The sequence below is a fragment of the Macrobrachium rosenbergii genome, chromosome 24, assembly GCF_040412425.1.
Source record: "Macrobrachium rosenbergii isolate ZJJX-2024 chromosome 24, ASM4041242v1, whole genome shotgun sequence".
NCBI lineage: Eukaryota > Metazoa > Arthropoda > Malacostraca > Decapoda > Palaemonidae > Macrobrachium > Macrobrachium rosenbergii.
In genome coordinates, this window is record NC_089764.1 from 32632384 (window position 1) to 32704472 (window position 72089).

At 37.6% G+C, this 72089-nt stretch overlaps 1 protein-coding gene and 1 long non-coding RNA gene across 3 annotated transcripts; one reads left to right on the plus strand and one right to left on the minus strand.

The window, feature by feature from the left end:
• Positions 1-7433: 7433 nt before the first annotated feature.
• On the minus strand, positions 7434-8777 carry LOC136851818 (tropomyosin-2-like). Its single transcript, XM_067126129.1, has one exon. It carries the CDS (start codon positions 8775-8777, stop codon positions 7434-7436), a length of 1344 nt encoding a protein of 447 aa, XP_066982230.1.
• A 15883-nt stretch (positions 8778-24660) lies between these two features.
• Positions 24661-46396, plus strand: LOC136851997 (uncharacterized). 2 transcript variants are annotated; one of them, XR_010857044.1, is made up of 4 exons: positions 24661-24846; positions 34244-34370; positions 36822-36911; positions 38880-46396. It is a non-coding gene; the product is annotated as an uncharacterized lncRNA (long non-coding RNA). The 2 variants fall into 2 exon arrangements; XR_010857043.1 differs by lacking the exon at positions 24661-24846 and adding an exon at positions 31355-31714.
• Positions 46397-72089: the final 25693 nt, after the last annotated feature.

Consider the following 72089-nt stretch of genomic DNA (forward strand, 5'->3'; position numbering starts at 1 on the left):
ATTTATTTATGAATATTTTGCAAAGAATAAGAATAATATTTAAGACCAAAGAAAAGAGGAATGAATTTCTTAAAAAGACGTGCCTAAAAGTTAATTACGAAAAATATTGAATCATAAAACATGATAAGTGTGATATTGAACGTAAATCTTAAATATGATGTCAAATGCATTCAAAGTTTTTATGAAAATTATTTTTTTTTGTTTTAAAGGGAATTACGAAGAATGCGAATATTCAAATTGAACATCATAGATATGACATAGAATATGAATTTTGAATATGATATTAAATAAGTATAGCATTTTAATCAAAAAGATTAATTACTCCATAAACTCTATTACGATTTCATATATTTTTAGGTTTTTATTTTAGGCCCGTTGTATTCAGACTCGCACCCAACGTAAACTTAACAGAACTGTCTGAACTGTCACCGAAATACGACTTTTTTTGGTAAATATTCTTTTTAATCTTAAAGGGAATTATGAAGTGTTGTTTAGTGAATGGTTTAAATTGAATTCTCTGTCACGGCCTGAGGGCAAAATTTGCAAATAATTCTGTCAAACTGTTTTGCTGTAGTCGGTAGCAGTTAAAAATTGCAAATTGGTTTTCTTGCACAACAGATCAGATTCGAGAGAGTCAGTTATGTTGCTTTGAGAACCATTTCGAACCAGATAAGGTGCTGTAGTCGGTAGTAGTTAAAAATTGTAAAATGGTTTTGTTGTCACAGAAATCTGACTCGTTTTTTTTCAGTATGTTGCCTTGAGAACCATTTCGAACCTGATAATATGCTGTAGTCTGTAGCAGTTAAAAATTGCAAAATGGTTTTGCTGCACGACAAACCAAACTCGAGAGAGTCAGTATGTTGCTTTGAGAACCATTTCGAACCTGATACGTAATGTGCTGTAGTCTGTAGTAGTTAAAAATTGCAAAATGGTTTTGTCGCACAACAGATCAGACTCGAGAGAGTCAGTACGTTGCTTTGAGAACCATTTCGACCATGATAATGTGCTGTAGTAGTTAAAAATTGCAAAATGGTTTTGTCGCACAACAGATCAGACTCGAGAGAGTCAGTATGTTGCTTTGAGAACCATTTCGAACCTGATAATGTGCTGTAGTAGTTAAAAATTGCAAAATGGTTTTGTTGCACAACAGATCAGACTCGAGAGAGTCAGTTACGTTGCTGTGAGAACCATTTCGAACCCGATAATGTGCTGTAGTCTGTAGTAGTTAAAAATTGCAAAATAGTTTCGTTGCACAACAAATCAAACTGGAGAGAGTCAGTATGTTGCTTTGAGAACCATTTCGAACCTGATAATGTGCTGTAGTCTGTAGTAGTTAAAAGTTGCAAAATGGTATTGTTACACAACTGAACAGACTCGAGAGAGTCAGTATGTTGCTGTGAGAACCATTTCGAACCTGATAATGTGCTGCAGTCCGTAGTAAAGTGCACTGGTAAAGCAATTTGGTCAAAATTTCGCCAAAACAAATACTGGATCGTGAACGAAAATTATGCCGCGCGTCAAGTAAAATTTTAAAGGGAGTGTTAAGAAACTCAAGTGTAAAAAGCAAGTAACTGAGGAATCCCACGTGGAGGGAAATGTGCTATCTTGACAGTATGTATGATATGATGATATTCTCTTAGTTTTCATAGGTATTTGATTCGTGCTCAGACGCGATAAAGTTAGAGGGGGTTACTTTTGTGTGAATGTGAAAATTCCTAATGAGTAAAATATGATTATAGTGAAAAAACGAAAAATCTTCCAAAATATTTATATCAGCACAAAAAACTGAGCGCAATGATGCAAATGAAAAAGTTCACCTCTTTGTAGTCACAACCACCATCACATTATGTGAGAACGTGTGCCAGTTTTAACATTGTGTGTAATGTTAATGCTTATAATGTTAAAAATAAAATAGTTATACAGGATTAACCAGGCAGCTTGACTTATATAATGTTTATAATGTTAAAATAGTTCTGCAGGAATAACCAGTGTGACACCCAGGCAGCTTGACTTATAAAGTTTATATAATGTTAAAATAGTTCTGCAGGAATAACCAGTGTGACACCCAGGCAGCTTGACTTATAAAGTTTATATAATGTTAAAGTAGTTATACAGGAATAACCAGTGTGACATCCAGGCAGCTTGACTTATAAAGTTTATACAATGTTAAAATAATTATACGGGAATAACCAGTATGACATCCAGGCAGCTTGACTTATAAAGTTTATAATGTTAAAATAGTTATACAGGAATAACCAGTATGAAATCCAGGCAGCTTGACTTATAAAGTTTATACAATGTTAAAATAGTTATACAGGAATAACCAGTATGACATCCAGGCAGCTTGACTTATAAAGTTTGTATAATGTTAAAATAGTTATATAAGTGTTACTTCTTAGTACAGCTTTGGGGCTTTGTCCTGGTTCCACCTTCCGTTCCTTGTAATTCATCTCCTTCATTATCTGGATCTCTTCATCTTGCTGTCCAGTCACTTCCATCAACACCCTCTTTTTACTGTCTTGGTTTGACAACCTAATTTTCATGGAACCACCATAAATCAGTCAAAGTTGAAAACTTGTAAATCTTGTCATTAAGATTTAATACACTGAACAAAACAACAAAAGCTCCTCCGTGGACTTTGACAATGTATAACTGTATGGATAGCTGTGTCACGACCCAAAAAATAACAAGTGCATCATATTCATAGGACTCACTTGATATCTAAAGTGGTTAGAAATAAAAGCTCACAGATTCATAATACCTGTGGCTCAGGATCATAGGCTGGAGATGTTTGCATATTTTACAAAAAAACTGATTGGTGAAAAGATATTCTGAAGGGGAGGCTGGTATGTCTTGCAAGATTTCCATACACAGATCTGGGAAAAGTCTTTTTGACAGTAATGCCTTATATGAAATTGATTTCTACACAAAGATTATTCCAACAAAATTACCAGAAGGAAGACCTGCAAGAATGGAGCTAGATATAAGACTATTTGCCGACATGACAAAGATCTTCTTTTAGAAGGATCTTCATCAAGGGACATTGCATACTAGAAGAAACTAAGTTTCTTCGTTATGCTGAGCCGATCTTCTAGATTATTCCAACAGAATTATCTTCATGATGCCTTCTGGTGTCCTGGTTGCTGTTTGGTCTCCCTCAGGTTGCCTACTGGTGTCCTTCAGGTTGCCTTCTGATTGAATAGCCATTTGAGGAGAGCTGTGGGCTGAGCAGTCGACCCAATGTGCCCACCACACACTGGGCCTTGCACTTGTCCTCTGCCTCCTGAAGGAGCCATTTGAGGAGAACTGTGGGCTGAGCAGTCGACCCAATGTGCCCACCACACACTGGGCTAAGCACTCGTCCTAGTGCCTCCCCGAAGGAGCCATTTGAGGAGAACTGTGGGCTGAGCAGTCGACCAAATGTGCCCACCACACACTAGGCCAAGCACTCGTCCTAGTGCCTCCCCGAAGGAGCCATTTGAGAACTGTGGGCTGAGCAGTCAACCCAATGTGCCCACCACACACTGGGCCAAGCACTCGTCCTACTGCCTCCTGAAGGAGCCATTTGAGGAGAACTGTGGGCTGAGCAGTCGACCCAATGTGCCCACCCCACACTGAGCCAAGCACTCGTCCTAGTGCCTCCCGAAGGAACCATTTGAGGAGGAATGTGGGCCGAGCAGTCAACCCAATGTGCCCACCACACACTGGGCCAAACACTCGTCCTAGTGCCGCCCCGAAGGAGCCATTTGAGGAGAACTGTGGGCTGATCAGTCGACTCAATGTACCCACCTCACACTGGGCCAAACACTCGTCCTAGTGCCCCCCCGCCTCCGAAGGAGCCATTTGAGGAGAACTGTGGGCCAAGTAGTTGACCCAATGTGCCCACCACACACTGGGCCAAGCACTCGTCCTAGTGACCCCCCGAAGGAGCCATTTGAGGAAAACCGTGGGCCGAGCAGTCGACCCAATGTGCCCACCACACACTGGGCCAAGCACTTGTCATACTGCCTCCCCGAAGGAGACATTTGAAGAGAACTGTGGGCCGTGCAGTCGACCCAATGTGTGGGTACATTGAGTCGACTGCTCAGCCCACAGTTCTCCTCAAATGGCTCCTTGAGGAATCCTGGACGAGGTGAACTTGGCCCAGTGTGTGGTGGGCACATTGTGCGTCGACTACTTGGCCCACAGTCTCCTCAAATGGCTCCCAGAAGTTGGGGCCACTGAGGGACAGTGCAGTTGGCCCAGTGTGTGTGGCACACTCTGGGTCGACTACTCTCAAATGCCCACAGCTCACAGTTCTCAAATGGGTCCTTCGGAGAGGCCACTGAGGGAACTCTGCTGAGTGCTTGGCCCAGTGTGTGGTGACACACATTGGGTCGACTGCTCGCCCACGGTTTTCCTCAAACGGCTCCTTGAGGGGGTCACTAGGACGAGTGCTTGGCCCAGTGTGTGGTGGGCACATTGTGTCAACTACTTTGCCACAGTTCCCCTCAAATTGCTCCTTCGGAGGGGGGCACTAGGACGAGTGTTTGGCCCAGTGTGAGGTGGGTACATTGAGTTGACTGATCAGCCCACAGCTCTTCTCAAATTGCTCCTTGGGGGTGGGGGGGGCACTAGGACGAGTGCTTGGCCCAGTGTGTGGTGGACACATTGGGTCGACTGCTCAACCCACAGTTCTCCTCAAATGGCTCCTTCGGGGCGGGACTAGGATGAGTGTTTGGCCCAGTGTGTGGTGGGCACATTGGCTCGACTGCTTGGCCCACAGTTCTCCTCAAATGGCTCCTATGGAGGGGGGGGGCACTAGGACGAGTGCTTGGCCCAGTGTGTGGTGGACACATTGGGTCGACTGCTCAGCCCACAGTTCTCCTCAAATGGCTCCTTCGGAGGGCGGGGGGCGCACTAGGACGAGTGCTTGGCCCAGTGTGTGGTGGACACACTGGGTCGACTGCTCAGCCCACAGTTCTCCTCAAATGGCTCCTTCGGGGCGGCAATAGGACGAGTGTTTGGCCCAGTGTGTGGTGGGCACATTGGCTCGACTGCTTGGCCCACAGTTCTCCTCAAATGGCTCCTTCGGAGGAGGGGGGGTGGGGCACTAGGACGAATGCTTGGCCCTTGGCCCAGTGTGTGGTGGGCACATTGGGTCAACTACTTGGCCCACAGTTCTCCTCAAATGGCTCCTTCGGAGGGGGGGTTGGGCACTAGGACGAGTGTTTGGCCCAGTGTGCAATGTGCCTACCACACACTGGGCCAAGCACTCGTCATAGTGCCACCCCAAAGGAGCTATTTGAGGAGAACTGTGGGCCGAGCAGTCGACCCAATGTGCCCACCACACAATGGGCCAAGCACTCGTCCTAGTGCCTCCCCGAAGGAGCCATTTGAGGATAACTGTTTGCCGAGCAGTTGACCCAATGTGCCCACCACACACTGGGCCAAGCACTCGTCCTAGTGCCTCCCCAAAGGAGCCATTTGAGGAGAACTGTTTGCTGAGCAGTCGACCCAATGTGCCCACCACACACACTGGGCCAAGCACTCGTCCTAGTGCCTCCCCGAAGGAGCCATTTGAGGAGAATCATGGGCCGAGCAGTCGACCCAATGTGCCCACCACACACTGGGCCAAGCACTCGTCCTAGTGCCTCCCCAAAGGAGCCATTTGAGGAGAACCATGGGCCGAGCAGTCGACCCAATGTGCCCACCACACACTGGGCCAAGCACTCGTCCTAGTGCCTCCCCGAAGGAGCCATTTGAGGAGAACCATTGGCCGAGCAGTCGACCCAATGTGCCCACCACACACTGGGCCAAGCACTCGTCCTAGTGCCTCCCCGAAGGACCCATTTGAGGAGAACCATGGGCCGAGGAGTCGACCCAATGTGCCCACCACACACTGAGCCAAGCACTCGTCCTAGTGCCTCCCCGAAGGAGCCATTTGAGGAGAACCATGGGCCGAGCAGTCGACCCAATGTGCCCACCACACACTGGGCCAAGCACTCGTCCTAGTGCCTCCCCGAAGGAGCCATTTGAGGAGAACCATGGGCCGAGCAGTCGACCCAATGTGCCCACCACACACTGGGCCAAGCACTCGTCCTAGTGCCTCCCGAAGGAGCCATTTGAGGAGAACCATGGGCCGAGCAGTCGACCCAATGTGCCCACCACACACTGGGCCAAGCACTCGTCCTAGTGCCTCCCGAAGGAGCCATTTGAGGAGAACCATTGGCCGAGCAGTCGACCCAATGTGCCCACCACACAATGGGCCAAGCACTCGTCCTAGTGCCTCCCCGAAGGAGCCATTTGAGGAGAACCATGGGCCGAGCAGTCGACCCAATGTGCCCACCACACACTGGGCCAAGCACTCGTCCTAGTGCCTCCCCGAAGGAGCCATTTGAGGAGAACCATGGGCCGAGCAGTCGACCCAATGTGCCCACCACACACTGGGCCAAGCACTCGTCCTAGTGCCTCCCCGAAGGAGCCATTTGAGGAGAACCATGGGCCGAGCAGTCGACCCAATGTGCCCACCACACACTGGGCCAAGCACTCGTCCTAGTGCCTCCCCGAAGGAGCCATTTGAGGAGAACCATGGGCCGAGCAGTCGACCCAATGTGCCCACCACACACTGGGCCAAGCACTCGTCCTAGTGCCTCCCCGAAGGAGCCATTTGAGGAGAACCATGGGCCGAGCAGTCGACCCAATGTTGCCCACCACACACTGGGCCAAGCACTCGTCCTAGTGCCTCCCCGAAGGAGCCATTTGAGGAGAACCATGGGCCGAGCAGTCGACCCAATGTGCCCACCACACACTGGGCCAAGCACTCGTCCTAGTGCCTCCCCAAAGGAGCCATTTGAGGAGAACCATTGGCCGAGCAGTCGACCCAATGTGCCCACCACACAATGGGCCAAGCACTCGTCCTAATGCTTCTCCAAAGGAGCCAATTGAGGAGAACTCTTGGCTGAGCAGTCGCCATTGCACCCCCAACCATGATTTCAACTCCTCACTGCCCCACCTGCAGTGAGGTTGTTGATACCACAGTCAGTGGTTCAGTGGCTCTCTGTGACTTTTTGGATCATTGGAGAGTCCTTTGGCCATTTCATCTTGTTATCGTTCCTGTTCGTAATAGAGAGGCACCAGGTCCCACCAATGTTGCATCAGCCACCTTTCCCGTTTGGTGAAGAAGAATGGGAAGAGAGAGGTCAACGGACAAGGGAAGGGGCCGTGCAGTTGCCAGCCCAAAGCTAAGCGAAGTCTCCATCCCAGTGTTGATACTTCCTGCCAAATCTTTTCCTTCTCCCGCCTCTCTTGGCTTCGTTTTCTGTGCTCTTTCTCCTTTCTAGCCATAGCTGCTTTCTCTAGCTTCTCCAGCTTTTTCAGAGCCCTCTGATTTGCTAGGATCTTCTTGTGTACCTCTGCAACTTTTGAATCTTTCATCCTCCTTGCCTTGGCCTTCAGATGAGAAATTTCTCCCTTTTGCGTTTGAGGTTTTTCCTTATGCTTTCCAGGTCTTCCAAATGAGGGCGATGTCCTTGACGTTTCAACTTTCTTTTATTATTTTTCCAGAGATCCTGAAGCCGCTTTCTTAATGTTCGCCACTGCGCTCTTTTCAGGTTCCTTGCCCCGTCTTCGTCATAGTCAGGGTCATAGTCATAGTCATAGTCATAGTCATAGTCATAGTCCAAGCCTACATTGTACAGAGTCCATTCTGAATCAGCATCGTTACCCCAGTCTGTATCCAATCGATAAGGACTTTGTTCAGCGGGACCCTGTAAGTCCTCTTCCTCCGTTCTTTCCCTTTTTTCCACATCCTTTCTGTATCCTTCCTCTTTTTTCACCAGTTCTTCGAGCAACACCGAGAGTTGATTGGGGTCCTCTCTTAGTATTGCTATTTCCCGCTTCAAATCTTGATATGTAGTTCCTGTTCCTCCCGTTTTTTGTTCTTTTGTATCCCGTACTCCATGCTTCTCCTGGTCGTCAAGTTGTTGCTGTTCTTCATTTACATGAATGCGGTCCTTCTGGGATATTATCTGGTACCTGAGATCTTTATTCTTCCGCTTCTCCAAGTTGAGGTCAGCTTCCAGAAGTATAATTTGTTTGCCCATCATGTCTCTGAGCTCTAATTTTTCCATGCCCAATTCGTGGTACCTAGCTTTCAGAGCTTCTAATTCTTGGGCTAGAGTTTCATTTTGGGCTCTCAAGTGGTTATTCTGACGTTGTTGACCCGCTGCGTGAGCTCGGGCCTTTCGACATTCCTCCCGTTCTTTTAAGATTAGGTCCTTAGCCTCAGAGAGATCAGATTCCTTCCGGGCCAGAGTTCTATTCAGAGACTCGACTGTCCTTTTCAACCGCAGGTTTTCCATCTCCGCCTTTCGACAGTCCTCCCGTTCCACTAAGAGTAAGTCCTTAACCTCAATGAGGGCAGATTCCTTCCGGGCCAGAGCTTTATCCAGAGACTCGACTCTCCTTTTCAGCTGCAGGTTTTCCTTCTCCACCATTTCACGTTCCATCCTCTCTTGCAATATCCTGCGCTGCAAGTCATGGAGGTTCTGCTCAAGGGAATTCTCCTTTCTCATTTGCATCTTCCGGAGTTTTCGGCGGTGTTTACAGGGGTCGTCATCCTTTTCCATCTGTGCTAGGGAAATGCCTCGTTCCACTGCTGCGGTACAGTATTCCAAATATAACAGATAATCCAGTTCATCTTCTTCGAATCCAGCGGTAAAAGAAGTAAACACTAGTCTTGCTATGAAGACCAGAGCCACAAAGAATAATACAACACAATTATTTAACTCTTGCATGGTGAACTTGGTTGCTGATTACTCTCGCCTGCCAGTTACCTTAGGCCGAGAAAGAGCTCAGTGTTTCTGAGGAGGGGAAGTAGGAGGAGGAGGAGGAGGACTTTGGCTTCGAATCAAGCTTCGGGGGGCTCCGGGAATCCTCCTGAAGAATACAGTAACAGGGTTTGAAAGGGAATTCGGACAGGGTTTGAATACAGTAACAGGGTTTGAAGGGAATTCGGACTCCGGTGTGAGAGAGAGAGGGGAGCTCAGGATCCTCTGAGAATACAGTAACAGGGTTTGAAAGGGAATTCGGACTCCGGGGAGGGAGAGAGAGAGAGACTATCATGTTCTTCCGTCATCTTTTGTATGAAAACAAGTTGATATTGGACTTTATGTATAAAGAATGGTTGACACTGATTCACCACAAAATATTTTGGATCTGGGATTATTACGTGATGCTAATATATATATACACACACACACACATCTGAAGTTGCATTTTTTTGCTAAAAGATATATCTGGCGAATATTAGCATAACGTAATAATCCCAGATCGAAAATAGCTTGTGATAAATCAATCAACAACTCTTCATATATATATTTTATATATACATATAATATGTGTATATATATATTATATGTATGTATGAATATCCTTCTATCATATATGTATGTATATGTATGTACTTTTAAGTATGTATATGTATATACATGTGTTTTTATGTATATATTTTATGTATAAAATGTGTACATATGTATATATGTGCATTTATATATACATATACACATAGGTATATATATTTGTACATTTGTATGTATGTATATACTGTATATATATGTATGTACATATATATACGTATATATGTATATATGATGATATACCGGTATATACACATATACATATAGACATATATGTATAGATGTTGTGGTGTAGAATAGATAGGAAATTAAATAGAGAGAGATAGGTTGAAAAGTTAGAGAGAGATATATGATACTTTTGTGTGTGTTATCAATACGCAAGATGTTTATTGCAGTATATCGTGTTTAAACCATAAAAACAGTCGTAAAAATGGGAAATAATCGCGATTGAAGCCAAGCAAAACATGAGTCAGCACAGTCTAAATTTTACAACAGCTGATTCTATAGTGTTGCCTTCTCCGGAAGGTGTTTTCGTGGAAGTTCCAGGAATTTGGGGTTATGATATACTTCTTCAACCTCCAATCAATATATGTGGAGGGTCTTTTTATAGATCACCTCTATCAAGTCCTCTAAGGAGAGATTTGAATCACACCCACTACAGTCCTTCCAATCAGCTCTTGAAGGGATATATTAATCCTTCCAATAATATATTTATAGCAAGTTTCCTGAGGGTTCAATGAGTGATATAGGAGACAGAGTCAGAACTGTGTCCTTAGGGAGATACTTTCCCAATATATTATATATATTTAGTGATTCGTTTCTATCATTGTAACTTGTTAATTTTGTACTGATCTTTATAATATTAGTACTAATTAAAGTGAAGAAATTACGATCTAGTCTCTATACGCCTTTCTGAGAGATATCAATATTTAAAAGGAATAAATATACAAGATAGCACATCATATATCTGAAGGACACCTCGAAAGAAACCAAGGTAAGAAGAGAAAGACTAAAATCTAAGAAGAACGTAAAATACAATAAAAACATTACATATTACATATATAGATATATATACTGTATATATTATATATATATATATATATATATACATATATAATATATATATATATATATATATATATTATATATATTGTATATTATGATATACATATATATGTTTATATATACATACATATAAATATATATATATATATATATTATATATATATATATATATATTCACATATATATTTATGTATTTATTTATATATACTATACATGTATTATATACACAAATATACATATATATACATGTTTATATATATACATATATATTCACATATATATATATGTATATATATATCATATATATATATACACTATATGTATATACATGCATTTATATTAATATATATACAGTATATATCATATATAGATATTGCATGTATATACATATTTATATTAATATATATACAGTATACACATATATAGATATTCATATATATGCATATTATACATATATATACACATATACATATATATATATATATATATATATATATATATATATATATATATATGTACATATGTATTTACATCTATATATGTATACACACATATATGTAGTATATATATATCTATATATATACATATATATAGATGTAGAATCTACTGGTCACTTTTACCGGACACATATGTAATTCTAATAGCCACAATGCCCTCTTAACTTCTCGAATTCTTCGCGCTTTTTCGGATATGCTTGTAACTACAAAGCCGTAAGATCCAAATGCAAGAAATTGAAGAGACTGTGATGGCTCGTCGCGGGAAACGAACCCGCGTCACCATAATCACGTGACCTCCTTGTGATTATGGTGATTATATAAGAATATATATACATATATATTCTTATATATGTATATTGATATATATATGCATATAGGTACATATGTACATATATATACATATATATATTTTTATATATATATATATTTATTTATTTATATACATATATATATGTACATATATATACATATATATATGTACACACACACACACACATATATATATATATATGTATATATTATATATTTATATATACATATAGATACATATTTATGTATATATATATTTATTTATATATACATATATGTGTATTCATATATATATGCATATATATACATATATACACACATATACATTTATATACACATATACATATGTATACATATATATATGTATATATACATACATCCATACATACCATACAATTTTTGCATGGCCAGGGAACGAAAATGCAAATAACTTTTTTGACGAGTTATCAGTTAGTACCATCAATTAAATTCTTCATGGAAGTATGGAACAGGATGGATGCCTACCCACTTTGGATTGCCAGATACATAGAAATAGCAATGTATTTAGATACAATGTTTACAGAAAACCTATTACCATTTCTTCCTATGTGCATTTTGATCCAGGTCGAAATTATACAGTCACGAGAATAGTTTTCAAGTCGACCGTTTCAAGGCCATTACTACCATACAACAATTCTCCTTGGATTTTCAAGATCTACTCATATTTTTGTCCATTCATTTAATCATTTTTTTATTAGTTTATTTTCTTCTTTTTTTTATTTACAGATCTCTTCCTTCTTTTTTTATTTACAGATCTTTGATGGGCTTCTTCCTGTATGGACACTTCTTTCAGTGGTAATAATGATGGGCTTCTTAATATGGATAAGGGTTCATGTTATAATAATAATAATAATAATAATATGAAATTAAAAGGTAGTCAGGTATCTATAGCAGGCGTTCGGACCTTATTGGGTGCATTAACTCCAGTGCGGGGGTGTTTGTACGTCTCTCTCTCTCTCTCTCTCTCTCTCTCTCTCTCTCTCTCTCTCTCTCTCTCTCTCTCGCTGTTTATATATTCTTGTTTTTTCTCATGGGATATCTCATCTTTGGGTCGACAGAGTATATATTCTCTCTCTCTCTCTCTCTCTCTCTCTCTCTCTCTCTCTCTCTCTCTCTCTCTCTGTTGTTATGTAGAGTTCTCGGCTATAATAGCACTCTGCTAGGCCCGAGTTCGAGTCTCCGGCCGGCCAATGAAGAATTAGAGGAATTTATCTCTGGTGACAGAAATTAATTTCTTGGTATAATGTGGTTCGGATTCCACAATAAGCTGTAGGTCCCGTTGCTAGGTAACCAGTTGGTTCTTAGCCACGTAAAATAAGTCTAATCCTTCGGGCCAGCCCTCTCTAGGAGAGCTGTTAATCAGCTCAGTAGTCTGGTTAAACTAAGGTATACTTACTTATGCTGCATGGGATGTCTTGTCTTTTGGTCGACAGATTGAATACCCAAAGACAAGAAATCCCATGAGCATGAACAACACAGGAGAGAGAGAGAGAGAGAGAGAGAGAGGGTGTTTACTGGTCACCCTCTGTGATATTCTGCCTTTCTTTTCTGATGACCGTGGTTCCTTCCTCCCTGTCGGGAACTATTCTGTAGAGGCGATCTCCCATCTTAGCCAATCCTTGGAGGATTTCCTCTTCAGGGAAAGATCTTCTTCGCTGGACCAATTTGCTATTTCCTCTGTGGAGGGCAGAAGACCTCACGGTTGCCTGTATTTCTCTACAAGGGCCCTTGACATCGTCTAATTGGTCTTGTATTGTGACATACCCCTCTGTCTTCTTGGGGATGAGCTAGACATTGTGCCTCTAAATGTTAGAATGCAGAGTTCTCAGTGACAGCATCGCTTGCACAGTACCTGTCATCTAATTATATTCTCAAGATTTGTTCAAATATTTGACACGTATTCATTATCTAAGTGGCTATTCAGTGCCTCGCCTTCGTTTCGTTGCGACTGTATTAGGTATAATCAGACTTTTGATGGAGTATATGTCAAACTGACTTCCCCCTCAAGAATATAACGAGTGACCATCTCAGTTTGATTGCCAAAAATAATGTTAGTGGTTCCTATGGCCGTTCAGATGGAGCAGGTAATCCAGGCAAAGGGACTTGGAATTGAATTTTTTAATCTTGCCTTATTTCGCCGTACATGTGTGCATAGGAATACAACATGGAGCTAATCCATCGCCTCTGTGTCGTGGTCTTGAGTATTGAAATGTAATTAAGTGCTCGAAGTGCACTTGCCCACGCTTCGGGTAAAACTGGTAAAACTGCCCATCTTAATTGAGGTACTGATTCAATCAAGCATCAGACGTGAAATTAAATATGTCTTTTAACAGCTTGTATATGGAAGGTCCAGTGTATTTAATTTTTACACGTTATCCACATTACGGTGTTACCCAGTGACGTAACGCAAGTTGGAAATAAGCCTCTGTTATTCAGCCAGCCAGAGGGTCGGTTCCTCTTCTTTTTTTGACAAGGAGTACCACGGACAGCTCTGATTGGTCAAAAGGCTGTTAAAGGCAGCCGGAACTTCAGCAGTGGACTGGAAAAACAGTGCAGTGTTGACTTGTGACTGTGGTTCGTCCGTTCTGGATTTCTCAGCAATATCTGTGGGATTTTTCCACGTTATTGAGACGTTTTTGTGAAAAAAGGTACGTTTTGTTATGTTTTGGGTTCATCCACTGAGCGAAGTCGCTAGTTTCAATCTAGACTGAAAGCTGTCCAAAGAAAAGTTTATATGGCCGACCAGTTTCCAGTAGAGAAACTGGACTTGAGTTCCAGTGATATTGCGTATAGGAAAATGATTAGTGATTTATGGAATAACATTTCCTGAAAGAGGCCGATCAGAGTGACTAGTAGAGTATTCTTTATATTAATTAGAAAAAGTGTCCAGAGATGCATTTCATTATATTACATATTTTCAGGTGACTCATCAGCACCTGCTTTGGAGACCCCTGTACAATGGAATGAAGTTATCACATGTCCTCACAACAAAGGTATTCTTCATCCTACAAAGGGCTTCTGACATTTTACGCTCCTCAGTCGCTGGTTTACATGACATGGGTGTACTAAAGCATTTCCTTAAGTCAGATTATAGCTAAAAATGGCATAGATGAATTCATGCTCTTCATTTTCCTTGATTTTTGTTGTTGTTTTAAGAAGTTTTTTTTTTTCAGTGGATGTTCAAAGAGATGTTTTTCAGAAATTCAGCTATTTATTCCATTAAAACTGCATCTTACCGTGGTCCAGTTTTGTGGAAAGATATGGCTGTATTGGATATGGGTTTATGGTATGCTGACAGATTACTGGTACCAGCTGTCCTTAGTTTATTCAGCAATACCCTGTGCAAAGCTAACCTGAGTGACAGTAATCCTTTATTGGGCTCACTAGGCCAAATTTATGTAGCCATTGTATCCCAGCCTTTCTCCTTGCAAATGAGGCTCACACTTCTGGTGTGCAGAAAAATGAACGGCATTCTGTGTGGGTATCAGAAATGAAATAGTGTGTGCTGTGAAAAGGAATACGGTGTACTGAAAATGGCCCTTTTCAGGGTAAGTGACGATATTCAGATGGCTACAGACTTTGAATCGTTACCTGAAGGTTTCTTCCGTCAAACCTTTCACACCGTTGGACTGCGGAAGTGTCTCCCTGAGGGTGTTGTGCAATAATTAGAACTTGTAAAGTTTAAGTGAAGAGGCAGTATATTTCTACCCTAAAACAAGTCACCTTGTATTTCACTAATTAGTTTATATCTTTATCTAATTATTTACTATAATTTTTTCCTTCCCTGAAAACTGATATCCTCTTTCTGTTTTCCTTTCAAATGGTATTTATACTTCATTGTGTATCACATGTTTCTTCATTCACAGGCATCAAGACTGTATCCATATTTGACTCGTTCCATATTATTGTTTATTGTAATAATAATAGGTTCACGTCAGCTTCATATTGTTTATTGTTTACCCTGAATACTGGATCTGTAAACTGTGTTTTTTTACCAGGCTCGTTTCTTTTGTTCCTCTAATTAATTTATATTAACTTACTATCATTTTTTCCTTTCTTGATAACTGATATCCTCTTTCTGATTCCTTTTATCACTCTGAATAATAATAATAAGGCTTGTTCCTCATAATAATAATAATAATAATAATAATAATAATAATAATAATAATAATTTTGCAGATAATAATAACTTTTAATAGGCTGTAATAAATATTTGAGCAAGTTTTGCAGTAAATGACGTCCCATTTGATGAATTTTTCATTAATTTGGGTCTGCTCCAATCATTTAAACTATGTGATTCTGATTTTGCAGTCCACTGACTGATCATACTAAACCTTTTTTTTTTTATAGTCTTTTTGTTTTTAACAGAACTACCCTCACTGTGTTAGTGTAACCCGTTCGGGCGTGCTGACTCTCGTCGGCAAATCACCAGCGCCAAAATAAAATGCGTTTTCTTCAATTAAGAGGGCAAGAGCTGTAGTTGATGATTGACAGAAAAACATGCTCCATGCATTTGAGAATTAGTTTTAGTTGAACAGATTTTGGACAGACTTTGAAAATGTTTGTATTTTATGGTGTGTGAGCCTTCCAGTTTTCAAGCTAAACAACAGGTGGTTTTATTTCTTGGACAAGTGAATATTCTGTATTGTACTGTTTTATGTGTTGTAAGCTTTTCATAAATTTGATGGGAGTTCAGGCTTAAGAACAATTATTTATAAATTCTTCTTTTGAAAGCATGCCTCTTGAGCAGAGGGGACTCGAGTGAACTCATGTTATGCCTAACCCCACGAAAGGAGAGGTTAGCAAAAGTGAACTGTAACATCATTTGTTTTTGGAGCGTGTGCTTAAAGCTCTTGCATTTTATGGTGTTTTTGATGTTGTCCACTTTACTGAGTTTGACAAATAAGTTCTTGATTATAGTTGGTGTTGGAGGAGATATTGCATGACGCTGTCAAAAGGTTTTGCATGAGATCTGTGTTGGAATTCTTCAAGCATGCCACTGTTGTTTTATTTTGAAATATCGGACTGAAGTGCTTATTCATTCAACTTGTCATTTTACTTCCAAGTGAAATTAGGCAGGACTTTCTCTTAAGTCCTTCAGCTGGTCACTAAAAGATTCTTCCTGGATGTTTAGATAAAGTATGAGTACAACCAATATTTGTTTTTCAAAGTGTAAACCCTTGGCCACTCATATGAGGCCTATTTGTTTTGAGAGTAAAAGTCAGTCCAGGAAACTTAACTGGTCACTTCTGCCATCATATTCCCTTGTACTTTTTGTCCTTTTCTCCAGAAGTATCAGTTCTCATCATGAGAGGTTCATCACAGACCTTTTTCTAACAACAGGCATTGAAGTATCTTGATTCATTCAACTCATTAGGTAACTGTGAATCACTTGCAAGAATAGAGCTTTTAATCTGGGCCTGAAATCATAAATTTAGTCTGGATTTCTTTCTGGTGGGAAGGGTTTTATTTGCCTGAGGTCACATAAGGTACTAGTATATATTGTTCCTTTTCTGAAGAATTTTATTCCATTCCTTTAAAATGTGTCCTACATTTCTCTAGTTTGACAGTTTCATGCAGTACTGTACAACTTATTTTAACATATAATAGGTGTATGCACAGCTTTCTGGATGATTAAGGAATAATTCAGAAAGCCCATATATAACCACGAGAGTGGAGGGACCCAAATTGGACATTTTCAGTGGGACTTTATACAACTCAGTTCCCAGAATCTGTCTGGATATGATTTCCACTAATGTCAGGGATTATTTCCTGTTTACATACCTCGATCCACTGGGAATTCCTTTCGCATTCATTTTGAAAGGTGCTTTCCTCTGTTAACTAGTCATTAGGTTTGCATAATCACGTTGCTTGTGATCTCTAATCTAGTCTGGAAATTGCATAAAAGATTTAATTTGTCCTTTTGTTCATACAGCCTTGATTTTTTCCATATTGCTTCTGTGTGAAGATTCTTGCATTCCAAAATCCACTCTGGGTATTTTGCTAATATCATGGAGGACTTTCATTTTAATGAGAGCATTACCTCTGTGTGAAAGCTGTGTGCTCCATGTGTTTGTGTACTTCTGCCATGATTATTATCAAATTTGTTGGGAGATTTCCCTCCATGTGTGACGTTTGTTCCCATTTCTCCTGAGCACCTTTTACTGGTCATTTTGGCAGAGAGAGCTCAGAAACTTCTGTCACAAAGCTTGAGTTCTTTTCATCTCAGTTGTAAGGTTGGTATTCTCTAGCATTCTTGCAAATGCTTCTTTGGGTGCTGCAGTCCGAAGTGCTTGCCTGTGCTGGCCCACTTATTTTTAAGTATTGTACACTTAAATCTGTGTTGCAGGTACTATGTAAAATATGCGAATGGAGAGTCTCCTGATTTGATCAATTTGTTGTCATTTTCCCATTTTGTATGGATCCTGTTTCATCTTTGTTTCTCTTAAATCTACATGTTTGATGAATAGGCAATTTTTTCGTTATCAAAGGAAATAATTCTATTGCACCTTTCTGCAGTTTGTGGCCTGATTACATATGCTCTGTTGTGTTTTATTTGGTTCTCTTATGAGTGTAAAACTCAATTTTGTTCTTTAATCCACCTAAGATCAAATTCATTTTATTGTGGCAAGGACAGCTGTCACTTACCCATTCTCTCTCTCTCTCTCTCTCTCTCTCTCTCTCTCTCTCTCTCTCTCTCTCTCTCAGCCTCACTATGACCTTTGTTTGTTCATTTTCATTTTACTGTAATGTAAGCAATCACTCCCACATAAGAAAGGTCTTACAGCATTGTAGCGTCTGGACTTTTTTGTCTATAATTCTGTTAGTGCACCTCATGTGGTGTACTGTAGGCATTACTGAAGGGTTTTGGTTACAGTACTGTTAGTGCATCTCATGTGGTGTACTGTAGGCATTCCTGAAGGGTGTTGGTTACAGTACTGTTAGTGCATCTCTTGTGGTGTACTGTAGGCATTCCTGAAGGGTGTTGGTTACAGTACTGTTAGTGCATCTCTTGTGGTGTACTGTAGGCATTCCTGAAGGGTGTTGGTTACAGTACTGTTAGTGCATCTCTTGTGGTGTACTGTAGGCATTCCTGAAGGGTGTTGGTTACAGTACTGTTAGTGCATCTCATGTGGTATACTCAGGCATTACTGAAGCGTTGTTACAGTGATTTTGCATCTCATGTGGTGTACTGCAGGCATTACTAAAGGGTATTGGTTACATAATGATTCATTAGGTGCAGTGATTTTCAATAATGCAGTTCTATGATTGGGTCAGCTTGCATATTTCCACCAATACTTATATGTATTTTGGCATTCCTTCCTTCTATGCATGTTATCGATTGTAGGATCGACTACTGAGAGAATGTATATTGATTATTTTGAAGTAGTGTTGATTTTGGTCTCCCTTACTTGCAAATTGAATCTTCTAGCCCTGGCAGTTGCTGTTTGTTCTGTTTGTTCTGTTGGGGGAACATCTTGCACCCTCCAGATACCTTCAAAGGAAGGGAAATAACGGCAGAGTGTGACAGCGATGTTACAATCAGCTGGTCATTCTGTTTGGTGGATATTGGTTATTGATGTCCCATAATAGGTTCTTGTGATGACCTTTGCTTGTGTGGGAAGGAACACTGTCTTGCTTGGTTGGAGTATGGTGTGCTTCACTGGTTAGGCTGTTGTTTTCCTGGTACTGGAATTTTGTAAATGTTAGATTTAGGTTGGACAGCTGTGGCATCTTGAAACAGAAACCTTTCCGATGAATGTAGAAAGTGGTGTACGGTACACGAGTTTTAGGAGACCTTATTCTCCGTGTAAACTGAGATTGGCTTTGAGGTTCTTCAAGTGGTAAGGTTTTGTAATTGCTCAGTGATAAGCTCGTAATTACTGCATTTCTAGCATGTATTCTTGGAGTCAGGTCAGGTAACTTGATTCCTGTGCATAGCAAGCGCAACTTTGCCCATTTATTGCTCCTGTGATTGTCCTCAAAGCCATTTTTGTACCGCTGTTAAGGTGGTCGTCAGTGTGTTTATGCTAGCCAGAATGGAAAATTAGTGACTATTCAGCTGACAAACTTTTGTTTTTAATAGAACAGCAGATGATAGGTAAGTACATTGGTGAGTGATGTGATCAATAGAACGGCATTTCATCTCTGTTATTTTTTTAATCATATCTGTTTCTTTTGAAGTCATTTGAGGAATTTCATACAGGTTGTCAAACGTCCAATGCATTGTAGTCTGTCTGGTAAATAGTCATTTCATAGGTTTTGTTGGTATTGATTGTAAGACTTCGTAAGCTGGAGCCAGTGTTCATTTTAACTTTGTGTCCACATGGTCATGCAGATTATTGATACATGATTTGCATACAGAAGTCTCCGTTTTTGAAGATGTTGAGAGGGACTGTGGTATAATTTTAGTACTGAATTGGAAGGAGCTGATTATGCTTTAGTTCTTTGCATTTTCCATACTTATTGCAGGTTGATCAGGCTGAAGTTCATTCGTCTTAAATGTTGCATTGCTTGCCTAAATGTATGATAATTTTTCTGTTTTAGTGAATGGTGTTATTTTCAAGTTTGAAAACTTTGATGAATATCAGTTGTTTTTAACATGCATGACTTGACATTTGTCTATGTTGTAGTAATAGTCTCTTTTTAGGCTGATGCCAGATTTGCAGAGATTATACTGGATTGAGAGGTGGAATTTTAAAAGGACCCATATTGCACCTGACTACAGCTTTGAAATAACACTGTTCTGTCTTTTGCTGTCATAGACCACATAGGAAATATCTTTCATCAGTGGTCTTAGCTGATGCAGAGGTCAGGTAGTTTCTGTTGAAGGGATGGAAATCATTGCAAAACATTTCTAATCATATTTGAAAAACTGGCTACTGATAGGCATCTCATTTTAGTGTGATATATATTTCTTGACTTTTCAGTAATGCATTTTTATCATTTGGTCTTTTTGCATGTATCATTGAAGGGCTTAATGATGATTTGGCTAATTCCATCCTTATTTCCGTATTATTTTGATTACTGAGATAGATGAAAAATCTTTTTGAATTAGTGTGATTTATATTTCCCCAGCTTGCTGAGTGATCATCTTGTCCTGGCTATTTGCTGTTAGCTCTGTTTGCCATTTGGGGGAAAATTTGTCAGCATCTTGGTGATTTCAAGGTCAAGAGGAATCACAGTAAATGTAGGGCCAGGAATGTCATATTCAGCTTCCAGTGTGTGTGGTGGGAACTGGTTTTGATGTCCTCTGGTAACTCCTTGTTATGTTCTTTGCTTGAGAAGGAAGGGTGCTGTTTTCTTGGTGTGTGTGTGTGTGTGTGGTTAACATTGGTAGTTGTTTTCTTAGTGTTGAAAACTTTAATATCAGTTGAATGTTATTTTCTTAGTGTTGAAAGGTTTTAATATCAGTTGAATGTTATCTGCAAGTAGGGCATCTGATGGAATTTGAAATATGGTCTGTTTCGATAGTGCAGGAGGAAACCTTCTGGTGTTTGAATTTTAAAGGACCTTGTTCTTGTGATCTGACGTAGGCTTTGAGATTCTCCTGAAGGTCTTGTGATTCTTCAGTGATATGTGTATGTTATTTTGGGTGTGTACTCTTTGAGCCAGGTATGGTAATTTGATATCTTTGTGTGCCAAGAACCACAATGCCCATATTGTTCCAGCCATTGCCCTCAAGTCATGGTTTTTCTACAAAGAATCTCAGGTTCTTTGGTGTCCTTTTGTTTGTCAAACTACTGACAACTTTCATACTTTTTACTAGCCCAGGATTTTATCTTTTATAAATGGAAGGGCTGTCCAGATGATTTGCAGCTAATTCACAAATTGAGCAATGGGAGGACATTTGTTCTCTGATTTCACCTTTAAATCTTTTTGATTTCTTTAATAAGAGGTCATGGGTGTCCAGATGAATGACAGATTGCTTAGGTCTCCAGCACATTGGGCCATTATCAGGTCAGTAGTTGATTGCCATTTCATGCAGGAAATTTGTTTATAATTTAAAGGTGGTATTGGCACTTTCCCAAAGGTCAGAGCCAGTTGCTCTGTTTCATTCCAACTTCTTGTTCATGCTGATTTTGATACGTCTCACATAGAAAGGCTCAAACTTCTCTGACCAAGGTGCTAGTTATTTTCCAAAGAAGTCTTAATAGAAGGGGTTATATTAAGGGCTGGTTTAGTAGAAATCTCTGCTCAAAAAGTATGGAATTGTTGTTCCATTATTCAGATAATTTTGTGAAGGGAATGTAACGTTTGCTGTGAACTGAAGAATCACGTACTCTGGAAACCGATAATTTTTATATCTTGGTCATGATCTCTCGTATTCCAGATGTAAAACTGGAATGCATACACCTGCCTCTGTTTCAGCTTTGTAATTTTACATATTTTTCTGTAACAATATTGTATAATACCTGTACTCTGATGTATATATAAATACAGAAATTCCTAAGAATACTTTTGTAACATTTTTGTGTATATTTGAGTACTGAAAATAAAAAGTATATGTATTCACATTTGGTGTTTTATTAGCAATGTCTGCTGAATTATGTAGTTTTAGTTAAAAGGTTCCATGTTGGTGTATACAGCTTACAGTTACTACTTGTTCTTCAACTGTAACCATAAACTTGTACAACAAGAAATACACAGCCAAAAGGAATAATTCAAAAGTAGATTCAAGAGGCCAATTGAGAATTGTAATAAAAAAAAAGTCAATCATTGAAATGACTCTTTGGCTTGAAAGAGCTGGAAACTTGCCACGAAAATTATCTGAAAAAAGAGAAAAGCAAAGTGAAATAGTGATACAAATGTGTAACTATGTAATTAGACAAAATATATGTGGGTAAATAAAAGAAGTCATTAAGAATCTCGCATCAAAGTGAACTAACACATACATACAAGGAATAGACTGTCAGGTGTTTGATTTGTGAATCAAAACAATAGCCTTAAGAGAAAATAATTCTTTTTATCAAAGATCTTTGTTGGTAAAAACGAGGAAATAGAATGTTGGTGTTCCTTTGCACGCCATAAAATATATAACAGTTAAAATGCCACAAACGCCGTGACTTAGAAAGTGAAATCGATGTCTGTGGGTTTGTGGCCATCGAGGAAGCTTTGTTTTTATGACATCACATAGAGAATTTAAGTGACTTCCCCAAGCCACACTATGCCATGGAAATATAGGGAGCTTTTGATAAGATTAACAGAATTTGGGAAATGGAATTCTGTACAAAGCTGTCATTTAAAGCTTTGACCCGGCCGATGCTCGGATATGTTGCAGACTTTTTCAGTTTGTTAAGTGAAATGTAAATCTTTCTTCACAGAGGGAGAATCAGTTCTGAAATGCAAGAATGAATAAATACAACTGACTTTCGTCAACTTATGGCAATAGCTTAAGTTAGGTCAACAATCCACTTACCGAAATCTTATGTTGCAAGAGAAAAGCTCGGGGGAAATGAAATCTCTAAATGATATTTGAATGTCTTTTAGAATTATATACACTACTGGGAGTGAGGAAAATGAATCCAGTATTTTAGTACGATAAAAAAGTAAATTCTATCCGGAAATTGAAAGAACTGGGATGGCCATTTTTTGATAGATTTTGTATCGGCACAAGGCCTCTCTCTCTCTCTCTCTCTCTCTCTCTCTCTCTCTCTCTCTCTCTCTCTCTCTCTCAATGGAGCGATAGTTCTGGCTTTCTCTCTCTCTCTTTCTCTCTTTCTGCATAAAGGAGCGAAAGTTCCGGTCTCTCTCTCTCTCTCTCTCTCTCTCTCTCTCTCACTCTCACACAAAGGAGCGATAGTTCTCTCTCTCTCTCTCTCTCTCTCTCTCTCTCTCTCTCTCTCTCTCTCTCTCTCTCTCTTTCTGAGCAAAGGAGCGAAAGTTCCTCTCTCTCTCTCTCTTTCTGAGCAAAGGAGCGAAAGTTCCGCTCTCTCTCTCTCTCTCTCTCTCTCTCTCTCTCTCTCTCTCTCTCTCTCTCTCTCTCTCTCTCATGCCACAGTGCTAGCTTAGGCCCCGGGGAGAAAAGACGTGAAGATTTTGTGCTCCATAAAAAGTGAAATTAAAGACAAAGTTTAAATACATCAAAGTGACTGCAAAGGCAACCTGAAAAGCATTTAAAAGCGGATGCAAGCAACTAAATAAGTGACAAAACTATAAAAGGACTTGTGAGATATTTTGTGATAAATATTGAATATGATAACCAAACAGAACAGACCATAATATGTTTGGCTGTGTCACGAAACATCTCTCTCAGTCTCAGGCTAAAAAACTCGGCAATGTTAATGAACATCAGGATATCAATACATCTTATTCCCGCCAACTTTAACTTTTTAGTGAGAATTTTCGGTTCCCTTTGTGTTCAAGAATACCATATATCAGATAAAAACTCCACTGAAGAATTATGTGTGTTTTGGTATTTTGTGGTCATTTGAAATAAGAGTGTAACGAATTCTTTTGCAAAAACAGTAGAAATGTTATTCCCAATCTGAAACCCTTATTTGTTCAAGACTTCCTAGAGAGTTCAGTTGACTGTCTCGGTCATAAAATGGATACTGGAATGTAGTTAGGTGCTGGTTAGACTGGCCGAATTTAGGAAGTGAAAATCTGCACTAACAAGTATTCATAATGGACACCGATATTTTGGAATGTAAAGGACAGTTCTATTTCAATTTGGTAAGTAGACGGAAAATAATTTTAGATGAGAGAAATTCGGTTCTGAAACTAGCGGTACAGGGCCTCTCTCTCTCTCTCTCTCTCTCTCTCTCTCTCTCTCTCTCTCTCTCTCTCTCTCCAGGCCCGTACCCAGAGTTTTTTTATGGGGGTTCGTTTTTCCCAAAACTGGACCTTTTCTTCTGCATATGTCATTGCATATATAGGTATATACAAGATGAAATACTTGAAAATGTTATTTTAGTTATATTAAGAATGATGTTAATGTTTAATAACAAAATTTATAAAAGAAGACTTGCCAAAAAACAAAAGATTGTTATTTATGACTTTATAAGTACAGTTCAATGAAAAGGATAGTCACAGATAATATGGACTTCCTGAAATTTTTTTTTTGGGGGGGTTTCGTTCGATCCCCGCCCACCCCCCTCGGTACAGGCCTGCTCTCTCTCCCTTTGTGCTATAAAAAGGAGCAATTATTGCTTGCTCTGTAGCAAAACCACTCTCTCTCTCTCTCTCTCTCTCTCTCTCTCCCAATAGGTTGCTGGTTATTCAAAGGACTACTTTTGTAAGTGTTTGTCTCTCTCTCTCTCTCTCTCTCTCTCTCTCTCTCTCTCTCTCTCTCTCTGTCATGCAACTCTAAAAGTCTAAATAGTAAAATTCTGTTTCAGGGTAATTCTAGAGAGTGAAAGACGTCGAATTTTGTGCTGCGTAAAAGTGACTATATCTTCAAACCGTGTCTTAATATGGCTGTCAAAACAAGCTTATAAAGAAGTTGACATTGCATACAAGGAGCTCAATATTCAATAATACGTCTTTGGAGAAGGATTCACGAGATATTTTGTGATAAAATTTAAACACTGTTACAGGTGGACTTGTGCTTGTCCAAATGCTCAAATAAACACAACAATTCAGGTCCAGGGTGAAACTCTGTAGTTACTTGTAGCACTCTCTTTTCATCCCGACACGAATCAGTAATCATAAACATTTTACGAACAATTCTACGATGACTTCGAGGTAAAGGATGAAACCTTGTCAAACACTCGAACCACTCGTAACTAGCGCTACGGACTTTGCATCGACCAACATCGAATTGACGTCTTAATCGAAGCATTAAAACCTTATCTCTTGTTGAAATTTGTCAGCAACAATCTCTCTCTCTCTCTTACAATAATTTCTATCTCTTGTTGTGACGTCAGTTTTAATAATTAATCTCTCTCTCATCCTGACACAAATCAGTAATTATAAACACATTTTACGAACAATTTATAATAATTTCGACCCTACTAGTAAAAACACTTATAACATTTAACTAACTTTTTTTCTTTCATCGCATCAACCAACATCTAAAAACGTCGTATTCGACACATTACAACCTTAACTCTATGTGAAATGTGTCAACAATCTCACCCCCACATATCTCTCTCCCTCTCTCGTGGTGACGCCAGCTTTAGTAGCCATCAATCTCTCTCTCTCTCTCTCATCCTGACACAAATCATCAATCAAAACCACATTCTACGAACAATTTTAAGTTTATTTAGAATCTTCAAACCCTTATCAAAACACTTATATAACTCCTAAACACCCCTCTCTCTCTCGTTGTGACGCCAGCTTTAGCAGCCATCAATCAATCAATCTCTCTCTCTCTCTTTCTCATCCTGACAAATCAGCAATCAAAACCACATTCTACGAACAATTTTACGATTATTTAGAATCCTCAAACCCTTATATAACTCCTGACTAACTTATCAAACACTCTAATACAACTAACTAACATTTAAAAAACTTATATCACACCTAACTAATTTTTTCTTAAAGGTTACATATCAACCAACGTCTAAAAACGTCGCATTCAACGCCCACGTAACTCATATTTCGCTACTCAATTAAAAAAGACTATTTTATTCACTTTACGGGTCCGGGAACGCTATGGCCACCTATTATCGAAAAAAGAAACCAAATTCTTCTTCGAGGGAGGTTATCCAAATGTGCCTAAAATACTCTTGTTACGATATTTACGCAATTTCATGCTGTAGCGTATGATTTTGCATCGCATTTGACGTATTTTGACAGAGATTGAGACTAAATTACGTTAATATTTAAGGAGAAAATGCCATTTGAAAGTTTACGCATTTAAAAAGGCGCTAAAAAGCGAAGTGTTCGTTTTATTTCAAATTCAAATGTGGTCCGAAAACCAACGAATTCCGTACCTTATTTAAGCTTGTTTTCGTATTATTACGTGCTTTATTCGTCCCAAATCGGCGTGTAAGTATTTATTATTAACTTAAGTTCTCATATATTCGAATATTCTTCGGTTTTATAGTCGTTTTTGCTCAAAATATGACCGAAATACGTCTTGAATAATTGCTTTGTCAGATTTAGTTGAGTTAGCCATTTTAACTATCATAGAAAACGTATAATAAAAGAAAACGTACATTAACCCCTTTATGTATTTGAAGGCGTATTTTCGTCGTATTTTGGTCTAAAAAGCATTATATGAAGGAAAATATGCTTCCAGAATCTGCATAAATTATTAAGGAACAATTCTATAACGATTAAAATTTGATAAAAGCACGTTATAAGGTTAAACAAAGCGAAAATAGCGTAAGCTTATTATTTCAATTTACGTCTTTGAAAGGCGTATTTTCGCAGTATTTCGACCTAAAAAAAGCATCATATGAAAGAAAATATGCTTCCAGAATCTGCATAAATCATTAAGGAACAACTCTATAACAATTAAAGGCTGAAATAAGTACGTTATAAGGTTAAATAAAGCGAAAATAACGTAAAATTTTTATTTCAATTTACGTACTTGAAGGGGTATTTTCCCCTTATTTCGAGAAAAAAAAATACGTTAAATTAAAGGAAATATGCTTCCAGAATCAGCGTACATTGATTAGGAACAATTCTATGTCAATTAAAAGCTGAAAAAAAGCCTGAAATAAGGTTAAATAAAAGTGAAAACAGGAAAAAATTTTTTTTCAATTTACGTCTCTGAAGGTGCATTTTTTAGTATTTCAGATAAAAATAGTTAATTATATGAATCTTCAGAAATCATAAATTATTAAGGAACAACTCTATAGCAATTAAAACCTATAAAAAAAACCTCGTTATAAGGTTAAATAAAGCGGAAATAGCGTAAACTTACCATTTCCATTGAGGTACTTAAGGCGTATTTTCTCATTATTTCGAGCTAAAAAATACGTTAAAATAAGAAAAATACGCTTCCGGAAATAGCTTAGATTAATTATGAACAATTCTTTGTGCCTCTCTCTCTCTCTCTCTCTCTCTCTCTCTCTCTCTCTCTCTCTCTCTCTCTCTCTCTCTCTCTCTCTCTCTCTCTCTCTCTCTCTCCAATTCCACCTCATTTCAAGTTCTTCCTGTTCATTTTCTCCTCCCACTTCATTTCATTCCTCCCACTTCATTTTTCTCCATTTCCACTTCACCATAAATCAATTTTAGCAAAATTGCAGTTCGATCTTTTGAGAAATTCGTCTGCCTCCTCTGTTACCAAAACATTCAGAGCAGAAAGCCTTTAAAATGAATTATTTTACAATAAAATGCGGTTTTATTTGTTATAGAATTAATATGTATATATTTATTATTTATATATAAATCCTCTAAAAATAACAATATACAATATGTTCTAGTTTTTTAAGCATAATAGACAATAGTCATTTTTTGAGAATTCCCAGCAGACGATACATAGCAGGCAGATATTTTTAAGGTAAACGAACTTAAAATAAAAACAGGACAATGAGATGAAACTTTAAAAGTCTATAAAATATATAATTTTTCATATAAATAAATAAACTTTTGCTAATTTTAGATTTAATATGGGTTAGACTGATGGATTTTGGGATTAAATTATCATAAATCAAAAGCCTTTAAGTTGCGTGAATTGTTAAGTTGTTATGAGTTATTTTATAAATATATTTTATAAATAGTTACAATGATTTTCGCTAATTACTCTTAATAGCTAATGAGACTTAGATAATTTCATAATTCATATTTTATATTAAACAGGGAGATATTTCACAAATAATACTTTAAATCGTAGATAATATTCTGGATAATTACAAAATACTGCCATAACTTTAAAACTCATTATTTGAAGTAAATATTTTAAATGATGTGGTCCTGACTCATTTTTTGGCCTACAGATGTGATTTTATGAATATTTAGAATTATTTTATTCCCAAATTGAATAAATTTTCTATGTGACGAATTCAATGCTATTTTATGCCAGTTCCCCATTCAATGACGTCTTGGAAATGTTTTACAAGAAGACTCGAAGAAATCTCTCAAAAATATAAAGATTTTACTGTAAAATCTCAGTTTTAAAGGTTTCTTATTTATTAATATTTTATATTATTTGACTTATCATTCATAAAATGTTTAGTTATTGAATTTTTAAATATGATATGATGTTTAACTTTAAATTATCTGTCAAGTTTCAAAGATTGCCTGAATGTCCGTTTTACCAAACTGTGAAGGGAAAATACCTTTTAAATTTCTTGTTTTTATCCACAATTCTCCGTAAATGATAGCTTTTGACATCTTTAAATTTATGATTTATTTATTTACTATATATTTATTACGATTTATTGACATAAATGTTTTTATATATTAATTGGTAATGGTTATACAATAGTTACACACTAAAAATAGCCCGAAGTTCAATAGTTGCTCTATGATGATTTTAAAATAGATTTATTTTAGAGTTTTTAAGCAAAATGAAGAATAATATTTGATACCAAAGAAAATAAGAATAATTTTTCAATATATCTCTCATATTAAATTGTTAAAATTTGCCGTCATCTACGTAAAATCGAAGGTTAAATGTTTGTGTAAACAAACAAAATTTTCAGTTAGTATTAATAAGTCAATTTTTGTTACTATAGTTACCAAAGCATTCAGAGCAGGAAGCCTTTGAAATGATTTATTTTACGATAAAAAATAGTTTATTTTGTTGAAAAATTAGCATTTTAAAGTTTTATAAATATGAGTGTTTCTTAATAATAAAAGCATAAAGTATTTTTAGGTTTTAGGTCAAAAGAGACAATAGTCCTTTATTGAAAATTCCCAGCAGACGACACGGAATAGACGATGCTTTTTGGTAAACGAGCCTATAATAAACATACGTCAGTGAGATGAAATTTTGAGATTATGCAAAATATATATTTTTTTCATATAAATATAGGATATTTGCTATATTCTAGATTTAATGGGTATTAGATTGAGGGATTTAAGCTTTAATTCATTATGTATCTAAAGGGTTGGAGTTATGTGATTTCTTAAAGCTGCCATTAATTTATTTTATGCATAATTTATCAAGGATTTTCTTAAATTCCACTAATCCTCCTTGATAGCTAATGAGTCCTCATTAATTTCATATTTCATATTCTATATTAAACAGAGAGATATTTCACAAATAAAACTTTTAAATCATGGATAATATTCTATATAATTACCAGATACTACCATAACTCTAAAAATCATTATTTGATGTATATATTTTAAATTGTGTAGTGCTGACACATTTGTGGGCCTGAAAATATGATTTAATGTGTATTTAGTACAAATTTATCCCCAAATTGAATAAATATTCTACGTGACGAATTCAATGCTATTTTATTCCAGTTTCCCATTCAATGACGTCTTGGAAATATTTTACAAAAAGACTCGAAGAAATCTCTCAAAAATATAAAGATTTTACCATAAAATCTCAGTTTTAAAGGTTTAATATTTATTAATATTTTATATTATTTGATTAATTACTCATAAAATGTTTAGTTATTGAAGGTTCAAATGTGATTTGATGTTTAACTTTAAATTTTCTGTCAAGTTTCAAAGATTGCCTGAATGTCTGTTTTACCAAACTTTAAAGGGAAAATACCTTTTAAAAATCTTTTCTTTATCAAAAATTCTCCGTTATTAATAGCTTTTAATATTAGTAAATATAATTTTCTCATATTTTTATAATTTTTATTTAAATAATAAAAATAACTATTTTTTATATATGATTTAGTAATAATTATACAATAGTTACACACAGAAAATATCCCGAAGTCCAAGAGTTGCTCTATGATGATTTTAAAATAGATTTATTTTAGAGTTTTTAGCCAAAATGAAGAATATTATTTGATACCAAAGAAAACAAAAATGATCCTAAAATATAAATCTTACATCAAATTGTTAAGATTCTTTGTAATTTACGTAAAATCGAAGGTGAAATGTTTACGTAAACAAATAAAGTTGTCAGTTATTATTATTTGTTTGTTTTTATTTTTTTTGTTATTTTAGTTACTTAAAGTGCCAATAGGAGGCTATAGCGTCGCGGACCCCGTAAATTTCGTAATTCTGACGAACCTAAAGTTAATTACGAAGAGTATCATTCTTAAACACAAGATGAATACGTTATTGACCATAAATATTAAATACAATAATAAATGCATTCAAAATTTATATGGAAATGATTCAGATACGAGCGTAGAGAGGGTTTTTTTTAGGTTCGTTGTCGCTGACTCGTAACATAAAGAATGCTGTCATTTTACTTAAGTTTACCATTATACCGTTTTCTTTGATTTGAAATTCGAATAGAAAATAATGATTGTTTTACCGCAAAAACTAATTTTCAAATATGTTTTACATTTCGCAAATTACTTGTATAGTACGAAAAAAATATAGGCGTGCAAATAAACCGGTTATATATAGATATATGCAAATATATGGGATGCAAAACGAAGGTAAATAGAAGAGGAACCAATATACTGAAGAGAAACAGAAGAAGAGGGTTAATCTTCCGCTAAAATAAGTCTAGAATCTTTATGCCTCTTTCTTTTCTTAATTTGTGAAGTTTATTAGTCATTAATTGGCCATAAACTTCGTAATAATTGTTATTTATCGTCAATATTTCAAACTCGAAAGCTAGGAAGAACGTGGTCCTGCAGCAAAATGGATGGTAGCTTTCTAATGTTTTCGAGAAGTTATGGCGAGTTCGCGTGCTTTTATGATAAAATACTTTAAAATTATAAATTTATTATTAGTTATATTTTTATTATTTTACAACAAAATAGATCGGAATATCTTAATTGTCTTCGTATTTTCTTTTAATTTTCTCTATCTTTGTACAAGTACTAGTGAGTGGTACGATAACATAGGGGGGCAATCTTTCTAATGTTTGGCTGAATTAGCGTGTTCGCTCCCGCATACGGTTAAATATACCTAATAATTATGATTATTATTAAATATTCGTTATAAATATTATATTTCATCAAGTGTGAATGTCTTAATTATCTCTTGATTTCCTTTTTTTCTTTTATTTACTTTCAAAAAGTGTTCTCCCCTGCGTCTTCTTCTTTCTCCCGTTGCCTAGCAACCATCTTCCCCACGTGACGTCACGCGTTGTTTTGAAAGTGTCTAAACGGCTCGGCAACGATTTTTCACTGATATTTGCGTTATTTCGCAGAAAAAACAACCTTTATCAACAACCGAGTACTTATAAATATGGCGGGATTAAATAAACAAGATGTAAATGTGATAAAAACGACGTGTTTAGGTGATATGAGGCGTAAAACCGCTGAGTACGAAGAGACGGGAGGAAGACATGGCGGTTCTGCCTTGGACGTATTTACGCTGAAATTTGTCGTGAAATGAAATTTTGAAGTGAATGAAGGATGTAAATTTGAATATAATTAAACCGGCTTGAACTAATGGCGTTAATAATTACGGCAGGTGTGTAATTACCGTCCAGTTGGCGTTATTGTGTTAATGATATTAAGTTTTTGGGTTCGTGGTTAAGGAGACAATGGCCGATCATCCGACGTCAACATGACATATTTGAGCCAAAGCTTTTATTGAGTAGTGTTGCTGGATGAGTCACGCCCTTCGTGTGTTAAAGTGTCGTGAGTCATGGTGAGTCCCGGGTGTTGCGTCTTGAACCCCAGAGTCTTGACTCGAGTTTTTCATGAGTAGGTAAAGAGTGGTGAGTCCTTTGTGTTGCTAGATGAGTCATGCCCTCCAGAGCCTTGTGACTCGGTTTTCTTGAGTAAAGTGTGGTGAGTCATGGTTAGTCCTTGATATTGCTTGAGTCATGCCCTCCAGAGCCTTTTGACTCCAGTCAATGTCCTTTGCATTGAGTCATCATGCAAACAGTCCCAGGATTAATGGTGCTGGTAACAAATATGATACAGCAGAGGTGACGGAGACGCGTGTATTTTCTTTATTCCTTCATTTATCTGCTTGTTTTTCTTTTCTGTTCTACCCTCATAATTCAGTTGAGGCGACACCATACCCATTACTGGAAAGGTTAGGCCCTAGGTGGTTAGGCTATTCCAGAGATACTTTAGGCTAGGTTAACTACTGCAGACTTTCAGTGCCATGTTTCAGATGTCTCCATCTAATTGATATGTTTATCCACAGCCTTTTTTTTTTTTTTTGTAGGTTGAGTTGTTTTAGTTTCCTGTTTAATTTTATAATGGTGTCAATAACCTAGATGCTGCGACACCAGTCTTTGTGCACGTTGCCCATTAGTGGAAAGGATAGGCCATGATATGTTGCCCGCTAGTGGGAAGGTTCGGCCTTAACATGTTGCCTATTAGTGGTATGTTGCCCCATTAGTAGGAATTAGTGGAAAGGATGGGCTGTAATATGTTGCCTGCTAGTGGGAAGGTTAGGCCTTAACATGTTGCCTATTAATGGTATGTTGCCCCATTAGTGGGAATTAGCAGAAAGGATGGGCTGTAATATGTTGCCCACTAGTGGGAAGGTTAGGCCGTAATATGTTGCCCATTAGTGGTACGTTGCCCGTTAGTGGGAATTACTGGGAATTTTAGGGTGTAGCACATTGCCTGTTAGTATGAATTAATGGGAAGGTTAAGGTGGACACATGGCCTGCTTCAATGGCTTGTTAGTATTAGGGAAAGGTTAGGCTGTGACACGTTGCCCGATTAGTGGGAAGGTTAGGCTGTGATACATTGGTGAATCACATTGCTACCAAGGGCTGATGATGCCTCAACATCCCCAAATGGCATTTTGAAATACCTTCACTCGCACAATCACATTGACTTGGAACTCCCTTGTGATAACTGGCCAGCATCCAAGCATCAAGGATTCTGTAACTTAACCAGCAGTAGTGCAGATCATTCTTGCCCCTGAGAATCCCTGTAGGTGTATCGTAAGATTTGGGTTGTCAGGTCCCTTGATGCCACATAGCCTCTGCACTGTGTTTTCCACAACAGTCATGGGTTTTTGATACCACATAGTCCCTCTGTACCATGTTGCCCACAACAGTCTTAGGTTCTTGATGCCACATAGCCCCTGTGCTGGGTAGTTCAGTCTTGGGTCCTTGATGCCACATAACCTCTGTACCATGTTGTCCACAGCAGTCTTGGACTCTTAATGCCACATAACCCCTCTGTACTATGTTGTCCACAGCAGTCTTGGATATTTTTATGCCACATAGCCCTCATATCATGTTCATAGTCTCTCATCCAGCTGCTGCTGTTTGGAGGTATATTCAAGCACCCTTTTCTAAAATTTATATAATTTAATGTTGATTATGCATATTCAGCAATGTTTGTCATATGTACTGTACTTAGATCTCTATGTTGCCATATAATGTACACTGGATAGACACATTTCTCACTCCATCTCCCTTTGTTTAACATAGCAAGTGGGAATGTTGAACAGGTGTGTTATTTTCTCTCTCGTTCAAAAAGTTTTCATTAAGTGAAAGTTTCCAAGTGTATTTAAAAAAAATTATATAATGTTTTTATCTAGTTTTAAAGTTTGATCCATAGTATGTCTCTGTGATCAAAAACAATTTACAAATGATTTGAACTTTGCTGGTAAGGGTTGAAACTTTTGTAGCATTCAGGTGTAAGTATCATTTTATTTGTGATTACATTTGTGAAATTAGTATGTTTATGAATTAGGTGAAATGTGAAATAGACTCCCCTACTGTAAGTAGCCTATGCTTGTGAATTAGGTTGAACGTTGTGAAAGAGACACCCCACCCCTTTTTGGTATAGCAGTAGACCCTTATAAATCCAACACAGTCTCTCTTTGCTGGGAAGGTTTTTCCTGAAATCTCAATTTGTCTTTGTTTAATATCTGTTCACACCCACTTGGCATTCTGTCCTAACTGACATTCAGGCATATATAGAGTTTTATGGGCCTGTATATGAATTAGGTGTCATTATCTTTTCTGGTTTGGTGAAATGTGTTTGGTGAACTTCATTTTTATACTATTTTTGCTTTCAGAAATGAGAAAGGGTCCTGTGGTCGCATTCAGAATTGATGCAGTACTTCTCATCAATAACTCCATGTTGTGGATTTGTCGGACCTGTGGAACCTTTCAAAGGAGCGTGTTACTGCCAACGAGGCTATAGTAAGTAACTAGATTGCTACGGCAATCAGCTGAAGCCTTATATTAATAATTTACTTGAAAATTATGCACATCGACAGTCCAGTTCCATGTGACAGCACAACCCTGCCTAACCAGTCAGCTAACTGGAATCTAAGCATACATGTACATAGAACAATAACAATCCTATCTTTTTCCTGTTATTCAGATTTTGATGGCCTTCAAATCCTTCTTAATCTTAATACAGTGCCTTACCCTAACAATCTTGCCACTAAGCAATCTTATTTTATTTTTTTTTTTTTTTTTTACAATATCTTACAATGCTTATTTTATAATAACCACAAAAGATCCTTAAGTCTAAATGCATAGACTCATTCTTAATAAATAATATAGATTATATATCTCCTTCATCAAGGAAACAAATGTCCTCAGTACTTTTATATAGTAAAATGCAAACATACAATGTGGAGAGTTCTTCCAATCCTTTAGAACTGTTCTAAATAAAAGTGTACGTTACCCGTCCACAAGGGGTTAAATGATGACGGCCATGCATTCTTGTGCTTGCTGCTTTTGCTTTTCTTAGCTGAGGGCAAAATGCAACCAACTTTTTGGTGTTACTTCTGTAAACAGGTGCATTAATTTAAGATAGGACTTTGAGGGTGTCATTTTGATGTGCTTTGCACTGTAGTCAGCCCCTGTAGGGTGGTACTGCTGTCGGTGCACCTCACATGGTGCACTGTAGGTATTGCTTAGGTTTCTTTGCAGCATCCCTTCAACCCCTAGCTGGAAATCTTTCTCTCCTCCGTCCTACTTTCCACCTTCGTTTAACGTGCTTTTTTCCCATTTTTCATATGGGGCAAGCACGATGCCTTCTTTTGAAGGACTTTGATTTAGGCTTGAAGCCTCAATTGCCTCTGCCTGACATTGTAGGTGTATATGAATCGTGCCAAATCCCCAGCCCCTTTCTCCCAGCAGCACTGAGCGGTTTGTTTCCTGGCCAGTGTTTACATCATTTGCTTTCAGCAAACCTATCCGTTGGTACATAATCCCGGGTGTCTACACGGATAGCAAAGTTTTTTTACTGCGGATTTAAACCCACAACACAGACTTCTTGAAGTTTGTTGCTCTACCAACCAGGAATCCCCTTACTCTCCATCATCTCCTAACAATTGTTCCCCAGTTTGTATAGTACACATATTCAAAGATAAATCAATATATAGATAGCTTTAGGGAACTTGATCGGTTCGGAAGGCTATCTGTATTGATTTATCTGTAAATATATGTCATATACATAACTGTGGACAATTGTTTCATATTGCAACATTGAGGTTTTCCTCCAGTTGCGTCTGGTGGGGTCTGTTTTGAGTTAAAATTTAAGAGTAATTTGAAGACCTGTTGCCATCCAAAAATTTTGTCTAAAATTGTCCTAGCTTGGAGCAGTCCTGTGTGTATTAATGTTTTTCTGCTATTTTTTGCAGTGTTAAACTTGAAGTAACCTTTTTTTGTCATTTGCTTATATAAAAATAACAGCAAACAGAAACAGAATGAGCTCGTTGGCTAGTAGTTCTGAGATTCCCATTAGTGGGCCGAACCAGTCACCTGCACTAAACTTTGAAGCATTACCCATGAATCATTTTTATTTTTTAAGCTGCCGTGCAAGGGAAACTAAAGCATTTCAGTTACTTGGTAAATATATATAAAACTTTATTTTATTATAAAAATGACATTTTTCAGTTTTTATTTTGGTTATATTCCATTTTTGCAAGTTTTCAGCTTCAAAGATACCATAAACAGCATTGGATTGTGTAAAATCAATTTTCCGTGTGTCATAAAGGAAAATTTTAATATTTATGCAGTAAGTGGTCGGTGTTTTATTTGCCGCATAGGAGTTTTGGAATTCCCTAATGTCTCCAAGTGTCATGAGATTCTTCAAACACGGGGAAGTGATTTAAAGTATTGCAAGAGTACGTCTGTTTCATGGGGAAGTGATTTAAAATCGCAAGAGTACGTCTGAAATCACAGAAGGTTGTACTCTCTCTCTAGCCTATGGTTACATAGCTTGTCAACTGTCTGTTCCTTGAACTTTGGAATGGTAACTTACCTTCCATTTGTGTTTTGTTATCAGCATTTTTTCTGAGGCCCGTCCTTGAAAAAGGTATGAAATCACCATACCACTGCTCTTGACAATTTTTTTTTTTTGCTAGAGGTAACAGAATGTATCCGGATTTGTCATTTGTATCAGTTCATGCTCAGACTGGGTCTTGTATGTTGATAAGACTGCTGTCACTCACTTAAATCCCTGTTGTCAAGTTGCCCTTTTGTGGCATGTCAAGTGACAGTTGGTCGTTCAAAATACTTGGGCTGAATGGCTATAAAAACAAATTGATCATGAGTAATTATTTAGAGACATTTTACATCAGGGCATTGTATTATACAAGTTATGGCAGTTTATGATATTCTGTTTACTATTTGCAGATGACCTCTTACTTGTCATTGGTGTACTCGACTGTGGCAAGATGGGTGGACACCTAGAAACAGGCCTTCTATTAGCAACTTATGGTTGAGGTAAGCTTTCTTGATTAAACACAGTTGTGTTTGCAATGTTCTCTAGTTAGTTATAACATCACATGGATTCCCCCACTTGTATAATTTCTAGAAGAATCAAAAGTAAGCTGAATCATTTATAAAAGGCAGCTTGGCAGATATCATTGTAACTTTAGGGCAGTAATTCAAGCAAAATGTCTTTTTTTGCAGTGTTTTGTGGTCTAAATGTCCACCCTCAGTTAGACTAAAAGCAATATATTTAGCCTGTGAAAATGCTCCAATTTGATCCAGATTAGTTTAGCCATCTCCAAAACAGAATGTGCAGTATGCAGTTTCTTTAAGCAAATCAGATATGACCATTTCAGTTAACATCATAAAAACCCACTATTTTAAATGTCATGGATAGTGTTTCAAACAACTGCTTTACACAAAATATTTTAGATATAATTGTTAACGAAACAGTAAATAAAACCGTGGTTATGGAATCAAATAAGTAAGAAGTACGAGACATTTTGTTTGAATATGCTATTCTAAGCCAGATTATTTGATGACAAGGCAGGGAAGCCATGGTTCAAAGGCTGATAGGCTCTAATCTTTCGAAGTACAGGCTTTGTGGTCACTAAGTAACTGGAGTTAGGTATTTTTAGATAACCCAGGGAGAGGGGGTACAATCATGCAAGTAATCTTTAAGGTTTTGAATGTATTTCAGTAATTACATGAAAATGTCTTTAGTACATTTTTAAACTGAATTTTCAGTTAAACATCAACCCCCTATAAAACACATTAAAAAAATGATTGGATCATTGCATACAAATATGGCAGTAAGAGATTTCTGCCACTTTCCATAAATTTGTGTTGATGTTTTTTGAGGGACAAACTCAATTCTTGAAACTTTTTTGAGATAGTGTGCAGTATATTTGCTTCGTTTTTAGAATGAGAGAATTGTTTTGGGACAGTTTAATTGAATTTCTGCTGTGCCATCAGCCTTGTATTTACTTGCTCCACAAAGTATCAGAGTCCTGTTTCTTTTGAGGTGCTGATATGATGCGCTGACCAGCACTTTCTTCTGTTCATATTTCTGTAAAATTGCCGAGTGGTTTTCATACTTGTCGGTTTGAGATGGTGTTTTGTTAAGAGTTGAGTGTACCATTGCCATGCCTTTCATTATTATTATTATTGTTATTATTATTATTGAAAAGGATGGCTGTATTGTGCGAATTTATCTCATACAGGCTCAGCGATGTTTGTCAGGAACTGGCCCATATTCATAGGGAATGCGGGAAGTCTTTTATTGAAATATTCAATCAGAAACCCATGGATTCAGGTTCTACTTCAGGTTGTGGTAACTACCACACGAAGGAATCCACGGATTTCTGTTTATTTCAGTAAAAGACTTCCCATATTCCACACACTATCCTTTTTCCAATATGAATATTGGCCAGTTGCTGACCAACGTCGCTGAAAAGTGAATTATAAGGAAACTAGAAAAGATCCTGTGTAAGATAAATTTGCACAATACAGCCATCCTTTTCAATAAGACCTGTTTAAGAGAGGGTCTATTTCCTTCATATTATTTTTCAGAAGGTGAATCACATTCACATGGAATAAGCCCACAGGTGCCATTGACTTGAAATTCAGGCTTCCAAAGAATATTATGTGTTCATTAGAAAGAAGAAAAAGAAGATAAAAGGAAATTCAGAAAGTATAGACCACTTATTGAAACAAAAAAATTAAATTAATAGTTAATTGTTATTCAAGTTAATTGTTATTTTTGTGTAAATTCGTCTTTTTATTGATTTGGGTTCTAAATTTAATCAAAGTTGCTCTCTTAGTTATGTTCAAATATGGACATTCTTTCTCTGCAAGTTTGCATAATAAAGTGAATCTGTTTCCATGTGAATGGTTGCCTAGTGTGAAGAATGGTATCAAAGTGAAATCTATGCCTAATTAAACTTCAACTTTGAGATTTGAATGCACTAAATTTTGCAGATCTCCATCCATGAAGAACCAGCTGAAAATGTCTCAAGATGTTTTTATTTTCAAGACTGAAGTTTTCCAACTTTAATCAAGTGGATACAGTTTCCTCTGAAAACTCTCCGGACTAGGAACAACTACAGGGACTTTTAATATTGTTTGCTGTGGAGTTGAACATACGAATGTGTATAGCACAAAAGTTTTTATGTAGAATTATGCATTAACTAGAAAAAATTTTGACATTACCCGAAGAAGGGTTTAAATCAGGGTTCCAAAGCATTGAGATATACCAGTGGGCCCTTTTACTTTCATTTTCATTAGACTCAACAGATGTGCTTCTTTACTAGAAATAACAGAAATACGAAATTCATTCCATGGTTATTTGGCAACTTGTCTATTCAATTTGGCTTAGGACCCAAGTTTAAAATATCATATCTTATCAAAGTGGAAAGCATCTATAGTAAATTTTCACCCTTTTAAAAAGTTCCAATTTGCCGAGTAAGTCGTGTCCTTCATTCAACTCTCAAAACCAAACGTATCTCTAGTGGTTCTCCAACTTTCAATCCAACAGTGTATATCAAGTATTAGAAACAAATGTCAAATCTTCAAACTCTTCAAACTCTTCAAACTGCTAACTCTTATCATTCTCACTTACTCCCACTTCAACACTTTCACTTAAAGGAAACTCGCACGCACTGTACTTACCGTCTTTCTCACGGCTCGGTGTTCTTTCCAATCCAACCGGATCTTGCGTATCCTCGTCCACATTCCTTGTGTATACTCTCCAAGTTCACTCCTTCCACATCCCACTCAGATCCCTCACAGTCAATTACCCCCTCATTCACACCACCACCAAACAACACTGCAAGGGTATTTTCACTCCTTACGCTTTCCGACTTATCAGACCCCTGGAAATCGAACGACCCATCATGCGTGCTCTCTCCAGACAACATAGTAAACATACCCTTGCTCTTTCTTCTCCTCCTTTTAGACCTTCTCTTACATTCCACCAACACTGGCTGATGATCTCCCCAATTTATAACTTCTGTTTCTTCACTCTCCTTCTCCTCTTCCTCCCTTAATAACTTCCTAATGGAATGCTCCATTATGTGTTTTGGTAGTTCTCTCCATCCTCTCAACTGATTATAGTGTGCTCGTATCACCTTTACATTTCTTTCTTCATTCCCTTCTTCCAACAAATAACTCGGCCTATTTGACCACACCGTCTTCACTACATACATACAGACCTTCATACTTCTCGCGCATCTTCCTTACTGTCAGTCTCCCCTTCTCAACCACCTCCTTCAACACCTTATCACCTGCTTTGAAGCTCAAACTTTTCATTTGCCTGCCTCCACACATACCTCACTCTCACATACCCCTCATAATTCATCACGTATTCACTTGGAGGTGTACAGTACTTTTATGTACTGACCCATTATTCATCGCTACCACTCTTCCTAAACGAAAAATCCCACCATTCTCTCTATCAGTCAGCATTCGTAACATCTCACTCAAAGTCCTTATAGTTTGTTCAGCCAACCTATTTGCACTCGGCATGCATGGAGATTTTACTACGTGCTCGATGCCCCACTCTCAACATTCCCTCAAACGGTCTACCAAAAGCTCTGGTCCATTATCACTTGACATTCTTACCGGCTTCCTCACACCTGCAGGCAACAAGACCATACTGACTACTCGTGCAACATTCTCACTAGTTCTGTTCTTCACAGCTGCACAAATTACAAACTTTTATGTTCCACCATACCAACTGCTATATTTCCTCTTGCAGTTACTGGCAAAGCCACACAATCAGTCGCCACCAACTCAAACGGTTCTTTCATACTCGGCTTCAAAACAGGCGGAGTAGCATACACTCTCTGATATTTTCCCTTCTGACACACTTCACAAATATGGGGAAAACATTTGCTCTTTCATACAATCGACTAACTTAAACTTCCCCATACGTCCATATTTCTCTTGGGCTAACATGCACATCCCTGCCGCTCCACTCATTGAACACTGGAACATGCATCAACTCTCCTATCCTCTCTCTTCCAAAATACACCATTCCTAGTTCTTGTTGGGCGAGTCGGTAGAGTTGTCGCCTAGCACTCGCTAGGCCTGAGTTCGAGTCTCCGGCCGACTAATGAAGAATTAGAGGAATTTATTTCTGGTGATAGAAATTCATTTCTCGCTATAATGTGGTTTGGATTCCACAATAAGCTGTAGGTCCCATTGCTAGGTAACCAACTGGTTCTTAGCCACGTAAAATAAGTCTAATCCTTCGGGCCAGCCCAAGGAGAGCTGTTAATCAGCTCAGTGGTCTGGTTAAACTAAGGTATACTTAACTTTACACCATTCCTTCCCACGACACAAATCTCTCGGTAAACTGTATCCACTCACTCAACAACAAAGGCCACCTTCTCTCAGGTACCCCCTCACCAATACACCTATTTCATTCACTCACTATCAGACATTTCCGCTGCATCTCCTCAACTTCCGCTGCTGTTAGCAATTTATTCTCACTCTTACTCAACTCCACTATATCCTCCTCCCCTCCCAGACTCCTATCAATCATTCCCACAAACCTGGCCATGCTTACCGACTCATTTTGAATTTTTCCTGTCACAATCTCAACCTCATCTTTCAACAGAAATCCTTTCCGAACATCCGCTACCAGTCCATTCTTCCTCAAGAAATCCATCGCAAACAGAAAACAACATGGCATTTGCTCATCTCCTAGTACCACAAAACATGCTTCCACCTCAAACTCTCCCAACTTTACCTTCAGCCTCATTTCCTCCCATCCAACCCATCTTCCTGCTGTACCTCTTAAACCCCGTCCACACTAGCGGGCACTGCCCGACGGGCAAACACTGTTCCCATAACCCGTTCCACTATACGTACTAACGGCCGAGTATGGCGCCAGAACGATGCGATTGTCTGGTAACACTGCTTCAGAAGCGGGAGAATTTAACATAAACAGCTGGAAGTGCTCGTAGGGCGCATATGCCCACTAGTGTGGACAGGCCATTACTGACACATCCACTGCTCTCCTTTTAACATTCCAGTTCACACACTCAACATCCCTCCCTAATCACGTGTGCATTCCCCAACTACATTTGGGCTCCCATGTCAATCAAAGCACAGTAGGCTACTGTCCTCCACTGACATCTACTGCCATGATCACTGTATACTCCCCCTCTTGTTATATTGAATGGAATCATAATTATAATGTTGTGGTGACAATGTGAAAGTCTGTTATCCTCTGTCCATCTGTGACTTATATAGGCTTGGTTTGCATTTAAATTAGATGAAGGATAAAGCAAAAGTGACAAAAATGCTTTCGAATTTGTTAAAAATGTTATCACCTCACATTGGAGGAGAATTCTAGTTATCATTCTTGATTGTAAATTCACCCAAAATGTCTTTCAGTGGTTCAGGAGTCATGTCATTATTATTATTATTATTATTATTATTATTATTATTATTATTATTATTATTTTTATTATTATTATTATTATTATATTAGGTAGAATCACCAGACTACTGAGCCAATTTATTTAGCTCTGACAAGGCTGCAACAAAGGATTTGTCACTATTAATGAAAAGGTTTCATTTTATTTATTAAATTGCACCTCTGTAAAAAAAAAAAAAAACCTTTGTATTAGGGTTCATTGAAAAAGATGAAGATTCTGCCAAAATTCGTTCAACTGATTTGTTTCCAAAACTTGATGTTTGGTGTCATATGCATTTTGGGCATTCGCACAAAAGTTTAAACTGAAAGGTTACTCTCCAGTCTGTGCGCATAGGGAAGGAGTCCTGTCTGTCCTGGGGAAATGTTTTTGTTCTTGAATGTATTCAATGTTGATTTCGGCAGCTAACTTACATCATGAAATTGTTGGAAAAATCTTAATTTCTATTTAATTTCTTATCTCTGGTCTTGGTATTCATCTCTGGCACTGTCATTCAATTGGGTCACTGTGCTTGCTGACTGCATCAGATTTTCCTGATAATGATCATCGTTTGCGTCGAGATCCAAACTGTTATTTCTGAGTCTTGCCTTTTCTGGAAGGTTCAGGATGACCCTGTGTTCTAGTAGTTTTATTCCTGTTGTCACCAAATTATGGAATGACTTTCCTAATCCTGCAGCCAGATAGTTGGAACTTCAGGAATTCAAACTAGAGGCAAATATTTTTGTGTTGAGGAGCTGACATGAGTCTCACCTCACAGTTCATTTGTTATTTGTCTTATTTGTTGTTTATCTGCTTTGTTTATCTGCTTTGTTGTTTCTCTGTTGTAGTATATACTGCAGTGTAAACACTGAAATAGGTTGGATTCCAGCCCAGATGGGCATAAATACAGGAAGAGTATCTGAAGCCAAAAGTGTTATGCCCAGATAAAAAAAAAAAAAACATTCTGATCAATGAACATTTAACATCTCTCAAACCCGTCTCCTACAATAAATGGCAGATTTTTATGGCGTTATGAACCAAAAATAAATGAAAACAGCTCAGACATACTGCAGGATTAAGACATTTTTCAAAGCAAGAAAAGTTCTGTGTTGGAGTAATTCTAATCTGTCTTTGAACTGGAATCACTCCAACCAACAGCAAATGTCTAGTTTTGGAAGCAGAAAATTTGTCATAATCTTCATCATTTGTAAGTTTGCAATTATATATTTTTTTAAAGAATTGCAGTTTCTTACATAAAATTTGAATTTTGCCATTAATTATTATTATTGTTCAGAAGACACATTACCAGTCACATATGGACCAAGCCTATCACAGGGACCATTGACTTGAAAATCAAGCTTCCAGAGAATATGGCGGTCATTTGAAAGAAGTAACAGGAAGTGATAGGGAATACGGAAAGAGGAGATCAATTATTAGAAAAGAAAAGATAAATTACCAAGTTAAAAAAATGAGTAGATAAAAATGTAAATGATTAAAATACAATGGAATTGTTTTAAGGTAGTAAACGAACCTTTTGCCCCAAAAGAGTTAAGCGTTTTGTCCTGGGGATTTGCTAATCTACCTAATAGTAATAACAGGTTGTAATAATTCAAGAACTTAACCCAGGGCAAGCCCTGGGATTTTGTCAATATTTTTCTGTTAGTAATTGTAATATCGAGCATTTTCTCGTTTTTGTATTAATTTTTAATGATTTTACTTTTTTTTGGCACTTCTCTATTATCTTTTTGTTTTTGGTTAAAGGAACAGTTTCATAATGGTGTAGTTTTTGTCGTTGCTTGATTGCACTTGAAAACAGTGAGGTGATGAAGATGTGCTGTGGATTACTTTATACTTTGGCTCTTGAGTAGATCTTATTTTTTCTGTAATATAATTTTTGTGATGTTTTTCGTAAGTCGTGTACATACTGGGCATTTTCAGCTTTGATGGTATATGTCAGCTGTATGTGTATATGACATAATCATGAGTTTAATTTATCAGTAATTATGGTTTATATAAAACATTTGTTAACTGTCAAGTATGGGTCAAGGTATGTACAAATATTTTGTGTGAGGTTTTAAGAGTTTTTCGTTGAGCAGTAGTAGATATATCAGTGTCTCTTTATTCAAAAATGTTCTTTGCTTAGTACATTATTTTCTTTTGTTTATTCATAGATGCATTACATTAACCTGGCCTTATTTGTATGACCTTTTAGACACTATGACCCACTGCAGAAAGGAAGGAAATTACTGGCCCCAGTAGCTGACTTATGTAGGCAAGGTGCTGCAGGATTGATATTTGTGCACCAGTGTTTACCTCTTCTCAGTTCATTGGTGATTGCTCTGCAGTTTTGACTGGAACACATGTTAATGAACCCAGATGCTATAGCTGCTAAATTACCCTCATGGCTGACTACTGATTTTGCCTTCTCAGACTCTCTTCAAGTCACTACTGCCCTTCAACCCTTTTAAAATGCATATTTGTTTATACATATTTTTTCAGAAGGATGCATTTTAGGTTTAGTCTCTTTTCTGCAATTTGGTTACAAGTCCTGCATTTCAGAATTACATTTCAAGTGTTACATCTGTTATTGCTGCTCATTCTGACCAGTTAGAAAGTAAAAAGAGTCTTCATGACTCAGTCACAACTTGTGTATTGTATTTCACTGGCTGTTCTCTGAGTAGCACTACCAGTAGAGATGTTTCATTTAATTTTGGTTTCTGAGGCACAGTATCTACAGCAGAACAAGTTTCTATGTCAGCAATATTTTTCATGTCCCATGCAGCTTGCCTGTCTGCAAGGCATTTCTGTGTTTATCTGTCACACCTATTCTCCTTGCATTTTAATACATTTTTATATATTTATTTTTTTTTTTTTTAATACTTGGGATCGCTTCTTTATGTATTTCCCTTTGCCTCCTCTTACTTCTTCCTAATGAACACCTTAATACTCTTTGGAAGCTTGAATTTCAAGTCAGTGGCTCCCCTGTGGACTTGTTCCATATGAATAGGTTTTGTATTCTGAATAATGATAATTAGAAGTTACCCACTTGTTTTGTAAGAATTGCAGTCCAGCTCCTGACCCCTTTTCCCCGTGGAGTCTAGTGTTTCTTTTTGCCTCACTATCCAGGGAACTACATTGGTTGAAATCGCAGCAGCTCAGCTGTCTTCCACATAAGATTTTAAGGAGTAGTAATATATTAAAGAGGCTGTAACATATTTCATCAAGAACAAATCCTGTGGACTAATCTTAATGGGAGTTGAGAATGCTAACTCAGTGGTCTGGGTACCCCCAAAATTCCTTTGTTCACTTTTGCCAGCCCATGGGACCAAGCTGTCCTTTTTTTGTCTACAGTGGATTATGGTGTCTGGGACTTGCACTGCACATGATATAGGCCAGGTTAACTTAACCCACTGTGTTAGTGTAGGAAAATTAATTTAGTTTTTAAAAGAATGACATATTTACATTTGTTTGGGCTTTGGTAAAATGCTTTGTAAGTGAGATCTCATGGATTTTTTATAGCCTTACACAGGACCTCTCTCTCTCTTTATGCTGAGTGATTCATGCATCCCTTTCTCATTTGTTTTTCACCTGTTGCCTGAAAACAGATCCTTCAGGTGGCCCATAAGAGGGAAATTGTTACTCAACAGTCCCTATAAACTGCATTTTAGTTATAGCAATAATTATGCTAATTTCCCTCCATTTCTCTTTTTCTCTTTCATCTCAGAAATTCTGTTAAAACCACACTCAAGAGACTGTGATGTCGGATGTCCTCTTGATAAGATATAAAGTTTACTTTACATACTATAATACCTGTAATAAGAATGTGTAAAATGATTCAGATTTTTATATTTTTTGTTATACTTGAGGTTATGTGACTGAAATATTTATGGGTTGTAAAAATTGTGAAAGTGCTGCTTTGATATCCCTTTTTTTTTTTTTTATAAAATGTCTTGTGTTTTATTTATTGGTAACGTTATAAATGATGTGCTCTCTCTCTCTCTCTCTCTCTCTCTCTCTCTCTCTCTCTCTCTCTCTCTCTCTCTCTCTCTCTCTCTCTCTCTCTCTCTCTCTCTCTTTGTATACCAGAAGAAAACCTATTATCTGAAGAAAAGCCTGTATTGTCATTTTCCCTCAGAGAGACCAAGTTGGTGGTGGTTTTTGTATGTAGATGGTACAAACCATTTATTTATTTTTTAGTTCCCATTTTTCTCTTAATACATTTGTTTGCTAAGGCCAGACCAATCATTAGTTTGGAGCATCTTGAGTGTCCTCAGTTGTCTGTCAAACTACCATGCACAGCTTTGTGTGTTTGTGTTTTTATCTTCAGTTTTGTTCCCATTTTATCCCCACTTTTATTTTGTATGGTTAACTTCCAGTGAATAGTCAGTGGGTAGTTCAAAGTATTCAGTCATTTTGCTTCTCTTCATGTTTTTATATATTTTCAGCCTCAGATGTTCCATGTTAGTTTTAGCTTTTTTTTTTTTTTTTAGAATTTGGAGCTATAGCAGCCACTTATTTTACATTTTTCTTTTGTGTTCCTCATCAGTTCTGCTTGAAGAAGTCTTGTTGCCAAACATGTAAGAAGGTCATACATTTATGTGTAAACCTCAGTCTGAAATATAAATGCCAATCAATTAATATTTGAGTCATTTATGGGCTTGCCTGCTCCTCAGAAGTTATCTTTTCATTTCAACTCCTCCTGTATCTGCGCAACCTTCTGCCTCCTCTCTCTTCCTCTACTCTTGCTTCTTACCTACCCTATTGCATCAGCTATTCACATCCAGTGGTGCCATTATCTTTATTGGAGGTCACCTTTTACCCCTGTCACCTTCCTGCTCAGGTAGATCATTGGTTCCCTTGAGGCCACTGTTTGGACTTCATACAAATACATCAGAACATTTCATTTGTGTAAAGGTCCTTTGTCTCTCCCTTCTATTGTGGGCGCAAGATTATGTCTTCAACTTGAGAGTGAAGTTTTAAATAGTGGGGTTTCAGGAAAAGTGAATAGCATCCCCATTGAAGAGTCGTACGTAGCTCCCATGTAAGCTTGGGATTTTCCTAGTAATATTTGGCGTAGTCGTTCTGCCCTTAGGGTGCATAACTAACAAGTCATATACTGTAAATGCAATGATTTGAACATAAATGAGTCTTCGAAAATTTATTGTATTTTGTTTACATGTTTGTATTGTGTGGTTATTAGTATTGATATAATTGTAGATATGCAGTCTTTTGCAATTATGACAACGTGTGTTTTGTTTGTTAATTTAGTACCGAGTGTTGATCATTTCTAGCTCTGTCGCTTTTCATGACCTATTTTGTGATAGCTGTAATTGGTGCAGTTTTTGTTTACAGGTGAAGAGATAAAACCTGATGTGTCCTTTTTGAAGTCTCTTGTCTGCTGAATCCTCCCAAGTGGTAGTAACTCTATCTACATCCCAGCTATCAAATGCACCTTCTCTTTCAGGATTTCCCATTCTTTCACATGTTATTCCATTCATTTTGCCATCAGATCATCCATCCCTAACCTTTAGACATGTCCAGATTAGAAGTCTTGACCTTTCTGTGTATTTAAGTACACTTGGCATCCCATCTCAGTCATTTCGTAGTCTCGATGGTCGTGTTAAGTACTAAATGATAAATTCATAACCCACTTTGGAAGGCGGTTAGGCTCCACCTCAGCTTTTAGATTTATGCTAGAATATTATTGCCTCTTTTTCAAGACTCGGACATCATCTACATTGTACAACAAGGTGGTTTATGCCTTGTAACCTTCACTCTTGGCTTTCTCTCTCTTTGCCTTACGCCACCCTGATATCTTGAAATATCATCCAGGAAGCTTTTGTGGTATCTGTAAACATCTGCCATCTGCTTCTGTTCTACTTTTGTTTTAGCTGTGTTCTTGCCATACCCATCTGAAGTCTGTTTTGTAATTATCATATGCCATCACATGTGATTACAATGTGCACATTCCAGTCTCCCTTTTTAAAATCTTGCCATACCAACTTTCTTTCCCTGACTCTTTCATGATGTCTAAATTATGGACATAAAAAGTTTCTTGGAAATGAAATTATCATTTGTGCCAAGTTTCATATGAGCAGCTTTTTCCTTTCATGCCCTAGATGCACCCACATTTTAGCCATTTGACTTGACACCCGTTCACTCCTGCCTTCAATATTGCTGTCCAACCAGCCCAACTTCCTCAGTTTGGTTTTTTTCATTCCCCCAGGCCCTGAATAAACGTAAGCACTTGGCTTGAAAGCCAAATTTTTGTAAATTAACTTTTCTGATTGCAGAGTTGTCCTGCAATGTACAGTGCATTGTTTTCAGTTGCTGTTGCCTTAGCTCTGCTAACTGGTCTTTTGGACTTTTCAGTTTAATCTTCCATAATTTCCATTTGTACACATTTCTGATTACTTCATCCATTTCATCCATGAATATTCTTTGGCGCCTGTCTCCTTCCCTCTCATTCTATCTTGTCTTATGAATAACTAGTTTGCTCTTACACTTGACTAGCATCATCCCGTTTCTTTGATAATGGCGCTCACAGCTTCTTAGGTATTGTTGTACCTTAAATCCATTTATGACCCAATAAACTTCAGCCACCATAAATATTTGTACGACTAAATCTGTAATGTCTAAACTTTGCTGCAAAACTTATAGCTCACCCAGCAGTACATACTGTTCTCCAAGTCTGATATTCCTGTCCTTTGTGTCAAGACATTCCTCCTCTCTTTTGAAATCAGGTTTTGCCTAAACTTCCTTAGCTTCTGACATGTGCTGTTTCCTCTTCTTTCCTTTACAGAGCTTTCCTCGAGCCTGTGACCTCTGCTAAACTTTAATATTTGGGTGCAAGTTTTTAACTGGTGTGTCAACGTTTGGCACCAGTTAGAGTCCTTCCTCTTCTCTATTAGTTATTCTTTATAAGCTTCCAGTTTGTCGTCTCTGCTGCGCTTTTGTCATCATATCATTCATTAATTTTCCAGCTGTTGGTAACTTCATTTCCATTAATCAATATGTGAACCTATTCTCATTTTTCCTTCTCTCTTGAATTCCTCCAAACCATATTCTCCCTCTGTTCTTGGTATGACTACATATTGTAATTTTATCACCAAGTTAATCAAACTGTTACCAGTACTTTTTTTTTTTCTTACTAATGCAGATTTTATTGCATCCACCACTTCTTCCTTCCTTATATTTTTTTTGTACTCTTCTCATCACTTGATACCTTTTCGTCACCTGTCTTTGGTAATCTATCTTTACATCACCACTCATACTCATTCACAGTTGCTGTGAACCCTTCTCTTTAACAAAAAATGCTCGCCATAACTGAATTCTTTGTTTCTCTCCGTCTGAGTCTGTTTAAGTAGGTTGGGACCTACTGCTAATCCTGGACGTGTCCCTGCAGTGATCATTTCAATGTTTTGGCTTTTATGTACAAGTGTTTTTCAGGCAGCTGTACTCCTCCACTGAACTTGCCCCAGTTCGTTTTCCAGAATTCATAGAAAATCAAAATGTTTCATTGTGATGACTTCTGGGATTTTGTCAGTTGCATATGTAGCATCCATGGCATGGTACCTTTACTGTGAAGCCATTTTTCCTGGTATTTTGTAGGAGATCCATCATCATCATCATCATCATCATCTCTGTTGTGTGTGGTTTATCAAGTCATTTTTCTTTCATATTGTCAGTTGGAGTCCAGGTGTGTCTATCTGATATACGTCCTACCATAAGTTCATGTTCCCTGAAGCTCATTGGTCAGGTTCTTCCCTGGTTCTTACTTTATCCTTTCTGCATCCTGCAAGATGTAATAACTAAGTGAATCCTTTATCAAGCTTTGTATTCCCAACGTGGTCAGGCATTGTTGTTTTTGTGAATGGTTTTGTCGTTTGCGATGTCTAAACTTTGGGCATAGAGTTTTCAAGTTGTGACTTGGACTTCTGCTTACTGCTTTTTTTTGGAGGGGCGAGGTTGCTTTTCAGTTTATTTTCCTAATTATCTCTCTCGATCGATCGACACCATTTGTTTATGTAACTGAACTTTATCAACCCCTTGTGCTAGGTTAGGTTTTGTGATTTTTCCAGCCACCACATTTACTCTGTCGTGTCATAATTCATTTTTGTTGTGCTTGCTGTCCACTCAAGACACACCGACTAAGCCGTTCTCCCCATCATCATCATCCTCCAAAGGTTCTGTGTTTGCTTTTTGCTTGTTCCAGCTTCATCGTGTTACTTGATCTGAGCCCTTTGAAGTTTGTGCGTGTCTGTCATGCTTATTATATGTTTTTCTGTCTTAGGGATATGGCCCACCCGCTACCGTGGCCTTCCTCTTAAGAGTAGCATTTAAGTGCATGCAAGACGTTTGCAACGACAAAATCTGTCGCCATTCCCAGTCTCTCTTTTCGTATGCATTTCTTTTGTTTAGTCAGCCCTTAAGATTTCATCTGGTTATCAATCTCTGCGACTGTTCCACTTCCAGGGCTTCTCACAATGAGTTTGATCCGCTTTGTGTCCCATTTTTCTTTACGTGATGATTGTATTACCTTTTCTGCAGCTGTCAGAAACTTCTGTCACAAATGACTATTGCCTGGCCTTTGTTTTATGTGAGAAAGTAGGTTAATATTAACTCCACTGACATAGACAATCGTATGTTTATCATCTGAATCTCTCTTTGTTTTCTCCATTCCATCATCATTCTTTCACAGTGTTGCATCAGTCACCAGCATACTGGAAGTACATTCTTACAGGCATCCACTAACTTGTAGTAACAGCTTGCTTGTGTTATTTGGTGCTCATGTTTACTTTCAGTCGGTTCATCCAAAAATTTAACACTTGGGAACAACCTTTGATGGTCTGTTTCTCGGAATTTCGACAGCGTTTCGTTGCAGGCAAGCAGGTACTCTGGTACTTGTAGCAGGTAGTGTAGGAAACTGGTACTTGTAGCAGGTAGTGTAGGAAACTGGTACTTGTAGCAGGTAGTGTAGGAAATTTTGCCAGGCAGGATTGAATTGCTCAGGCTTATTTCTTTAGCCTTTTCAGTCGGCTGAATCAAGCTTTCGGGGAATAACAGTCTTTTAATGTTTATTGATGCTGGTCTTTAGGTTATCCATTCATCTTACATTTGTCTTAGGTGGGAAGTCTTACCCTTCAAGTATCTCACTAATTCATTCCCAGAAGTATAAAAACACCCCTTATTTTTCTCTTTTTTTTTGTATTTTTATTTTCCTTGAAATCTGGCAGGGAATTTTACTCAGATGCAAGGGTGCCGTGGAGTGGTTCTCGCTAAGAATCTGTATCAAGTATCTCACTAATTCATTCCCAAAAGAATAAAAACACTTCTTTTATTTTTTTTTTTTTAATCTGGGAGGGAATTTTACTCATAGATGCAAGGGTGCCGTGGAGGGAAGGACCAACTCTCAGAGTGGGCGTGGTAATGAAAAGGTTAAGAACCACTGTGTTATAGTGAATCTTTTTGCACAGGGAGAGAGGAGCGTGTCTAATCACAAAAAGTGGCCTTCTGTTGCATGATGTGCACAAGCAACTTTGTTTTGAAACTTGTAAGGTCTACTTAGGGCCTAGTCATACCTTTTCACAGTTGGATTCAGAACTTGGTGTTTCTGCTTGAATGGACAGTAAGGGCCTTTTTTTTAAATAGTTTGGTTTTTATTTTCTAAAATTCAGAAGTTTCACATTTTATGCGCTTGCAAAGGCTCACTCATGAAAAGCCATTCTGGTGTAAAATTTTTTTTTTTTTTTTTTTTTTAGAAACGGTACGTAAAGGGGTTTGAATAAAATTGAACAAGATGATCGTACAGACAGGACGATTAAACTTGAACAATACCTAAAAGGTCTGGTTGAAATGAAAGTGCTCGTATAGAGAGAGAGAGCTTACAAAGAAAAGGTGTTTATGAAAAGTGTTAAGGCCAAAGCGAAATTTTGAAGAGTACCAGATTGAGCATTAAAGACTCGGCCAAAGCAGTCTCAAAAGATAGCAAACTACCGAGTACGGGTGAAAAATGGCCTATGATTGATCACATGAAACGTAAGAATGCAGAGAAAAAATGGTTCAGAAATACCATATGAAACTTCCTAAATGTATATATAGGTAACGGCCATTTAGAATGGTTTCCAAAAATGTAAGCTTAAATTATGGAGTAACGTTTCGGCTTGTGACTTGTATCATTCAAGTGACGTCATTGATGACCTTAGTGGTTTTAAATGACGTTCAATACCGTGACGTCATAAGTTGACGTGACAAAATATCTTGGACGTCATTGATGACTTAAGTCTTTGTATGGACAATGAAACTACTGAATGACGTCATATGTTGACTACCATCCACAAAAAGTGGCGTCATTGATGACGTAAGTACGCCACTACCATTTTCAAAAATCGAAGGTGACGTCATTGATGAGGCATATAATGTGTTAAAAGACTATGTAGAATAGAGATGAAATAAAAACTAAAATTAACAGGACAGCATTTTTTTTTACCCATGAATATTTTGAAAGGTATCGAAGGAAGGTTTATGAAAATAAATTTTTTTTTTTCGCCCTTGGAGCCAGCACTGCAATGCCCGGAGGAGGAGAGAGGGCGCCCTCAGCTGAGGTAATGAAACCAGCCGGTTACCAACTTCGAAACCGACCCAAGGGGCTTCAGTTTTCTAAGCTGACAACAGCTGCTTGTCGAGATGGGGAGAAGTCTCGCTTATGCTTGCCAGTGCATTTCCAGTTTTCTATGTCTCTAGGGAGGATTTGTTAGACTATTTCAGATGTCAAAGAATGGTGTCAAGTACAGTAAGCCTAAGGTGGGCGTGGCAAGGCTACCACCAAGACAAGCCTAGGCTTACGTTCACTCTCATGGCTATAGTTTCGTACTTAGGCAAATGCTGGGTTCCACCTGTAGTGTCTTGTGAAACAAGGCGTGGAATTCCCGTATACTTAAACCACCAGAATTTCGTCCAGAAGTATAATGGCCCACCCGTAAAATTTTTCAAAGTCCAGTTGCTCTACGGATAACTTTTAAGGATATCTACGGGGTGTATACGTACGTTTTGGCATTCCGATCTCCGTTTTCGTTAAGATTTCGAGTCTACAAGTTTCTCTCGAGTCTTGAAAAGGAAAATGAGTCTTTTAATACACTTAAACCTCATAGAAAACAGAACAAATACGCAAAAGACGGTAGCGAAGATAAATACTCTCGAACGTTTTTAGCCATCTGACTTTACTCTATACCTGACAGAACTCTTGACTTTGAGAGCTGCAGAGGTCAATTTACTTGTAAATATTAATTGATAAGGCTAATTCAACCTCATTTTCAGAGGTATTTTATTATAAAACTGACCTCATTTTTTCAATACGGATTTAATTGAAATAAATTGGTACATTTTAAGGGTCTCACACAGCCTATTGCTCTGGCATATTTCAGCATTTTGATGTCAAGTTTGATATCAAAATGTCAACAGTGGTGGCAATTGAAGTCTAATCATGAATTAAAACATACTTTATTTACCACAAATATTGCCATTTTGACGTCAAATTTGACGGCAAAAAAGCTGAAATATGTCAGGATATAAGCTACTGTGACACCCCATCCGATGTAAAAATGCTCTATATGTGTGAATTCGAAGCCCTTTATTATTTTTCAAGATAGTTCTATTTGGATGAACATTTTAGTACTGAAATGATCCAATTTTACCTCATACTTTTATCGTTAGATTTCGTCCCTTCAAATACCATTGTCTGGTAAACTCTTTCCAAGTGAATTTGATGATGCAATGCATTAAATTATAACTTGTAAAGCACCATCTTCCATGATAAGATAGGTTTTTTTTTTATCAGGGAAACATACACATTAAATAATTTATATATACTTATTCAATCTTTCTTAATCACATATTTGCTGCACTCTCGTTTTATTAAATTGCTTTATTTACATTAAAAAATTAGCTACATTTTGTATTATTTCAATTGCATTTTTTAGGCTTCGCCTAATAACTTTATATGCACCAAAATATGGTATTCTTCACAACTAAATTTCTATTTAACTTCAAATTCAAATCATTAATTGAAGACTTTTAAAAAAGCATTTTTTTTATTTGGCGTTATTTTCAGTTTACATGATATTTTCATCTATAAGATTCATTTATATTCTCAGATGTCATGATGAGCAAGAGAAATACAGGAATTTCACAAATGAACCAAACAAAAGCTAATTAACTTTATTTTACTTCAAATAACAAGTCATCCTTCAGTCTTTATTACAACAAGAGCGATTAATTACACCAAGTCACATACTGTCCCCCCAAAAGCAGACAAGTGGCCCAAACCCCTTCAGGTGGAACAAGCGTGCCTTGGGGCACTCCCCCCACCTTCCCAAAATGACCACCATTTCATCTTATAGGCCTAATGCCACCATTCAATGTAAGTGATTGAGTCAGGTAAATGGTAGGAGACGTGCAAAGCTACTATCCTCCTGGCCCGTTCTTCCTCCCCCAGCAGGACAGCAGGTCGGACTAACGTCAGCCTTCACCCTACACGTGGACCACCAGGCCAGTTTAGGTTCTGTGTGATACGCCTTGCAAGAATCCACCCCATTGCCAGGTAATTAGGGAACAAATCAGCCTCATTGACAGGTAATTCAGCAGATAAATCAGCCTCTTTAACAGGTAATTATCTAATTAGAGAGAAATGATCATCCCACTGCCAAGTAATTAAGAGAGAAATTTGGCTCATTTACAAGTAATTTGGTAGAAGAAACCTAACATTAACATGGAATTTGGGCAAGAAATCAGCGTCTTAACAGGAAATTACACAGGTAATCAGGGATAAAAATTAGGCTCATTAACAGGTAATTTGGTAGAAGAAACCTTTCAATAACATGAATTTGGGCAAGAAATCGTCCTCTTTGAGAGGCAAATATCTAATTAGGGAGAGAGAATCATCTCATTGCCTTGTAATTAAGGGATAATCTGCTTCATTAACACGTAATTGAAGAGCAAAAATCCACCCCACTGCCAGGTAATTATGGGGGAACGTCCAGCACCTGATCTGGGACGTTCCTTTGGGCTTTTATGGTTAGGATGTCATCTCAAATCTTTCTGCTTTCAGTTTTAACAAGACTTTGAAAAGAAGTTTTGTACTGACCACCAGAACAAGACTGAACATTAAGAAAAATCGTTTCAAATAGCTCACCAAATTATTGACAATAAAAATAACTTATTTATCCTTATCAGAATAGGGTCATGTGGCCAAAAATTGCCTAAAATGAAAATTGCTATTTGATACTGACAATAAAAAGTAATTTTTTTGTCTTTCTTATCAGAATAAGGCCACATGACCAAAAACTGCCTAAAAATGAAAATTTCTGTTTAATATTCACATGAATATATTAAAATTACTGTTTCACATACTAGAACAGGGCTACAAGTTATTACTAAAAGCTGCAATTTTATGTTGATCATCAGTACAGGGCTACAGAATATGGACATTGCTTTTTCCTGTTGGACCATTACAAAAGGACTACGTAAGCAAAGATGTATACTAGTTAGTAAAAACTTCACAGAAAGTTTACGTCTAATTTGGACATTATACCTTAAGCTCTGCCTTTAGAGTGCTAATGCTAAACTATAAGGTTCAGTAAACTTAATTTATTTTGTCAGGGTTTAGGCTACTCTAAATATTAATGTTTTCTCTTATTCTTGGCGAATTGTTCATCCTTTATCTCCAGAATTTCTAAGAGAATGCTAAACCTCCATTCTTGAGAGTACTATCAGGCAAAAATCACCAAAATTGACATACCTTTTGTGCTAAAAAACTACACTTTCTGGGTAAAAAAAAATGATCCTCAAAGATCTCAATGTGACTGACTTTCTATACAAAAATCACACTCTAGATCAAACAGAAAAAGACTTTCATGGGCAGAAAACTGACGAATAAGCCCTGTCAAGTAAAGAAGTCACAAACTAACCTTCCAGGCAAGTCTCCACTTTCTGGGAAAAACCAACTCCAGCTCCCAAACTAACAACTCTGTGAGCGAAAAAAACTCAATTTTCTGCTAAAAATTTTCACCCACACTTTAACGAACTTTTTTGAGCCGATAAATGAAAACTTTCACAGCAAAAATGTTGCTAAAAGACTTCCTGAGCAAGGGAGAGGGTACTGGAAAACTTGAAGACCAACAGATTTTCCAAGCAAAAAAAAAAAAACTCCTTAGAATCAAGAGACTCGCTTCACAAAACCTCCACACAACTCACAAAAACCTCACGCACTTTCAGGGAAAAAAAAAAAAAAAAAACTACCGAACTGGTAACACTTTATAGGCATAAACTTTCAAGACGAAAATTAAGCCAAAAACTCTTACATTTTCTGAGCAAAAACCTTCCTAGTAAAAATTCTTAGGTTAAACCAACACTTTTAAGGAAAAGTTTCCTACAAAGATACAAATATTGTAGGCAAAACTTCTCCAAAAAGACACCCTTGCAAGAAAAATATAAAAAAAACTTTCATAATCACCCACTTTTTGGGCAAAACTCCCTGAACATAAAATTCACGAGATATAACACATTGTAATAACTCGTGAAACATAAGAAGAACACTTAACTAACTCGTGAAACCTAAGAAGAACACTCACACTAATAGATTTTCTAATCAAGACTCTCCCAAACCAAACCATTTCTTGCCACAGGGAGTAGCAAACTAACAGACTGTCTAGGAAAGAAATAAGAAAAAAATAACTGACCATACAGCCAAAACGAACTCCCTGACAGACTTTCTTCCCCAACCCCTCACCAACACCAAATCACGAACATAAAATACAGACTAGAAAGATTTATAAGAATAATCAAATAATATAACTGACAGACTACCAACAAACATCCCAGAGTAACAGACCCACTAACAAAAAAAGTATAGCAGCTTCTTTTTGGTAGAAACTCACAAACCAAGACATCTTGAAAGCCTTGGTGGTCAAGTTCACAGACTCTGTGAAGGCAAAGCCATTAAAGTTAACAGACTTCAAGGCAAAAGGACCAAAGTAACAGACATGAATTAAAGCAACACACAGACACTGTAAATAAAAGTCTGTCACAGATAATAAAATTAGTCTGAGGAGAACATCACAAACTAGTTTAGGTATTCTCAACCCGGAGGTATTACAAAACAAAGAGACCTCCTAAAGACAAAATTACCAGAATCAGACACTCCCTGAACAAGTTCCACAGACCAATTGACTTTCTAAAAGTGAAAGTATCACACAAGAACGAACTTCTCACAAGCAAAAGTGTCACAATAAACTTCCTGCAAGCAAAATATCAAAAGAAACTAACCAAAACTTCGGACACTGAAATATGAAAGTATCACAGGCTAACATACTATCTGAAAACCGAAACTATCACGGACCAAGACACTTTCTAAAGCAAAATCTACCAGAGGCAAAGACTCCCCGAATCCTTCCTAAATCCAGGACTTGTTTCAAACACCAGCTAACATATCCTGTGCTTCAAACTTGATACTATAGATTCATATAATACTAATGATGAGGAGTCCTAATTCTGTCATTGTGCACCAAAAAAGACAGTCTCAGATTATCACAAGCAAGACCTGAAGCCTGAACTCCACTCTCTGAATTACCAGTTTATCACAAGCACTAATTAAATGTCCAGCACCAGTATTCATTCCGTGTTCTTGTCATGTACCAATTTATAACAAATCTTGACATGATGTACTTTTAACAATCTTTTCTTCTTTAAATCTTTACCTGCCTGAGCACTTTTATGAACAAAGTCAACAGCCTTGACAGGGCTCCAAACGGAAATCAGCTTGCAAAGAGAGACAGTTTATAGGAAAATGTGATGAAGAAATGAATATAAGGGAATAGAAAACAACAATGATGCACCTGATATTCAGGAGACGTCAGTAACAGAGAGCAGAAATGAATTTGCTCCTCGCTTCAATATCTGGAGATCAGAGGATTCCACATCTGCATTACGCACACTATTCCACATTTTAGTTGTAGCCAAGATAAAACTCTTAGCAAACTCCTAGCTAGAAATTATCGAGGTTTCTTGTACACCAAAATTTACTACTTACAAACCATGAAAAACCTAAGCACAATTCTTAACATCAACTGAACTAATTCTCAGCACTGGTCCATTAACAGCAAAATTTCTATCGTTCAATTATTCCAAAACTTGACTCTCGTGGAATAACACTTGAATCCCAAGGCATCACGAACAAGAGCTGGATTAAACCACAAACCAACATCATAAAAAGGGACTTATTTGATCCTAAACTACATATCGGCATACTCCCTGGAATGATGTTACTATATCAACACTCAGAAAACCTCTACACAAATCCACTGACACCTAGAAATGTAAGTTGACAGCAATACAAAACCAAGGAAACTCTAGCATACATTATGGGCAGTGTCTTAACTTACCCAAGACCAGGGTACATTAACTGTAAAATCAGTTGACATTCTAGTGGCTTCTCAAAGATACATTGATTCAGTAAAGCCTGCCAAAGCCATTTCTGAGCAAAGAAAATGCAACACTAATACATCAGAAATGTCCACAAAGCAATAAAGTAACGTCTCTAATCACATATTCTCTCAGCAACAAAATGACCCCAGACAGTACTATATCACCATTACTTTAAGCACCTCACATCTGGGTCATACATCTCTAATTCTATGAGTCAAACACAGGGTTCAGTAAACCAGTACAACACTTTCTACAAACATTCAGAGGAAACTTTTCAGTACCTGAAGCCACAGACCAGTGGTTCTCAACCAGGGCGGAATTTCAGAGCTTCAGGGATGGGGGGAATTGTGACCACAGATTGGCAGGGTCAAACTGGCTCTAGGACCACATAAAAGCAATGTACATTGGTCTGCACCACTGAGAGGTCACGCTGGGCTTTCTCTCCGCTAGTTCGTGTTTGTGTTTGTGTTAGTATTTTGTTGCATATTTGGAATACACCTTTGAGGCAGACCATTTTGGAAAGGGGGTGGTGGTATTCTGACATATGGTGAAAGGGGTGCATGGGGTAAAAAAAGGTTGAGAACCACTGCACCAAACCATTACAAAGTGACGTAAACATTTAAAAACTGGCAATAGAGATTTCTGCATTCTCTGTAAGAAAATGACAACTAGCTTCTCCATAGCATCTAATTCATCTAAATCCTAACCAAACTGTTCATGGGATTACTTTCTATATACATTAAGCTTTACGTTAGATATCTAACCTGATAATAAGGACAGTTATCTCGTCCTGTTAAATCATAGGGAAAAAACCTTGGTTCTAAAATTCGTCTTTTGCTTTCAGTGAAATCTGGATACCTCAAACAGCCTCAAAACCTCAGGATGCCTTATGGCAAGGTATTTTGTGAAATAGGCCTATAATAACCTTTCCAGTATACCAAAGTCACATTATCACACACTAACCATTTTACAAAGGCTTCACAAACATTCCTCCAAGATTAACACACACACACACCTGACTTTATCTAGTTAACTGACGATGTTATGAACTTTGTAAAGTTTCTCACACAGAATTCTAAAGTGGCCTCACGGTATTTATCCTCCTTTATTTCAGGTACACGAATGAAATGAGACCTCAAGATGAGAAGGAGTTTGAGCCACAAGCTGGTACCCTTTTGAACGACGGTTATGTGTCCGAAACATAATTAAAAGTTTTGTCATACTTTTGAGCAAAAGGAGAACTTTTAACTTGCTAAATGTTCTGATAGACTTACTTTAAGGCTTTTAGCACAACCTTTAACTTTCAAAATGTCTTGAAACTATATTATCTTTCAAGACGTCTGAGAGAATATAAATGGTATCGTATTTAAAAATAACCTTGTGGACAATTTGAACGTAAACTTTTGATATATCAGCTTCTGACACAATCCAATGCAGCACCAGCAAAAACGACAAATAAATTCTCTACAAGTTAGAATTATTCCATGACATCACCAAATTCACACAAATTAGGCCAAGAAATGGTATTTGAAATAACAGAACCTAATAATAATTAAATTATAAGCGAAACGTGACAATTCAGAGTAAAAAATTTCCCCAAAATGAGAAATTTCTTAGAAAATAATCTAAGATTATGAAGTCATGCATATAGAGCATTTCTGCATCTCACTATACGAAGTAATTTTAGTCAGTTATCCATAATAAAAATAACCCAATTCCATAGATAAGAACCCCTGGAGACAGATCAAAATACTCCTATCAACAAATGCACAAGTGAATTTATACACAGCTCTAAGGAAAGAATTTGACAGCTACAAATTCAACCTTACAGTGGCTAATACATCTGAAAATATATATACTTCATAACCACAAGTCTTTTACTTAATGTTCATCGTTTTCTACGAGATTTAATACAATATTCAGATTCTGTAACAAGACGTGGGAGAAAATCTTACAAGAAATCTTAGTGAAAACAGAAAACAGATTGACAAAATGTATAAAAATCGTAGATTTTCTTACAGGTTATTCATAGAAAAAGGAACTAGCGATTGTTTTGGGGGGCCATTATACTGGTTTGATGCAAAATTCTGACAATGAAAATATACAGGGTCAGTTACCCCGTTCATAAGACACTACAGGTTAACCAATCATTTGCTGAAGTACGAAACTACAGCCATGAATGTAAGCCTAGGCTTATCTTGGTGATAGCCTTGCCACGCCCACCTTGGGCTTACTGTACTTAACATCATTCTTTGACATTTGGGTGGTAGAACATATCTTCCCTAGAGACATAGAAAACTGGAAAAGCACGAGGGAAGTGTATACGAGACTTCTTCCCATCTCGGCAATCAGCTGTTGTCAGCTTAGAAAACTTAAGCCCTTTGGGTCGGCTTCAAAGTTGGCAACCGACTGGTTTCATTACCTCCAGCTGAGGGCGCTCTCTCTCTCTCCTTCGGGGCATTGCAATGCTAACCCCAAGGAGTCCTTTATTTTCAAGTTTTTTTCTACAATCTTTCCAGTTTTGTGTTCATACAGTGTATATATTTATACATATAAGAAGACTTCTGTACTTCAGCTTACATCCCTTAAAAATGAGCAAAATTCACAATTTTCTTCAAACTGTTCAGGTTTTGTTAATTTATAATCATTACAGACACTGCTCTAGTTCTCACTTTGTACACAGCGCTAAAGAAAGGCTTCATTTCTCAAGTATTAAGGTCAAATGAACCTCCTAACTTTATCACATTAGAAAAAACATGAAATGTTGAAAATTTACGACAAAAAAACAAGAGAATTCACTTAAATTTAGGCACTAAAGCAAATATTACACTCCAAAGATTTACCTATTTCATAGCCTAATCGAAGATCGTAATATCTGTGATTATGGAAACACTGAACACCCACAAACGTTTTAAGTGTGCGTTTAGAATAGGTACTTAGTATGTTCACAGGAAGAGTTTATAAGTGTGAGAATGTCAAGAGTGAGGTATTTAATCCCTGTGTCTAGAAGTAATGGAAAAAGTACCTGAAGGCACGTAGAGTGAATGAGGGGAATTCTGGTGAAATGTGTAATGGAAAGCACCTTTGAAGATACATAGTGTGAATATGGTGAATTCAAGTGAAATTATGCTTTAAAAGACTTTGATGAGGCACAAAAGTAAGTAAATGTGTGTGTGTGTAGAGAGAGAGAGAGAGAGAGAGAGAGAGAGAGAGAGAGAGAGAGAGAGAGAGAGAGAGAGAGAGAGAATGTAATTCCTTTAAAGCAAAGTATGCAGAAATCGGTCAACAAATTGTCAGGGTTTTATTACAGCATGGAAAGTGAAAGTGTGCAAGCTGTGTTCCTGCAGCTTAGAAGTTGTACTGAAAATTCCTTGAATGTGAAATGTGATTTCCGCTGACAGAAATGGAAGTCTAGTCAGAATGGAAGGTTAAGAGGAAGAAATAAGAACAATGTTTCTAAGTAGTCTACAACAATATCTCGTTCCTATATCCGGCTTCTACAGATAAGACTGCACAATAGTTTTACTATCTCAGATTACGGCCAGTGGGGAAAGTCTCCACATTTAGTTTTTCTAACCTAGATTACAATATCTGCATGGTATACCATACCCAAGGAGATGCTGGATATTACAATTTTTCTTGAATTATTTTGGTACCTCTAATGTATTTCCAGTAGTTTTTAAGTTTATTTCATTTTATTATCAACTAACAAAGGCACTAATTGCTTTTTCTAGCTGAATGAAGCTTCAGACTTGTGAGAGCTGAGCAATAAGTTGAAATACAGACATTCTTGTACAGTAAAATCAATTTACAATTTGGTATTACAATCATTTTTCCATTATTCAAAATTTGAAGTTAATTTTTTAACAATAACAGTTAAATTTTCAATTATAACAGTTAACTGAACCTTGATCTGGTAAATTTAAATTCAGTGGGAACTCTATGCAATAATTCAACACTAAAAAAATCATTATACCTTAACCTAAAATTCTCCATATGCCAAGACACTGTTGCACTTTTTCTTCTAAAATGGACTAAACCCATAACTCAGAAATAACTTAATTTCTCAAATAACTGACGTTAGAGTCACAAGCGATTTAAGACAGACTTCTTGAAATGTAACTACAGATCATCTCAGAATTGATTTGGGTCCTAAGCTTAGACAGAACTCTTCTGTCAAGATTTAACTTCTGAGAACTATTCTTGAGGCCAAGAGTACGTACAACAAAACTCCCTTCTGCTCGCTGTTCTACCTTTCTTACGTTAACTACTCCAATTTACAACGTCCAGGGAAAAGCAGTCCTTTGTGAGAACCTTACATGGAAAGAGATAGGTGTGATTTGCTTGTATTGCAAAACGGTTAAAGAGAGTATTCAATTAAATAGCAACTCTTAATGGCTATGATGAGTCTATGCTGAGGAAGGAATTTGGCCTTGTATGTCAGATGTCTGGAAAATACTTTAGTGTCCTAGTGAAAAGAAATGACTAGATCTCAAGATTAACATTAAATCAAATAAACTCTCCACATAACTGAGAATGCTTATTCATTCATCTGCCAAATATAGCCCTGTCAAACGCCCTCTGAAAGAGCACTTTGAATTTACTTACATACCCAAGACACCATTGTTAATGATACCTAATCTCATTTAAGGCAACGCTTTGAATTTGAGCCTACTTACAGATTTATTGACCTATGATATTTTCAGAAAAACAAAATTATCTCAAGTAATGCATTCAATATGACTGAATCATTTGCCTAAAATACCATTATCAGTATACTGAATGCCCTTAAAGTAAACAGTGAAATTTAGAGTTCACTTACAAATAATTTATCTATGATACATTTGACAGCAATACCAAAATGCCCTCAAAGTAACACTTTCAGTTTGGAACCTTCACGCAACCAGTGTCTTGAAATATGCAGAGATGCCATGAGAACAATGCTCTTGATAAGGTCCTCTCCAATATTTACACAATTAATGAAGCATTATTGTCATTTCAAGCTTTGTAAAATAAATTCACAGAGTTTTGTTCAATCGTTTGAAAATAATGACAAGTTCTTCATCTGTCATTATTTGAGATAAAACTAATTAACTAAGTACTGAGGTCAATGCTTCGGGATGAGGTTCTCTCTCTCTCTCTCTCTCTCCTCTCTCTCTCTCTCTCTCTCTCTCTCTCTCTCTCTCTCTCTCTCGTATTAAACAGAGCTTTTCAATAACCTCAATTTCAGAGTAGTATAAAATCCAGCGCTTATATAACATTACAATAATACGAGACCTGGAACTATTACTAATTTTTCTAAAGTAAGTCTGATACAAATCACTAAATAAACAAAATATGAACAGAACTTCAAAAAAAGTACACGAGAAGCTTTATTCCAAGTCCCTACTATGATAAAGCCAGTTTAATGGTACCTATATGACTCACTGAGGAAAAATAACAAATCATTTACACTTCAGCCGAAAATATTACCTATTCTATAAATGTTAATACCACACAACTATTCCTATAAAATCAGTAAAACCTATTGCTCGCAACGGTTGAACTTTTGCTATTGACAGTTTTGAACTCCGAGAAAATGACAGAAAGTAATAATTATAACCTACCATTAATCTCACGCGACCTTCGTACCCAGGCAAGTGTGCAATGAACAATGACCCACTAAGTTGATGAAGAAACTATCCTTCAGCATATACTTGACTTCTCGATATAATATATTTAAAATGTAGCCTTGACGACCTGGTATAGTTGATGTTTTGCTAATATGAAATTCACGTATAATATCACCCAGCCTGAAATATTCTTAACTACCTGATAGATATTAAACTAATGAGAATTATAGTTACACAATGTACTATCCTGAAATGAACTACGCTGGCCTTGGAAATCTAGCAAGAACATTATATGATAAAACATGGCTGTATTGAATTGCAATGCATTTAAATTAAAAGAGGAGAGAGAGAGAGAGAGAGAGAGAGAGAGAGAGAGAGAGAGAGAGAGAGAGAGAGAGAGAGAATCGTGAAACAACCTAAGCTTATTGACAACCGATTTGAAACTTATGAATCTTATCAAAAATAAAAGACCCTAAAGCAGACCACATAGCTAATACGCGCACAAGAAAATTATTTATGTATCCGGAGACTCTGAGCTACTTGTAACCGGTATCAAACAGGTTCAGAATCAAGCTGAAACAAAACTATGTATCCTGAAACATACACATCATTTGATAACTATAATATTAAACTGATGAGAAATTTATATAGGAAATCTATGCACCCTGAAAATGCTGAGCTGAGAGTCAATTTTATACTTGTCAGAAATGAAAATAAAACTAGCCTGAAATATTCTACCATTTGACTTACTCAGTTTATGAATCTCACGTGGAAAAATCTACGTATTCTGAAGAATACCGAAGTACCACGTAGGTACTGTTAAACTCATAAGAAAATTAAGTTAAAACTATACGTCCAGACACACTATGCTATTAAATAGCTGTCAGGGAAATTTAAGCTGAAAGTAAACGATATATATACCTATCCTTAATCTCAGTGGACTATAACCTCATGTAACAAAGGCTCCTGGAGTTCCTATCAGAAATTACAAAAGCAAAGCTGGTCTTGGCTCAGTCTTGGGTGAACGGGCACTATTATAACCCTGGTTCTAGAACTACATAATCCTATAAATATAACCCTACCTTACTTTTAAAAAACAGTCAGAGGAGACAAGATTGTCATTCTCTCTCTCTCTCTCTCTCTCTCTCTCTCTCTCTCTCTCTCTCTCTCTCTCTCTCTCTCTACAAAAACACGACGCTTCCCAGCATCTATGTTAATAAAGCCATTTTTTTCACATTTTGGCCCACTGTACAAATCTGGTAAATAATGACACTGTAGACGCCTCTGAATTCCCAAGTGAGACTTGTAGAAATTTGATCATTCAAACTGTATAGTCTCCTCTTGAATTTCAAGGAGAGATGTCCTGTCCTATCTTTGCTTGCAAGTTGCAGAAGACACTTCCTGAAGGAATGAGGAAGAAGTTAACGATATGCCACGTCCAGATCTTTTGGTTTACAATTTATTAAACTGAAGGATAGTTCGTTATTCCCTTTTACTGAGAGGAGGGTACATGGGACAGAGTCTTCTGAGACCCGTACGCACGTCGTAAGTCTTCTATCAAGGGCACCTAATGAAATTAGATTTTATCTGTTCACTGCTACAGTAAATGTTGACTTGAAATTGATTGTAATGTAAATTTCACTGAAAAAGAAAAAAGCTTTTAGTGTAGTTTTCAGTTAGCAGAATACAGTAAAAAGTTCCCTATATTTATCTATAGTATTATTATTATTGTTAGTGTTATTATTATTATTATTGCTAACTGTGCCTGACCATAACATTTATAAAACCATTTCAACCTTTTCACGTAATCTGGTAAGATTTTTCAGCACTGTAATATCCTGCCTCTTTCATTGGTTTGAAAATAATTTAAGTATCGCCTAGCTGGCTCATTTAGTTCCAGTAGAGAGCCTTTACTCCTTCCACTACCTGGATATCTCACGGTACTTATAAAAACCACACATTCGGTATAACAACCGGAACTTATACAAAATTACAGCGGAAATGGCAGAGAAAGTTCAATTAGTCTTACGGAGCCTCAAAAAGATAAGACTTTACGTAAAAAAACATGTGAATACTAAGATCTATATCTTCTAGTTCGCTTCAGTATTGTAAACAGGGTTACTTTATCAAAACGAATTAGCTTTCAAAATATTCCAGGGCTTTTGGGACTGATGGTCCACACGCTTCAGTTTCACTTTCAATCTCACTACTTTCATTCCGTCTTAGGCCTAGGTATGCATAAACCTTTAAATTGCATCACACCAGTCTGAAGCTTAGACACCATCTGAACTGCCATTTCTATCCCGCCCAAATAACACACATTCCCAAAGAAGCACATTTCGTGCGCTGCAAACACCTGCCTTCTTGAAGTGTCATACAACTTATCTGGGGCACTTTCTTCAAAATTCTTCAGTTATCCGGTTCACGAACTTGCTAGAAGTAGATCGCCTGAAGGAATGGGAAAGAAGTTAATTAAATCATGGAAAATGGAGGTCTTTTAGGAGCAAATGTCCTAGGTATGAACCAGTAATCATGTATGCCTATAACGTTCCAGTGGATAACCTGAGTAAAAACTACCTGAACCATTAAAGGCAGTCCCGATTTAACTCAGGTATTCCATAAATGTTGTATGGAATGTAGGAATATAGAATTTAGGTCAAAGGCCAAGCACTGGACCTATGAGGTCATTCAGCACTGAAAGGGGAAACTGAGAGTAGTAAGGCTGAGAGAAGTAAGGCTTGGAAGGTGTAACAGGGAGGAAAAACATCAAAAAATGAAACAAGAGTTAGGAGGGGTGGAAAGTACGATGGAAGAAAGAGAATATGAAAGGAGGTACGGTAAAAGGAAAGGAATGGGTTGCAGGTAGGGGTCGAAGGGACACTGCATAGAACCTTAAGTAATGCCTACAGGGCATAAATAATGTAGTCCTGAATCAGTAACGCTGTTGTACACTCCCGTCTGATTCAGGAAAATATGTGAATAACCCTTCCTCTGAATCACTGCTAACGGCCTTCACGTCAAAAGTTGTCCTGTAATAACGTGGTCCTGTCCCGCCATTCTGGACAAATACCCTGCTGTACACTTTAAAGGTGGTTCCAGCCATTATAAGCCTGTCTTTCAGTTTCGTTAAAATGCAGCTAAATAAGCTGTGATATCTTGAAGATTCTACAGTAAAGGCCCAAAATTCCATAAGGGTAGTGTTTACTACAGCAGGAAGACATGTTTTTTGTGTGTAGCAGTCAAATTTGTCAACACCCAAATGAACAGAATATCTTTTAACCAGTGATCTTTTGCAAGTAGCATGCAAGCAAATCTCTTAAGTATTTTGAATCTATGAGCTTTATGTCTAACCTTTGAGAAATCAAGTGACCATATAAATATGTCCCAGTTGATATTTTTTGTCGCAACATCGCCTTCAATACAGTTTTACATTGCCAGTGTCCACAGAGCAGCTTTCCTTATTTTGTAAAAGGAAAAATCTGTACATTGAATTTTTCGAGCAAGTGTTCAAGGTCGACTGATTTATGATTGATTTGTGGAATTGAGGCTGCAAAGCCAAAGGCACTGAAGAGGCACTGAAGAGGCACTTTAGGCCATTCAGCGTTCAAGACAATAAAAAGAGGGAGCTGGAGTGGCTGAACAGCAAGATAGAGAGACCCAGAAAATATAGGAGACGAAATCCAAGGAACTGAAGGGGTGAACTTGTACAGTTGGACTAACAAGTAACAGTTAAAGGTGTTGGACAGTCAAAAGGAACTAGGGAATGAAGTTAAAAGTAAAGGCTAAAACGTGGATACAACTAAGGGCCGATGGGATGCTGCAAACGCTCCTTTAGTGATGTTTGCAGTGCACCACGTGAGGTACACTTGCTTCACATTTACATCAAGTTGTCGGCTCCTTTCGACACTTTATTTGACCTCCATTACGTCTCCATTTACTTCAATTCATTTAGTTCTTAGGCCCTACAGTTGCCGGCCAGCCAAAGCCTTGGCACTCACAACTTGGCACACCTGATTTCTGTGTTCCTCATTTGTGTATGATTTCAGTGGTGACTTTCCACCACAGTTCTTGAGATGCTTGATTCTCCTCCTAACAGAGTAACTTGCATCTTGGCAGTCATCTTCCTCCCTAACAGAGCCATTCGATGTCAGCCTATGTTTTTGTTCATTTTCTTCTCAGCAGCAGTAATTTTGACTGTTGCCTTCGATAATTGTTTTAAGCTTGCAGTCTTTTGCAAATTAAGTTCCATGCACCGCCTGACTTTACGTAGCTTAGTATGAAATGTAAGTGACAACGATCAACGTGGGAAAGATCCCAGTGCAAACTGTATATATATATTGCAAAAATCAGTATACTGAACGGGAGATAGCAAATCAAACGTTCATTATATGGTTGAAAAGGAAGCCGGGATTGCCATGGAATCCATTTGTAAGGGCTAAGCTCCTATATTACGGACCCCATGAAAACCAAGTCTTGAAAAAAAAAAACAAGATTCTTCCTAAGCAGGAGGCCTTTTGAGTATAGCGTTGTCAAACATGTCAGATGACGTCACACTTATCGAAAAGGTTTAATCAGTGGTTCATATACAATAATTACTGTACTGCAGCTGCTAGGCAAAAACTTGTGACTTTGAATGTCAGTTGGCTACAGAAAACATTGATTTCAGATTCTTACGAACTGCACATGACTATCATAAACATTGTAAGTTCAACAAATGAATTTATTGCGATAATCCTATGAATAATTAGACCCATAAATCATGAAAGCAATACCACTTTAGATTAATCCAATATCCGACTCTATTTTCTTCAAGAAATCTTTTGAGTAAACCAACATTTGGCTGAAATATTGACACTAAATGACAAACTATCTCTTCAGCTCCATCCAAATCGCTTCGAGAAATCTTGCAACAGATTAACGTTCATTATCATGATACACTGGCTTCCATTACCGAGAATTAAACTAATGCACAAATAACTGAGTATATCAGTTTTTTATTATTCATATCTACAGTTACACTGTATGTTATCCATTATAGTTTCCTAATCTTTGATCAGGTCAAAGAAAGTGATTTGCACATTTACCAACAGGGGAGTAAGTGGCCACTGATGCTATTGTTGCAGAAAATCGAATCCTGAAGATGCCTTTGTCACGGCTCTGACGAGATCAGTTGTTCGTGACGCCCAGAGATCTGAGAAACAAGAAATGAATCATGAGTATATCTGGGTTGAATCTCACTTAAAACCACAGCAGAGGGATTTGACCCATCTAGTATTTGGAAGTTAATTGTCTTGGAAAATAATCCAAGCAGTGCGTCTTAGTCCTTCATGTTTCAGGAGCGCAGCCCTAAGAGCAGATATAGTGGGAGGGTCAAGTACTCTGACTATACAGTACAGTGCACGAGTTATGAGGAGGATTAAATCAAGAAGCAGTTTCTTTAAAAATACATAACTGAACTTTACTGGCAGATGTATAATGACTTGAGTGAAGGAGGTGCCATTTAGCCTATTAATATGATGGAGATCGGAAGGTATACGTGAGCAGCAACAGTAGCTGTCTTGAAGATTCTTGAAACCTTTTAGTGATGCAACAGAAACCCCTCAAAGCTACCAGTGCCGGGTGATTTTCTTACCTTGCCCACACTTCGTACCACAGTAGTATCAATAACTTCTGTGTTAACAGATATAGTTATGGCAGAGGTTCCCAAACTTTTGTTCCTCGGTAAACTTTTTTTATAGGGTCCCAAAAATTTAACACTAAAAATTTAATATTAAAAAAGAACATTTTGATATTTTAAATTTATGGAGTCTGCATGTGTAGATTACATAGGTATCTTAAATGTGAGAACAGAAATAAAGCAATTACTAAGGTAATTTCTATTTTGATCCAGCACATACAATACATACCTTTATTATCATCCAAAAACATTCAGACCAAATGTACCCCTGAAACGTGCAAAATGTACCCTGGGGGTACATGTACCCCAGTTTGGGAAACCCCTGGGTTATGGAAATGAACATGGCGGCGGCATAAGCTGAACATCTCTATCCATAAAATTTATTGAGCCAGATAAATCAGACAATATCAGACCAGAATCAGATCATGAATGCAATAAGGTTTATAGATTAGAACAGAATCGAACAGAATATACAGAATTTAGGCAAAAGGTCAATCACTGGGACCTATGAGGTCATTCAGCGCTGAAACGGACATTGACAGTAAAGGTTTGAAAGGTGTAACAGGAAGAAAAACCTCAAAGCAGTTGCATTGTGAAACAATTGTTAGAGGAAGGTTGAGGAAAGTGAGGAAGAAAGGGGTTGCAACTATAGGTGCTATGGAAGGGACGCTGCATACATCATCCACGCATTACTCAAAACAATAATAGTGTCTCCTCGTGCCTATAAATGACGCCAGATAGAGAATCCTACTGGGACAGATGAGGCTGGCGGGAGAAGCACTGCCATATTGTGCCTGTCACCAACATGTAAACAAACGACTAAACCAGCGAACGGCAGCATTCTATGACGAGAGAAAGCAATGGCAGGGTGCTTGGAAGCTCCATTTACGAAATGCCGGGAGGTGCCATCGTCGACATATATTAAAAGTGTGAGAAGTTATAGTGAGAAGTAATGAGAGGGGGAATGATCTCAGCGCCTTTCAAATATTGGTGGAACACCTTCAGTTTGGGAAGCAGGCAGACAGTGACCCCAGGTATGTCATTGCTCAGACCTGTGAGTTGTCCCAAAGACAGGCCTCATGCTCTTTATAGAATCGCGATTGTTACCTACATTCAGTGTGGGAGCTAATGATTCCTCTTTCTAACGATCATCGTAGTCCTAAAATGAATCCCTGTGGTAAATCTTATCTCTTCGTATTCAAGGCCATTTATATAGATTTAAGCGTTGACTGTCAGGTCATAAACCCGCTTAAAATGAAAATGACAGGTATGCAAACAATGACAGAACCTATAGGCCTACAAGCAGTCACCAAAGGGTACAGTTTCCCGCTGAAACCACTTATACAATAATAGAGGCTCAAGCACTCGTTCAGAATTTCTTTCCTTAAAAGCCAATTGTTTAACAGACCCGCAATAAAACCATAACCAGTTCCGAAACGAACAGCAGTTCTAGGAAAAAGGAGTCAAACTGTAATCAAGAATCAGAGCCAGGTTACAGTTTCAAAAGCGACTATAGGGTACTGTCAAATGGGAACAGCTTTCCACGGAGTACTGGATTCCCGTCCACCTTCCCGAACTTACACTAACAGCATGGGGTTAACGGGCATCTCACAGCTTGAAGCATCTATAGTCAAGTTCCACAGTATTTGTCATGCTCTGGGTTTTTACACCAATAATCATATCGCAAAACATACCTCAGTGCTCATTAACATTAGCAATATCTAGCTCAAATGGTACAAACATTCATAGTGTTGTCATTTTAAACTGCCACAGAATGAAGGAAAACTTCCTTATTAATTTCAGCTACCATAGGAACTTCAAACTACAACAGATACACAATATTCGCTCGATTCAATCACATCATCCCAGGTGGAGGAGGAACACTTAACCGGCTTTACCTTTAGATCGCTGTGTAATAAAGGAGTTAGGCTGAAGGTAAATTGATATGGTGCAGATAAGTGGTATTCTGACAATTTACTCACATTTTCATTTGTTTAGC

Bases quoted from the DNA above. Each gene is read 5' to 3' on its own strand.
- LOC136851818 (XM_067126129.1), bottom strand. From the start codon at position 8,777: ATGCAAGAGTTAAATAATTGTGTTGTATTATTCTTTGTGGCTCTGGTC.